General features: G+C 42.9%; 2 protein-coding genes and 1 long non-coding RNA gene across 5 annotated transcripts in view; 1 reads left to right on the top strand and 2 right to left on the bottom strand.

The window, feature by feature from the left end:
* The window catches only part of LOC124162271, a 31,066-nt gene extending 28,455 nt beyond the window's left edge, over positions 1-2,611 (bottom strand). For 2 of the 3 annotated variants that reach the window (XR_006865524.1, XM_046538744.1), the window contains exons 1-2: positions 2,545-2,607; positions 1,666-1,778 (exon numbers count right to left, since the gene is read on the bottom strand). The gene's annotated coding sequence lies outside the window, so the exon portion shown is untranslated. Of the gene's footprint in view, positions 1-1,665; positions 1,779-2,544 lie in introns of all 3 variants that reach the window. The other variant, XM_046538745.1, reaches the window with a different exon arrangement.
* Positions 2,612-5,428: 2,817 nt separating this feature from the next.
* Positions 5,429-8,190, top strand: LOC124162732. Its single transcript, XR_006865657.1, has 2 exons — positions 5,429-5,836; positions 7,968-8,190. It is a non-coding gene; the product is annotated as an uncharacterized LOC124162732 (long non-coding RNA).
* A 40,557-nt stretch (positions 8,191-48,747) lies between these two features.
* LOC124162982 lies at positions 48,748-49,359 on the bottom strand. Its single transcript, XM_046539763.1, has one exon. It carries the CDS (start codon positions 49,357-49,359, stop codon positions 48,748-48,750), a length of 612 nt encoding a protein of 203 aa, XP_046395719.1.
* Between the last annotated feature and the right edge of the window lie 22,730 nt (positions 49,360-72,089).

The raw sequence follows: 72,089 nt of genomic DNA, 5'->3' as shown, positions 1-72,089 counted from the left end.
GGGATAATTAAACGATAATTGGCATAAAAATACATTCCCTTGTAGTTTCAACGCTTTTCCTAATTAACTAGACCCTCTCTATGTTCACTCTTGACTAATCATATCCTTTGTTCCTTTCCCCGCCGTACTCATTTTCTCCATACGACATGCTCTAGCTTCTGCCCTTTTTATCTCATACATGCTACATCATAATTATATTTTTGGCCAATTTTCAACCATACATAGGCGGATTTTGGTGGGGGGGGGGTACGGGGATACGTGCCCCCCCCTCTCCAGACGCTTAAGATATATACAAGGTTCTTAATAGGATTATCATCACGTTCTTTTTGTTATGCGTATTACGTGTATCGTTTAATTTCATATTAATAACTTTCACACTAAAATAAAGAGAATATTTCGTACAGTAAATGTCGTGTGTTGCTTATAATGCCAAATATGAGAAGAACGTTTGCTTGTCAGACCCTTGTCCCCCCCAGAAAAAATTCTGGATCCGCCCTTGCAAGTTGCAACCATATCTCCAATTACTGAATGATAATCATTTCCCAGAAAACTGCTATGCGTAATAATAAACACGCTCTAACAAAAGAAACGCAGGCATAAAAAATAAAAACTATAAACATTTTACAGTGTGATATTGATTCCTTAGAGTTTGCGGACTGATTGCGTTTAGGATTTTTCCTGATTACACCACTACTTTGTGAAACGATTCGATAGATTTCGACGAAAAGATAGTGCAGCGTATTGAAAATTACTCGGAATTATCCCTGCTAGAAATCCGTTGTGCACAAAATTGGCATGTCTTAGACGTTACGTATAAATATTTCGAAATTTTCTACGGATTATCAAGGAATCCTAATCATCCTGATGCATTCATTTATTTTATTTTCACGCGAACAGGCGTGAAAGAGAATTATTTCTGTGAGGGTGCGTCACTGTGTCATTGCGATCCACCGACACTATTTAAATATTTCCCAGAATACGTTCGTCATGTTCGCAGTCGGGAATTCTAAAGTAATTTATCCTTATCGACGGAAGGAAATTATTTCTCAATCGTCGAAAGTAGCTCCTTTCAAAAACACTAATTTACTTGAAAAGTCAGAATAAAAACTACTCAAAAATAAAGGCTCACTGACCTTGTACAATTTAGTCTTAGCATACATCTTTGCAAAATATTCGAATTTTGAATTATATATGCTCTTTTGACGAAAGGCATGGAGTTATGCGTTCAATATGGAATTAACTGGGCTCGGAATGAGTAATTTTCATTGAATTATGGATTAATTGTACGATATACACATCCTCTGAACGGAATTCAAAAATTCTACCACGAAATGGAAACGAAAACAAAAGAAGCTGGCTGAAGCGCACCCTCTGGCGCAGTATTGATGTAAACACCCCAGTTGCTCGCTCACGAATGCACGGAACTATCGACCTCTTAATATCCACACCTGGATCACTGAATTATTTTGGCTGACGCGAAAGGACATGGTGTTATTTTTTCGCTTCGCATCAGACGAAAACACATCAGTGACAACGGAGATCCATATTAGATACATTTCTGCAATAATAAGCCTGGTACGAAAATCACTTGACAGCCTCAATCAGCACCTGAGCAAGGCTCAAAACAATTGGAGCACCACTCACCGATTGTATGTACGTACCTACCTTCCCTCACTAAATACGTTTCACTGGGATCCTTTTCCTTCTCCATCAATCTTTACAATCACTGCCGCACTTCCTGACCGCGGGTCACTGCTTATGATGTATTGTTGACACAGCTATAAACGCAAAAGAAGATAGGAATAAAGGGAGTTCACTGACTGCTACCACTTCTATCAGACTAGTTTATTTCGTTTTTTCTCCCCTCCCTTGCGACTCCGACGGTCATATCGCTTCAAGAATATTATCTATTCGAGAGGGGAACCTGGTGGCGATACATTCTTAACAGAACGCAGTTTGCAGTTTATTATCATTTACACGAAAGAAAAAAAAACGCGCAACGCAAAAATATATAATTCAGTCATTCGACTCCAGGGTGCAAACAAGAATATAAACTTTTCCTAATAGCAAAGAAGAAAGAAAGAACTATGGAATTAAAAGAAATTCAATATTTTAAAAATTAGTGCAATACTCTTCTGTGCATTATAAACGAACCTTTCATCCTCCTAGTGAATATGGGAAAGCCAAAAATTTTAAAAGCCTATAAAAAAATCCGGACGCATTATCGAGGCAAAAAGACAAAATACGACACATCTGTGGTATTTTGCCTTTTTCGCCACGAATCACTCGTTTAAGTATCGTTTTAAAATCTTCAGGGTGTACTGCCTAGAATATTGTCACCATTTTCCTTGACCTCACATATTAAAATAAACATTTTTAAATTTAAGAAATAGGAAAATGCTGGTCACAAAGTAAACCATGAAAATTTCAAGGTGATAGCGTTAAATCTCAAAAGAGTAATTCATCACGAAAATAGACTGATCTAATGGGAGTGTTGGGTTCCCTTAACTCAATGATCACTCCGTCGGAGTAAAGAGTTTTTACCTGGTGTCTCGCGGTGTAGGCAGGTTACCGGCCTTCGCACTTCTCTACTTGCGGCTGCTCTAGCGGGACTGCCGGAGGAGGGCTGGGCGCAGACGCGGCGAATCCTCCCCTTGACTCCCCTCTTCCACATTCTCCCCCCCCTCCATCGCGCGGACCCCCTTCCACCAGTCCAACTGTTTTCCTAGGGTTTCTGGCTCCATCGACAATAATTGAGATAGTATAGACCAGTGGCGTAGCCGCGAATTTTGTTCGGGTGTCCGAGGGAAAATTGTTGAAAAACAGGGTACTGTTTAGAGGGTTTTAAACTAATATTAGCACTTTTCATAAATGAAAAAAAAATTTTTTTTCAAAGAAATATTTTTTAGATTCATGATTTGACGATTTTTTAAAATTAGTTTTCCTTAAAGGCAGTGTACCGTCCGCAAGGCCAGCCGTACAAACTTCGCCGTTAAACTTAACGAGCGGCGGACCCAAACGTATCGTTTGATTATTTATTGTTTAAACAGAAGGAAAAACCTTTTTTAATGACGGTATGATAATTTATTTTTTCTATTAATTCGCGTGGCGGGCCCGTGTTCAAAACTCCATGAAGGCACATTTCTTCTCAGTTTTTTTTAGAAAACCTACATTGAACTCATAATAGGGTGGTTTCCTATTATTTTTTAATTGCCTAAATCGAAAGATTATTACTCCTGGAGTACGTATTTCACGCTTTTAGATTTTTACATGACGATATCTATTTTTCGCGATTAAATGAAAAGTGAAAATTTTCAAGCGCGCGAAAACGCGACGCGTAAGTATGAATGCTGGGAAATCTCTCCGTGTGGCGTATTTCTGGTTCCCGCTGCCGCCCTGTGAGGTGACCTTGAGGCGAGTTGAGCGCTGATACGACGAGGCTGCTAGCGGGTAGCTGAGTACCCTGCTGGCTGGTAGCGCTTGGCTTAAATAAGGATTATTAATACCTTATCAAATGAAGAAAACTTTCCGACCTTAGCCAGTTTTAATAAGTGATTATTAAGACATGTTTCCCTGAGCTCTGCGCCTCATGCATGCATTGGTAACCTCAGACGATGTATAACTCCTATCTACTCGTATAGAAACTAGGTCCCTGTGACGTCACGTGGAGTGGCATCGCATGGGCGCCAATCTGGCCCTTTTCAAATGAGGATAAAAATGGACCATTGCCATTCGTCTTAACCGGTATTTCTAAAACGAAATAATTTGTATATTATGAATACAGCAATGGTGGGTAACGAATCGCAATCAATGCCTTTCGTTTTCTTTGATGAAGGAAACTACCCTATTGTATGATTTTCTTGTCAAATGAATGCTTTTCCACAGAAAATATTTATTAGATCACTGCCATGGTATCGACGCCCTTTATCAGTCTCAGGCCCAGTTAGTTAGTGGGAGCTAAAATTATTGATAGAAAACGCACATATTTTGGAATACAGAAACTGTGAACCAAGCGCTCCGATTGGCGGCGAGTTTGCCCTGCTGCCGGCATATCGCAATCTCCAGCAGGCAAAGCATTCGAATTCATGAGTTGTTCAGGGCATCCGGTGGCAGGGAAAACTCGTGGCCAGTCTCTAAATATCTGTAATTTAGAAATGGTGAAAAAAATAGACGAATTTTTTCGACCTAAATATCATGAGTAATTTCAGTTCCTGCTGGTATCAGAAATGCAGGGTTAAAATTCCGCGAAACAATTTTTCTCCACTCTGTGTTTAATAATTTTAAAAAGATAGGCGCAGTCTATCGGCCTCGTTCACTCATCATTAATTTGAAGTTCCACGTTAAAAAGTTTTGCATCTGCTTTCCTTCCTCGATTTATTTACGAACTTCTATGTGATAGTTTTTTATGTAAGAAACCGTGGTAGCCTAGTAGGTGGAGCGCTTGGCTGGTGCACGCTGGGCCCGAGGTGCAAATTCTGGGTGATGCTTACGGACGCCATCAAATAAATTCCTCAATTTGAAAGTGAGAGGTGTCCCAGGGAAAGGAACTGGTCCTTCCCAGAATATTTGATATCCTGATTAAGTCTGAATGAGCGCTATCCTCACTTATCCAAATAAACGTTCGGGTTGAATCACTGAGTGCGTGAGGATAGCATCAATGCCGATAGCTAGAAGGGAGATAGAGGTGTGGATAGGGACAGTGGCGCAGCAAGCGGGGTTTTGGGGGTAAACCCCCCCCCAGAGCTCAGAGAAATTTTTAGTTTAAGCCATTTTACTTAATTGGATTGGTATTACTATTAGGATAGTGTAAGTGTTAATAAAATATCCCTCAGAAAGCCGTAAAATTCACCATTTTGAACCATTTATCTTAAAATTCCGCAAGTTATTAAATTCGTTTATCCTGGTGGGTATACATATCCCCACACACACCGATATTAGTTGAACCTAAACCCCCCCCCCCAGCCTTAATTCCTAGCTGCGACCCTGGATAGGGAAGTTGAGGATAATAATTCAGAAAGGAAGTAGACTTGGATAGATTGTGTATTCATAGAAAAGGCCGTAGCGAATAGTGAGGATTGGGAGGGGAGTAAAAACGGCTACATCACCTCAACGAATCTAATAGTAAGCCTTTATAGCAAGACCACGTGAGAAGGATGTTAGGTCGCGAGTTGTTGCAGAAAGAGCAAAGATGCCGTTCCATATCGTCCTGTCGAAACTTCCCGCTATTTATTACATCTAGTCAAAATATTATTGTCTTTAAACTTTATTTATTAAATAACGATTATTTTACTATTAAAAGGATAAAATAAATCATCAATTATTAATTTAATACATTTTGTTTGGCTAAAAATTGATTTATACCTTAATTTAGTAATTTAACAATGTAATAGTTTCTCAGTTGGCTCAGTTGGCCAGACCACGTGAGACCACGACCACGCACCATGAATCACCATGAATGGCAGTTGCTGATATGATGGCATTTGAGATCTTTTAAATTATTGTGTTTTATTCATCAGAATATCACAAAACTACGGTGTGGGAATTTCGCTCTGGACCTTCGATCTTAATTGTTTGGTGAAGACGTGTAAATTAATCTAGTTTCGTCGAAGCTTTGAGTTCAACGGACAGCTACAGCCTGCAATGGACTTCCGCCACAGATTCTTTGGAGGGGAATTTCAAGGTGGAAGAAATTATTCACGAGAGGAGCCATATAATGTTGGGTGCTCGTCATATTATTTAAAGCAAGTAGTGTCTACGACTAAATGGATTAGCTTCTGCGAATGAAAGTTTCTTCTTAGTTGCCAATGTATTCAGTACTACCCCGGATACCTGTGAGGTGAGTTAAGTTGAGACCAAGCCATTACTCTCAGTCATTAAATCAAGGATTTTTGTGGAATGATCTATTAAGAAGGTTACTTATTATTGTATTTTACTAAATATTTGTTTAAAAATTCAACCGGTTTCGACATTTTCAGGTAATTATCAATAGGTCGGAATCGGTGTTTTTTATTTTACAAATACGGCGTGGATTAGAACAAAGTTCACTTTTTAATCTACCTCATTCATAAACTTGAGAAGCTGCAACAAAAGTAAATAGCGATCGTACCGTATGGCATTCCTACTTGTGTGGTTTGCGTCATGTGGGTTCGGGAGGATTCAAGGAATGCCAATTTTCGAAATGTGTTCTCTTTGTGTGACTGTCAGGTTGACCGATTTTGGTTGCAACGATAATCGAGACTTATCGCCCATTATGTATAAGTCGTCGAAGCCAGTTCTCATGATTGATCTAAAGCTTTGAGTATAGTCTCGATGGACTCAAGAGAAATCATACTTAGTCGTCTTTATGATTTATTTTTGACGATGTAATTGTTTTATTCATTGATTCATATTTTTTCCTCTGCAATGTGGAGAAGTAAGTTTTAAATATGGATAATAATTCTAACGGGATTTATATCACATTACATCATTATCGACTGAATGTGAGAACCTTAGTTCAAGTTAATTTAGCGTCATTGCATGTCATTTCAACCACAACATGCGACCCTTCGACCTAGATGGGAATGAAAATTAGAAAGTCATGTTAGCTATTTTGAGAAACTATCATAATAATGATGCAAATATTTATAGAAATAACAAACAAAACTTATTTTTACATCGAAAGTTTATACCTTTTAGATATCGAAAGGATATACCTTATAGATAATTATGACCTAAAATTTATCAAAATTGATGGACACATTGTTGGTGATATTGGAATTCGTAATTTGTAAGGTATTTCTCTGAAATATGTTCCTATTACAAAGTTTTAGAATTTTATATAGAGCTATAAACATAATTAAAGGGATAATTTGTCTGTAATCCTCACAACCTTGCAGTAATATCCGAAAATTTCGAAAACAATCCACAAGCTTGTGGGTTAAATATTTTTAGTAAAATAGTGCACCTCGAGACACATGCATTAAAGATTTGGAGATTTAAGGTAGACTCCTCAATTTTGAGAGACTGAAACTGAAAAACAATGAAGCTAGTATAAAATATTTGGGCTTTTCACATCTTGGTGAAAGAATAAATGTATGTATTAATTTTTTTTTGGGAGCCTAAACCTCACTTTTAGGATTGAATAAATTCAGAGTTGCAAGTTTTTCTTGAAATAAAGAAATGTATTTGATATTATTTGTGTATTAATCCATAGTCCGCAAGGTAATTTATTGGTTTGGAAGAGTTTGTGAAGCTATTTTATTGTTTTTAATACATACTCTTTTGTGGGGATATGTTGGAGTGGACACAGGTGGGAGTGGAAGTTTTTCCATAATGTACAAATCCTTTTTTAATAAAATTTTTGTTGGACTTTTACTTTGTCCTATCATAATCTACCATGGAATATAAAATAATGAAAACAAATTTGCCATAAGCAACAGTCATAGGGTGATGATAATTTCTGTGTTTCTTACCGGGTGTATAACCAAAAGTTTTGCCTTTCCTACTGTGGAAAATTTTTGTAAAGTGAACTAAATATTTTACCATTTGACTGCCTGGCCATTTTGAATGGAATACACAGACTACTGAGGCTTAATCGGGTAGTTTTCAAGATTTCAGATTTTTATTTGGCTCTTCATTTTATTTACTGCATCCAGATTTTTCCCTGTTGTGTGGGTATTAAGAGCTTAAAAATGGAACAGTTATGGATATTGATTAGTTTTAAGTAAAAAAAGATAATGCTATTGTTGTATAAAAGATGGGCTGTTAAATTGGCTCCTGGCAGTTTATGCAAATCCAAGGAAGACCATTTTAGCTTGTTGGCAGTAAAGTATTTAGGAAGATAATAACTTAAATTGATCAGGAAATGAGTGTACACAATGATAATATGAGTGTATATCATTTTTATTTTCCTTTCACACATTTTAAGTGTTTTGAATTCCTTGTTTGGATTAATGCTTATATTTTATATTATTTTTTTCCTTTACCAGGTTCAACTCAATTTGGCTGATGCTGTGAAGGGTAGTATGTTGGAAAGGCTATAACAGGATTATTTTTGAGGTGCCAGAGGAATAGATTGAGCCTGAGTTGGTGAAAGGTATAATCTATGATGCTGATAGATGTTCTTATGTTTTCATGTTAAGATGGACCTTTCCTATTACTACAAGTCATGGACAAACTCATAAATAAGGTAGTTGGCTGGCTTAGCTGCAATTAACTTCTTATTATCACCTATGCAATTAAGATCTCTTTGATAATCACCACTGCACTTCAATGCATTCTAGGTAAAAAATAGGAATGGAAATCATTCTGGAAGCATTAAAAGCAAATAACTAGGTACCTGTCTTCATCAGTCACAAACCATATTATTATGACTCCTTGCTGATTGTGGACACATACTGGTAAAGCTAACCCTTCTTTTCTTACATTGACAAAACAGACTGCAAAAATATTGAAACACTGTATCACGTTAGTGTTATGTTTTCACCCGCGATAGGTATCATGTTTAAATTTTTCCCACTGAAAACATTTGGATATTTGCATGCATAACTGGATAGCAATTTGCTGTCATTCAACAGCGATTTATAACAATTTCCTTCCAACATTGTATTTGACTCAAACTTGAAAATATTGTTTTCATCCACATCAAAGTACCCCTCATTTGAAACACTACAAGAAAGTAGCCTCCTTCTCCATTCTGGAGACGAAGTATGAAGCCTGGGGCAACCCATGAGAGGTTTTACTTGCCCAGTGGAAGACACAACAACTATTCTAATGTGTGGCTCTTACTAGCATTTCCACTGGTCCAAGATACCCTAACTTCAATTTTTCCTTTGACATTAATTTGGATACCTGCGACTGATTTCAAGGATATGATACACTTTTGGAGTTTTGCACCGTTGAGATACCGGTGATGTCTCTTCAGATGCAAAAGACACACTAGCACCACTATCTACCTCAAAAGGTAATAATATTCCATTCACATACATGTTTACAAACTGTTGAAGTACCAGATACCGATTTAACAGCAGGCAAGTAAATGTAGTGCGACTCTGACCTTGGTTTGGCGGCATGGGTGTTTTTTGAGTGGGAAATGTCATCTGACAGATCGATCTCCCAATTGTTTGAGTACACCTCACGAACTTCCTTGCTTCGACCCATTCTGGAAGCGTGCCCCCTTCCATGGCACCTAAAGCACTCCCAATCCCAGGCGGGGCAGGAATCCTCTTTGTGGAATCTTCCGCACCGTTTACACACAGCATTCCTCTGATACCAATTTTTCCCTCGCCCGTTCTCTTGACGTGGTCCCGGTTGTGCTGGAATGTCCTGTGGCTTAAAACACCATCTGGTAGGCAGGGAAAGGTATGCTTAGTATTTGGGGCTCTCCTATAAACTGCCCCAACTTCCAGATTCAAGAACCGTCAAAAATTGAATTCCTCTGTGCTAGCTCCAAATTGGTGGCGATGATGCACACCTGCTGAAACGTTAAATTACTCTCCAGAAGTAATCTCTGTCTGATAACCGCTGATTCCACCCCACAAACAAGCCTATTCCTCAAGGCATCGTTCAAAAAATCTCCGAAATCACAAAACTCTGCAAGTTTCTTATGGGCAATGATGAACTCTTTTACGCTTTCACCAGTCTGTTGTGAACGGGTATGAAAATTGTACCGTTCCGCAATAGGCAATGGTTTAGTAGCACAATGAGTCGTAAGAACAGACATCAATTCTGCCAATGTCCGTTGGCTTTATTGGGAACAACATGTTTTTCAGCAGCGTATATGTTGATGCCCCACAAAATGTTATAAACATCAGAACCTTCACTTCCTCTTGTGTTATCTGGTTCAGTAGAAAATGCTGCTCAAATTTCAGCGTACGATGCAAAATCTTCCTCGTCCGGGCTAAAAGGGTCCATGCGCCTGATTAGGGCAGTTTTTACCAGAGGGTTTGCCATAATATATGATAAACAGTAATTACTCCGCAACACATGCACTGGATGTTTACTGACTCATCGCTCGTCGCCACTTGTTATGTTTTCACCTGCGGTAGGCACATTACAATAAACACGCAGATGTCTGGGGATTTAACTATATTTATTCTACCACTCATGCTCTCATACATCCGGCCCATGTGGCCACACATACGCTTCCCCATCACTCCCAGGAGGGGATGCCACATCACTTAATAGACAGAAGACTGTCGAAATACAAATTCTCCACAGTTAGAAAACTGTGATAATTCTTCGTGAGTCAGATAATTCTGGCCTTGTCTTACAGTGTTAGGTCCTGATTATCCCCATGTTAGTGCATCAGCAATATTTCAGTTGGTCGCGTGACTACGTGCTGACTTATTAGCATCATCACGTACTAGATTTTATCCCTGGATTTGCTCTTTTCAGAAGTGGTATTTTAGACCATTGTACTCTCTTCTCTCTGTAACCAGATCATCTTTTCTGTACCTGATTTCCCCATTATTATTCTCATGCTGCTGATATATCTATCCTTGTCTATTTCTTGAAGCATATACCTAACCATTTTACCTCCATGTGAGCTTCATACATTGATACATTTTGTGTCTGGATTGTTATTTATGAAAACTACTTTGCTTTCTGACTTGCCTCTTACAGTCTTATTAGATTTAAACGGGAAGTTTGCTACTGCACTCTTGTATATCCTGTCATTACTCATGTGATCCCTACCTCCTACCCCCTATTTCCCTAATGCTTACAACCTTGCATTCAGTGATGGCCTCATTAAAAAATTCCTTCATTGCCTTTTTAAATGTATGCAAAATGGTCATTTGCATGTTCATGAACAAAAAAACACATTACAGTTCCACAAGCTTAATGGTGCTGTGGACTAGTTTTGATGGAAATAGAATCATTCTCAAGACAAATAGAAAGGTCAAATACAATACAGAGGCTTATATATCCAGGAATGGGAGGAGGGGGATGACGGGATGTGGGAAGGAAGGATGGCGGAAGGTTCATAACATAAAAGTATAATAGCGAGGAGGGAAGAGCGGAAAGGTCAGGTGGTAGTGAGGTTAATGGGGGTAAGGGAGGATTGCAAGGAAGAAGTCAGATTTTAAAACAGTCTGCAAGAATTGGGAACACTTAAATTCAGCCATGTCATTTGGAATTGTGATATTCGGTGCGAGAGAGCATTTAGTGATTTCAAGAATTTCTTAAACATGCAGTTTAACACTTTTGTCAGCTAAGTGTAAAAATGTGACTTGAAGTCTTTCAATCTTGCACTCCTTTTGTGTTTGTCAAAATGAGTTTTAAATTTATAGCCTGTTTGATCAACGTACACTCCATCGCGATATCACATTTCAGAGCGTAGACACCGCTATTATCTTCAGGAAGCACTTTATCTTTTGACTTAAAAATTACTTTAACTAGGGAAGTTTGGGAATAAAAACACTCGGTATTTGTCGTTTGGAAGGAGATAATCAACATTGTAAGAAAGTTTCCAAGTAGGCTTCCGCGGAGGTTGTGATGAATTCTGCTGGTTTTTCCGGGTATTATTATTATTTTCCGCGTTTATCCATTTGTAGGACGATATTTCGCCAACGTTCCAGTTGGCTTCCTCAGGTCCACTGAAGTGTTGATGCAGAAATTTGTTCATCTTATATACACCCCGTTTGCCGCCTTTTTTCTCGAGGTGTGCCCTGATTGGTCAGGATCTTTGAAGACCCTTTTCCACGCGCTGGCGAGATTGTAGCCGACTTCACGGTTGAAGTTCTTAGTCGTTTTGGCGATTTCAATTGCCTCCCTGATTATTCTCGGGTAGTAGCGGCCTTCTTTGTTCAGAAGAGAGGCGTTGTCAAAATCAATATTGTGTGTCGGTCCACTCCATTGGTGTTCCGCCACCGCTGACTGGGTGAAATGTCTATTTTTTACTGCCCTTCTGTGCTCTTGGACTTGGCATTTCTGTGCTCGTGATGTTTGGCCGATGTAGGACTCACCGCAGCTGCATTTAATTTGATATACTCCTCCACAAATGTCATTAGGGTGATGGTCTTTCGTGTTGACGAGGATATTCGACATCTTGGTGACGCATTTGAAGCTGGTCATGATGTTGTGTTTCTGGAGAGCTCTCGCGATCTTTTCCGTGGTACCGGCGACGTAAGGTAGGATAGCGTGTGCCCTCGCCTTTTCTGTAGTAGGGCTCTCTTCATTGGTCCTTTTTGGGGCCATCCGCGACTGCTTACGTTCCATTTTGTGGAAAATCTTCAAGATGTTTTCTCGCCGGAAGCCGTTCATCTGGAAAGTTTACATTAAATGCAGTTTTTCTTTTTCGATGGAGGCAGCGTCTGAGATGGAGCATGCTCGGTGGAATAATGTTTTAATTACTCCGAATTTCTGTTGTGGGTGGTGATGGGAGTCTGCATGGAGATATCGGTCCGTGTGGGTATTTTTACGAAAAACGGAGTGTCCCAAAGTCCCATCTCCTTTCTTCTCGACCAGTACGTCTAGAAAAGGTAGGCGATTGTCCGTTTCCATCTCCATGGTAAATGTTATGGCAGCATTTTGTACGTTCAGGTGGTGCAAGAACTTCTTGAGTTCATCTTTTCCGTGGGGCCATATCACAAATGTGTCATCCACATACCTCACAAAGAGTTTTGGCTTTTTGTTGAAGGACTGCAGGGCTTTCCGTTCAAAATCTTCCATGAAAAGATTGGCGATTACCGGGGAGAGTGGGGACCCCATTGCAGCACCATTTGTTTGCCTGTAGAATTTTCCGTTCCACGTGAAGTGGGAGTTTCTCAGGCAAAATTCCACCATCTTTGGGATGTCTTCTGGGAGGCCGTCACTTGTGAATGTCTTGATAATCTCTAAGGCTTCACCTCGCATTGTAAGAAAATAAACCTAGGTAGGGTAATTTGCCCCAACCTTTGGGCTCTGCTTTGGGAACCTGTAGCAAACTGGTTGGGGCCGTGCTCTTTTGCGACTTTTTTGACTAATAGTGTTTGGACGAGGTGTTGAATACAGCTGTTGATTCAGTTACATTGAGTTCCTGGTTGAAAATTGTTTCAGTCAAAGGGATGGAAAATAGCCAGTTTAGCATAGGATTCATAGCAGCACTTGTGAGAGTAGGGCTGGTTTGACTGTGGGGATAAGTACGTCTGTAAGGATACTTTAATGGTAAATTGTAAAGTCATGTTTACCTTCTTTAAGGGAAATAGTTAGGTATAGGAAGTGGATTGATTTATCTCTGAGTTCCGAAGTAAAATTGATGGAAGAGTAGAGAGAATTGAGTAGCTCAAGAGAAGAGGTCAGTTGTCTCTTGCTATCTATCCGTGGCAAATAATATTGTTGACATATCTAAAGAAATATCAACCATTTTATAGAAGAGGGTGAAGGGAGTTGAATAGTTCACGTTTCCAATAATCCATGAAGATCTCAGCTAACATAGGTGAGAGAGGGGTGCACATGGAAAGGCCATTATTTTGTCTGTAGAACTGGTGATTAAATTGGAAGTAATTTTGATCCTTACACATGCATAACAGTTTACGTATGATTTTACAGTTCATGTGAAGAAGAGATACATAAGCAAAACCAAGGTATGTTGCATCATTAAGAGTCGCTACTAAGCCTGCTAAGCATTCTATTGGTAGTGATGAACATTCATTTAGCTGAAATTCATTGTTGCATTCATGCGTAGCCACAAGTTACAACTTGCATGCCGTTCACTGCCTCGTCATAGATGCTGCAGTCACCCATTCCTGCGGTTCAGTCCACCGTGTGGTCATCTGGTTTGCCAGAGCTGGTGATTTTCTCCTAGGTCCTCCAATAAAAACTACAGTAAAATCCCTCTTTTACACATTTAAGGGGGACAAGGAAAAAAAGTGTAAATAGTGGGAGAGTGTAAAATCGAGGTTAGGCACAATTTAATGAAAATAACCACTTTTAAATGTTCTATTATGCTTATGAATCTTGTTCTTAATGAATAGTTAGTATTAAACCTTTAAAATTAACAATCCTTTATTAGCACTGAACTCTCAGCAAGGTAGATCATACAAAATATCAGTCTTCTGAAAGAGATCCTTTAACACCGATAGTTCTGATAAGTAGGTAAAACGGAAGTACATATTCCATTAACTCCACAAAATTAAAAAAATCTTCTCAAAATAAAAATATTTTAATCTTTGGATAAACTAAACAAAAATATACGACTTACAAATCCATTTAACATTTAATTGAAGACGATATGTATCAACCTTAACTCTCAAAAAGTCTTCTCAAAATTTAAGGCAAGTAATTATATATCACTGAATATAAATTAAACATTCTGGGATGAATTCAGTGATAACAAATGAACCACCATTATAGTATGTTTATTCAACCAGCCTTCTTCTGGAAATATTCCATTTTCTTTGTTTGTGTGATCATTTTATTTGTGTAAATTATTTCTACTCTTTTTTTCTATCATGTTCAGCAGCTTTAATTCTTTCTCACTTTCTGCAACAGCTGATAAAAATAGCCTCAGTGCACTGACAGCAGACATAGCATTGATTGTGCTTTCTTATGTAATTTCTCTATCATCATCATCATCCTCCTCACTTGCTGTCTCATCACTGTCATGCAGGTCAATAGCGTCATCAATATTAAGTGACTTACATGTTGATAATAGCTCATCCACTCCCACAAAATCTGAAAAACTTATTTCAGCTCCAAATAATGGCAACTGATGGCAAATAATGGCAATTGGCTCCCAAAGCTATATTACCTCCTCTCCCTTCTTCCAGTCATTCTTCACCATCCTGTTCCAAGTTGCAGTCTTCAAAAAAACTAAATACTGCTTTTTAAAAACAATTTGTGATTTTTCCTGCATCAACTTCGTTCTGTGATCGTGCTATACTGTGAGTCCTCGTTTAACGTCGTTAATTCATCCCTGAAAAGCTCGACGTTAAGCTAAACAACGTTAAACAATGCAGTAGTTCCCATAAGAAACAATTTAAAAACTTAAATTGGTTCCTAACGATCCATTTCTTTGTAAAGAATCCATGATTTCCCGGGCGTGAATCCAAGGAGGCCAAAAATTGGAGCCGTTACCTTTAAAAACACTTCGTGACCAATTGGGAGACACCTGAATCCGGCCAAAGATCTAAATTAAAGGACCAAAATGATAAGAATCTGGCACTCTGAGGCAAGAGGATGAAGAGAGTCACTTTTTGCACTGATATGAATTCTTTAACCCGGTGGAGATTGTGAGAAACATTCATTACTGACTATTCACTTCAGCACGATTACGATTTCCACACAGCACAATGATAAAAGGTTGGGATTAAGGCATTATTGAAAGAAATGTAGAAACTAAATTTGGATAGTATTTTAATGGCGAAACATCACAAACTATCCCTTAGCAAAAGCAAAAAAACAACACAAATTTTAATTGTCTCGACCTGATGCTGAGGGTTTGGGGTTCCGGGAAATTCACTGCACTCCTGAAGTAGTAATCAGTAAAGGTTCTCTGGGTGGCGGCCTTCTTTTAATCTCGGTATAATTCTCTATAGTAAGCCATACCACTCTCAATCGCCAGACACACTTTTTCACTCCTTTCCAGGTCAGGATCGAAATCTCTGACTATATTCATAGCACACTCAATGTGTTTCATATCCTCACTAATGTCTTTCGCAGTGAGTTGTTTCACTACGGCGACTTCGCCAGCATCTTCACCGTCTAGACTCTTCTGATATTCCAGCTGGTGAAGGTCTTCTGTTGAGAGTTCCTCTTCATGGGATGCCAACAGCTCCTCCACATCATCCCCGGAAATTTCAAGCCCAAGGTCTCTCTCAATCTTGACAATTTCGTCATTGATGGCTTCCGTAGTATCCTCAAAACCCTCAAAACCAACAATTTGTTCTGGAAGAACCTTCCTCCAAGCTTTGTGCAAAGTTGATACTCTAACTTCAGTCCAGGCATGAGCAATATTTTCTATCGCACTTTTAATATTGTATGCCTTCCAAAACTCACGAAGAGTAATGCTCGACTCATCTTCAGTTGCAGTCATTGCCTGCGAAATGTTCGTGCATTGGTATTAACATTTAAATGTCTTTTTTACAGCCTGGTCCATGGGTTGTAGGAGTGATGTGGTGTTAGGCGGTAAATAGCCAACTTTTACATTTTCACTGTGTTCATTGAGATTGGGAGGATGATCATCCAAATGATGATTGTCCAGGGCAATTGTCCAAAAGGAGTAGTATTTTAAAAGCTAGATTCTTTTCTTTGCAGTACCGTTCTACCTCAGGACAAAAATGATCGGCTAACCATTCTGCGAAGATCTTCTGCGTAACCCAAGCTTTTTTGTTTGCTTTCCTTATGACAGGAAAACGATCTTTGGATAAACCTTTGAGTGCCATGGGGTTCTCAGAATGGTACATTAACATTGGTTTTAGTTTACAATCTCCCGATGAATTGCCTCCCAACAAGAGAGTCAAGGGATCCTCAGCCATCTTGAACCCAGACATGGCCTTCTCTTCCATAGAAATGTAGGTTCTTCTCGGCATGCGCTTCCAAAATAACCCCGTTTTGTCTGCATTAAATATTTGTTGAGGCAGGTAACCTCCCTCCTCGACAATTGCTCTAAAAGTTTCCATAAATGTATTGGCAGCCTCACTGTCAGCTCTGGCTGCTTCTCCACTCATTTTGATGGCACCCTGCAAATTGGCATGTTTCTTGTATCTATCAAACCACCCACGACTGGCAGTGAAAGGCTCAGGATTGCTCAAGTCTTTAGTGAGGTCGCTACAAATTGCCAATGATTTCCTTTGAAATCTTGATAGGTCTACATGCAGTTTTTTTTTAGCATTTAATTCTCATACCAATGAGTAAGTAACCGTTCCATTTCCACTAAAACTGTGCTTCTGCTGTGAAATGTGCGGCACTTCGAGGAGCAGCAACTCTCCTAAATTCTTTAATTTTCAATTTGTCCTTTAAAATTGTCCTAACTGTTGTCGCCTGAAAACCTAAAACTCGACGGATCTCTGCAGCAGTTGCATCTTCTTCACTTCTTTTAATAATGTCCAGTTTTTGTTTTAAGTTCACAGTTTTCCATTTTTCCTTCATGTCTGAAGAACCGCCGCTATCGCCACTCCTCTTCGTGGACATATTTTTCGGTTAAAAACAGAAAAATATATGGAAAATCGGTAAATGAGGTGATAATTATTCACTCAGATGAAGATTTAACATACGCTACCCATGCTAACCTTTTCTGTCGAACGGAAATCATCAATCAGATGCGCTAGCGGCCTATTCACCATTCATTTTTTTTGGTCGTGCATAATTTGAACAATGTTATCGCTAAGCATTGGCGACGTTGAGTGCTCAAGGGTTTCAATTTTTGGACAACGTTATTGTGAAACAACGTTGGACGGGGACACACGGTATAGTGTAGTGCATCTAAAACTGAGACTTTGATGCTCTTAGGATCCCTCCCACTGTCTATAAGATTCATCTTCTTTGAAGGGACTTTTTGCAGTGGTATACTGGACTCAAGGCACATACATTTTTATAAAGCATGCGATAAGGGTTACCAGAGTTAAAACTGACTACTGCTCTGTCATATCTTCCCTTATATGAATTGGAGAGGGCGTAATTGACTCTTTTTCCACCGATGAATTTTGCTATAATAGCATAGTAACGTTTCACTGGATTATTATCATGTCATAAATAAGGGTTTGACTGTGACGACTTGTGCTTTTTACAATATACATCAATTTTTCATATACCCCACATCTTTTCAATTCTGGAATGTAGTTTTTTCTTTCCTTTTGTCTTTACCATCACAATAATACCCAATTTCTTTGCATTGCTCATGCTCTCAAAAAGTGAGCAATGGTTGAGCTAGACAAAAGTTTTTTCAATGAAATTTATGACTGATTGCTTCCACTAAGAAATATATTAAATGACGAAGAATCAGAAATTGAGGGAAGGTCCATGCATTAATCATTTTAGTTTCAAAGTGTCTTAGGTTAACAGATATTTTATAGCTTCCAAAAATGAATACTCACCATGCCAGCTAATAACAAGCAGTTGCTGCAGTAAGACCTCTTACACCAGCATCTGTCAGCAATGACTGTAATGAGAGGTACACCTTCCGTGTTTATGTCCCCATTCATTATTGCATTTGATGCTTCAGTCTTTGCCGTCACCTCCATTTCTTTCGCAGTGGATGGTTCCCATCCTTCGCAAACCTTGTCGTGGTATTTTTTAAAGTTCTCTCTGTCTTTTCCTTTGTCATGACCATGGCAGAAAATATGTAGTCTAGTTGGGAACAACCACCACCTGAAGACATCAGACCCCAGACAAAGCCGCGAAGTTAACATCAATGTAATTGGGCTTACTGTCTCCTGTCCATATATTTTTGTTGGCTTTGCACACTCAGCAAACAAATTTCAGCGTTCTCAGCCCTAGATGACGCTCCCCAACAAGTAACAAATCCCTAAAAGACCACTTAAGAGGAGAATGATCTATTAATTGTATTTGACTATAAAAATAATGCAAACCCACGATCCTTCGGCCAGACATTGATCGGACTCGAATCTCTCAAAACCCTTGTTTTTCATTCCTTAACTATGCTCTTATCTGAAGAGCATTTGCCAAGGGAGTTGGTGTGATAACCATAAACACCTGACTATAGGTTGAGACATAAGCAGAAACGTCATTATTTGATTTAATATTCCATAAATATTTCTGAAAATACCCATTATTTCCAATAGAGCCTTGAATGGGATCTGCAATTTAGAAAAAAAAAATAAAAATTAGTTATCGACATAGCTACATACTTTTCCTTGAACATATCGAAAACCACATGCCTGTTCAAGCAAAATCAACTGGATATGAATGGAACTTTTAGAAGTATGCAAAATAGGGATGTACTGCATCTTCTTAATGTACTGTCTTACTCTTGGAAGTCACGCGTGGTATATGTCATATTGTGCCTGCAAAACTATTTCTTTGTTTATCTGACAAAAGAAAGGTCTGGTTGCTGCGGCTCTGACTCTAAGCCAGGAGGAGCAAGAATTAGGGGCACATCAGGGAAACTGCAGGATATGTTTACAATCGTAAAATTCAAATGCAGTCAATACATATTTTAAATAACAGAAATTACTAATCGTAATGCTGAAAAGTTTAGAATCTCAGATGATATGCTCTTGTCGTAGCTCATGGAGTGCTCCATTGTATCACAAGAGGGTCCTCTTCAGGCAGATTATCTGACTCAAAACAAATGGATCCCTCATCCTTGGTGTTAAATAAGTTGGTAATATTTGTAAATTATATTAATTTCCTTCATGGAACTCTTCATGAATACTTAAACAAATGAAAATGAGATGAACCATACACCAAAATCATTGACAGAACTTTGGATGGCTCTAAGAACTCCGGTGCCTTTCAGAAGACGAAGCAAACAGAACGATATCAGAACCCAGTAGTCGTTATAAAGTCACGCACTTGTCCCCCATAATGGTGTGCAGAAAACTGTAAGAAACTATCCTTTTTTTGTTATTCACCTGAGCTCAATAAATATTAGTTGCTTGTTTGATAGAAAAGTATGTAAACGGAATAACTTTGATCATCTAGAAGATGCACAAATTGAAATGGCCTTAGAAAAACCTTGCAAGTTCTCAATCGTTAGTATGGATCATAGAAATGGCCACTTTGCTCCAGTTGTCACAAAACAAAGTTTTAGTTATCTTTATTGCATTTTGATGGGTAATGATCTCAGATTTACTCATGTATGCAAAATGTGTTTAGTTATGTGAGCTTTTCCTTTATTAAAACATGTCCTGTTGAATTTTGTGCATCTAAGATACTGATATGATGATTGATAATAATCCATTGTAAAATGAGACTTCAATTAATATTTAATTAGTATTGAAACTGAGCTGATGTGAGAACAGCAAGTGGGCACTCTTACAGTGTTAAATTTTATTATTTCTGAATTTGTATCTTATTATTTCTATTGTATTACTAAAATGATTTTTAGTAATAATACTGGAGTTAACTTATGCAAATATAATTATTGCGATGCTTTATTAAAAAAAATCAGTTTAGGTCAATAAGTGAGATTTGTAATTTTCATATTAGCATTCTTCTGTAATGTGTGAGATTTTTGAGTTTTTACCATGCAGATTTTATCAAACTACTGTGTGGAATGGGATTATGCTGAGTTGATATATCAGGAAAATATGGAATTTGGTCCAAGCTCACAGTTTAAATGAAATATTGACCAGGATATACTTCTATTGAATATGTATAAAAATAAAATTTTGAGAAAACTTATTTCCAACTCATTATCATAATAAAAGTAGTTCCTTGTGAAGTGACAAAGGTGTCACTGCTTTAAATGAGATAGGTAGAGAATGCTAAGACCCTAGCAGCATTAATTAAATATATTGAGGCTCATGTGGTGGGTGTGCTACCATTTTCTTCCTGGAACGGCCTAATGATGAGTTTTTGAGTGATTAAGGTTAGTACCGCTAGAGAAATTTGTTGCGTCGTTTACTCTGTTTATCTCAGATGACATTTTAATTCTGGAAACCAAACTTCGTGTTGGTCTCTGTAACCAAAGCTCTCCATCCTTTGGTGAATTCATGGTGTTTTATGTGTTGTATGTCTATTTTAAATAAATGAAAAGAACTTATTTGGCATAAAATGTTTTCTAGTTTTACTGAAAAGGTTATCCTCTGACAAAAATGAAGATTGTATCTTAGTTTTCCAGTTGTGAAGAATCACGAATATATTGCCGCCCAAGTGTCATTTCCAGCAAGGCATTGACATTTCAGTACCCCTGTGGGATGGGGCATAGAGAATACTCCCACAGTATCCCTGCTTGTCGTAAGAGGCGACTAAAAGGGTGGGTTAGAGAATCCCCAACATAAATTGCATCATAAATTTGTATAACTTATGGATAACCTTTCTGTTTGAGAGCATGTGTATTCACTTCGGTGTTTGGCAAATTCTCTGGCCTGGCAAATTCTCCGGAGAATGTGATTGGTAAACTTTCATTTTTATGATGTGGGAAAAAATGACCATTCATAGCTGATTCAGCCACAAATGCACTTATGGTGGAAGGCACCACAGCTGCGGTACCTTAAGGGAATTACAGGCTATTCTCTGTGTAATCATGATGAAGCAGTGAATAGATCAGTGGGTGTATATGGTGACCTATAACTTGTGCTTTTTGGGCAGCGTGACTCATGTCCATGAGGGGCATCCAAAAAGAGAAAGCTGTCGTCATATGGCTGAAAATTGACCTGACTCTCACACATGGGTTTAGGGTCTGTGAGAGGTGTCGGGTGAAATAACTACGCCCTATTTATCATTGTAACTGTTTGTGGTATACAATGCAAAATTGTTGCACATGTAATAAATAGCGAAATAGCAGATGGCTGCGGATTCATGGAAACTTCAATCATCGTCAGTCAGGTCTGTCCTCTGTGGACTTAAAGATGCTACACCTAGGCCAAGGGTGCCAAATCCATGGTCCCGTTACCCTGCCGGCAGTAAGGGTCTTCCTCCTGTCTTCCTCCAGGCAGTGCTGCCTTTTGGTTCTACAATGCGTTATATGATAAGATGAAATATTTCTGCTCAGTTATGGCTGGTAGAATATCCAACAGAAACAGTTATGTTCCCATCAACTGTTATAATTGCAGATTTGTTAACCGGAAAACTCAGGTCTAAAAGTAAGTGATATAGACTTCATTCAAGGGAGACATTTTTTAATTTATCAGGCAGAATGTAATTTAGGTTCATACTCTTACCAAAAGGACTTTAAGTGCTCCTTTTGGAATTTTTAGGATGAGCATTCAAGTTATGCTTATTTCTTGTATGGTATGAGTGGCAATCAATTTTTTGGTAAATGACATTATATGCTGTTATGTAAACAGTATAAGGCTAAAATAAAATGGCATGGCTAAGATCTTTTGGTCTGTCTCGATGATACACACCATGGGCACCAGAGAAGGACAATTCACTGACACTCACGGAAGAATTTAGCCATGTCTTGGAGAGAGCAATGACATAAACGGATAATGACCAATGAACACGTGAATAACCCCATGTCAGCTCGTTCCTAAGGCTTCCAACATTTTCGTATTAAAAATTCACTGATGGTTCATTGGGACGGCCAGTGTTGATTTTTGTCTCCCCCGTAAGCAGAGATTACAGCGGGATGGAGAGTCCAGTCCAGGATTGCTAACAATTTGGATTCTACCGTGAGAACCCTACTATTTCAACGAAGCGGTCTGAATGGAATTGTTTTTTCACTAGACTACTAAATATCATGCTAAATTGTAACTACACTGACTAGGTAGCGATGAATATTCTGATATAATTATTGGATGCAGGCGTTTATTAATTCCATTAGCCCTGAAAGGGTAGATTAAAGAATTAAATTGTGAGAATTTATAAATTATATGGTGTGAATCACAAAGCTGACATTTAATCTTGCGGTCTCGATCCAGTGGAAACGTAGAAATTTGTTTTCTTTTGAGGTATCCCTTTTGTCGAAGTAGAAGTTGATGAATTTTTTTTGCTTGCAACCCGATGTCCACAGACTGTTGACATGTTCACATCCGAATACTGAAGGGTAGATACGCAAGTTCGGTGATTAACAATCGATTGGAAAAAATATCCCATTGACGTACATTAAAATGGTTATCACAGCAGCGGAAATGGGTTAATGCTCGTAAAGGCATCTTCTTTAAATCTCTTCGTGCTGCTAAGAGCAACTTCTTCTGCGAATCCGGTTTAACCGGTACGTTTATTAAAACTTAATTGGGCGTTGGTTTCATTGTGCTTGAGAAGAATGGCACGAAACAGTATTTCTTGGATCCCTTACAGCCAGTGTTCACTCCGAAACACACATTATACAGTGTGACCCAAAAAGAATGATCCGATTTAAAAGAAAATTCTTTTTAGGTTGAAGGGCTTAACATCAACAAATTGTATACTAAATTACCCACATAAGTTAATAAAAATCCATCATAAATGTTCGATATGTCCTCAATTGGCTGCGCGGAGGAAATCTAGCGGATAGCTGAATTCGTCCAAAACCGAGCGTAAATGTCTTGTCACTGAAGCTACAACAGCTGATATTTTTGTTTTTAGTTCATCAATGCCACGAGGTAAGGGATGAACGTAAACACTTTAAACATATCCCCAAAGGAAAGAATCGCATGGTTTTATTTGAAGGGATCTAGGAGGCCAATAGTGTTAAGCCTGATCTTGAGGTCCTGTGCGCCCTATCCAACGCTGAGGCAAGTTGTAGTTGAGGAAATTGCGTACGTTGTTCTGCCAGTGCGGTGGTACTCCGCCTTGCTGATAGATAAAATTGTCACAGTCAAGAAGTTGTGGGAAATACCAGTTCTGCAGCATTGCAAGGTATGACTGTCCTGTCACGGTTTGTTCCTCAAAAAAGTAGGGTTCCTCAAAGATAAAAAACCTTGCTTCGCGAAGCGGCGCAAAAAGTATTCACTTTAGGCAAATAACGTTCGTATTCAATTGTTTCAGGAGGATTTTCGTGCCCCCTTTTACGCACATCATGACGGTAATAAAAATAATAATAATATTTATTAGACTTATAAACAGAAATACATTGTAATGGTCATCGTCAGGAAGAATAAATAACATGTGAACAAGTAATTAAAATTTGATGACAGAGGTGTCACTAAGAACAAATTCCTCCAATGAGTAAAATGCTCTTTACAAAAGCCAGTGGTAAATAATCGTTTAAATCTTTGTAGGCTGACAAGCCTGGCCTCATTAGGTAACATATTTAAATACTTCAGCTTTAATACATTGAAAGATTTCATACTCTTTGACAGTCTACAGTGGGGGACTACTAAATAGTCCTTTCTCCGAGTGCAGTGATGGTGAACATTGACCCCTGTTACCAGAGAGCTCAGGTTTTCCTTGACCTCACATACACATAAATATATAGTGACCATAAAGAGTCATAATACCCAATTTAATAAAGTGGTTTACAATGCTCCAATGAGGTTGCACCAGAAATAATCCTAATAGCCCTTTTTTGCATAATGAAAACATCTTTTGATGTTGACGCATGACCCCATAATTCAATGCCATCGGTAAGATGACAATGGAAAAAAGCAAAATAACATTGGCGCTGGCGGTCAATGGGTAATAACAGCTTTAGTGTCCGTAGTGGGAATGTAACTTTGGAAAGCTTAACAATTGTGGAGGATAAATGAGAATCCCACTTCAGTTTGGGGTCAAGTTTGAAGCCAAGCAACATTAGATTTTCCTCAGAGTTCATTAGTGGGCTGAGGGAAAATAATGCCATTCGCGTTTTATCATTATGTCGCGACCCGGCCCCGGATAAGCCGGGACTCGAATACGAACTATTTTAACGTGGGCTCTTGCCCTTGGCGTCGGGTATCAATGATAGCACATGGATTGCATTTTAATAAAAGAAAAAGGAACTCTACCTTTTGTTTCGGCACGGCACGAACCACACTGGGAGGCTGGAGGCAGGAGAAGGCGGCAGCACGCTGTGGCGACGAGCGATGGACTGGCAAATACTGGCCTAGCGATGGATAGGGCGCGAGGAATTTCCCAAGTTCCCGGAGGGGGGAGGGATTATGAAGTCTAGGTTTCGCAAGTAACGGAAGTTGATGGCGAAAATGGCCCACAAGAGAGGGCCTAAAAGCAAGGTATGCAGAGAGTGAAAGCAAAAGCACAAGATCCCGGGAAGCGGGTACGGACGAGCCAAGTAAGCGCGAGACAAGAGTTTAAGGTAGTCACGACGTGCACAATCACGCCCTTCGCGATTAAAACTTCACCCCAGAGTAGTGGAAGACTCGAAGTAGAAGACAAGTATCTCCCGGTTTACCTTTATATAGTGTCTCTCGAATGACGTAGAGACGTTCAAAAAGCCCAGGTGGGGGGGTATTCCGCGAAAACATATCTTTTAAACTAACCCCCCCCTTCGGAAAGTTAGAACCCGTGAGCGTTCCATTAATGGTGTTTATTCTTATTTGCCAGTCTTTCGGTCATTGCCTTTCCTTCTCCTCCTCCCGGACCTCCCATTTTATGAAAAACAGGGCGATTTGTGCATCGTCCTCTGCCTCGCAAACAGCCCTGTCCTTCGCGAAATAATTTGCAAATGGCCCCCGAATTTCGGGCCATACACTATTAATGCAACTGAAGATTTACCTTCAAAAGCATCTAAAATAACATTACAAAAAGCCGGACTGTTGAAGTGGTAGAGAAACCCTTGCGAAAACCAAACTGTGATTGGGATAAAATATTGTTCCTATTGAAATACTCATTTAGTTGGGACTTCACATTTCCAGTATTTTCCCAAAATTTCCCTCGGAAGTGTCGGTTGACTATGGGGCTCAACACCACTATCAGCTGAAAATGATTAAGGGCAAAATTAGCAGCAATTCAACAACTGTATTTATTTACACGCATCATGTCACCAAAGTTTATTCAGAAATGGCATGTCCTCGATTCGAATTATTTCAAATTTCCGAATATCCGCTCGGAAAAAATTCTCCTGCCGGTGGATTCGATCCTGCGACCCTGGAAACGGTAGTTGATTCAAATAATTTTTTTATTGATTACTTTATCTAATACTAGGTATACATGATTTTACCATAAGTTTGGTTTTCTGTATAAAATTTAACATTTTTGTGGTACATTTCCGAGATTTTGAAATGTGAAATTTAACATTACAATATGCATGTGATTACATCATTGTTTTAAATTTAGAATTCAAAGTACATCTATTACTGAAAATACATCTAGTTCGTTAACCGGTGTGATAAAAATACCCTAAACAGGGACCGGACAGCCACATTCGCGAAACGCCTGCCAATTTCATTTCGTGGGCAATTCTTGCGGATGTGGCCCTCCTCGTGGCAGCGGGCACACGTCTTCTTTTGCCCCTCATACAATATCAGGGCCCAATGGCCCCTGAAGCTCAGGTATGAGGGGATATTCTCTTTCACAATGACTTTCACTAAGAAAGTCACTGTCTTCGTGCCCGCGAGGAGTTCCTTCCCTCTCCACACCCCCTCCCAGCACGACTTAACCTCGCCAAACCGCCTTTACACAACGATCGTAGCGACATTAAGGTGATTACGTGATTGAAGCACATGTTACATTCTATGAGTTAGTACTTACGATGATATTAGGGAGTCCATCCTTGCCTCAGGAGTCCCCGCCGTAGCAGTGGCATAAAGCTTATGGAGTGCATCCCATTGCACCCACTCCGGCGGAGAGTCCCCTGACCTCATCCCCCTCTTCAACCATAGGTACCTCCGCCTCAGGTTATTCACCTTATCTTTTATCTGGCTGGCAGACCTTGGGTATCCTAGGGTTGACAGCCGCTCCGCCCACACTCCCGCGTGGCTCCTCTGATTGCTCTGTAACCAACTCAAAGTAAAAGAAGTGATCAACTACTTTGCAATAACTGACTTAAAATAGGATTTCTTTGGAGAAGAGGGAAAATGTAGCATTATTATTGCCCACCCTCATCCACAAAGTTATGGAAATTCAGCATTACAAGAGATGAGCCATTAACATAAGCAAGGCAAAGGCCCCAGAACCTTTTGGTCTCAATAGGATATTCTGATTAGATAAATACATTGCTACGCTTTGCTATTCACCAAGACACTTTACGAAGGGTAGATCACACGGTAACCTTTTACGTATGAATCCCTACGTTATGAACACGTAATCAATTCAGAATATCAATGAGGCACTCAGCATTTTACGGTTTGATGACCTAAGGCGTTAACATGAATTGAGCAATTCTATCCACTTTGTACAAGTGGTGGATGATTTTCCAAACAACCATCACAGCATTCTACATGCAAGCACCATACTTCAAATTAGTATTTCAAAAATTGACACCATGTGCTCAACACAATTTGTCGTAAGTAGCGATCAAAATTACTTAATTTAGGAAAAATAAAATCACGAAATACCCACAAATATTGTACAATAAACTTACCTTCTTTGTGTATCATTATCCGAGAAGAGAGCGAGTAGCACCTCCACCTTCTCGTCAGAAAAAATTTTTCCTTTATCTCCCTCCATTTCTTTTTCCCCTATCTTCAAAAGGCGGGAAGGCTGGGAAAAAATTAAAAGACTATTAATCATTATTAGAGTTTTCTAGAGTTTTAAGGTGATAACGTGATTGAAGCACATGTTACATTCTATGAGTTAGTACTTACGATGATATTAGGGAGTCCATCCTTGCCTCAGGAGTCCCCGCCGTAGCAGTGGCATAAAGCTTATGGAGTGCATCCCATTGCTTCCACTCCGGCGGAGAGTCCCCTGACCTCATCCCCCTCTTCAACCATAGGTACCTCCGCCTCAGGTTATTTACCTTATCTTTTTATCTGGCTGGCAGACCTTGGGTATCCTAGGGTTGGCAGCCGCTCCGCCCACACTCCAAGATAACACGGTAGACACTTTATGATCGGTAGACACATCGATCTTCATTTCCTTACTCTTTTTTTCTTTGTGCATTAGTCATAACCATCATAAGTTCGGCAGTTTTAGGTACTAAGGCCTACGATGGTAACTCTGCGCGTTTATACGACGTTTTGAGGTTGCGCGCGTACGGACCAACGTCGCTACGATCGTTGTGTAAACGGGGCATTAGCTCTTCCACCACCGCTACCACCGGCATCTCGAGAGGTAGACACATAACTTTTACAATTGTCGGCGCGTCGTCAGTAGAGTCGATCGTTGCCGTCATGATTTTCCCCTCCTGTGTGGGAAGGGCAGGGTTTTCGTCTTGTTGTCCAAAATCATCTTCATTTTCGCTTCGGTTTTTAATTTCAGATAAATTTGTCGTCGGTTGTAACCAATCTGGATGCCCTCCACGTCTTCAGCCGTGAGGCCCAAAATTCTCCCGACGAAGAGATGGACCTCCAGCGGCGAGGCGAAGCGACAGCTTTCTTCCGTAGTGATTAAAATCGTATTTGTGCGAAGGACCTCCATAGCAATAGCTGGGGCCACAGACATACAAAAAGGGGGAAAAACCACAAAGGGGGAAACAAAAGCACTTTAAAACATAGCCTGCCTGGCACAGACTGTGCACAGGCAGGGGCGAGAACCCTCTGCTGCCCGCCAATCACAGGAAAAAAACTTAAAAAACACAACTTGTGAAAAAAACTGAAGAAATAATAAAGAACACTGCTTATATTTGCCTAAAGTCCGGCACTAGGCCCACAAAACACACACGAAACGTCACATTCCTCGATCTCTTGAAGTTCCGCGATCGTAGAAAAACAAGTGCCGATCGCCGAGACGGGCGATCGTCGCCGCGAGCGGGCGGGCCGAGGCAGGCTCCCCGGCCGGGAGGCTTAACGAAGGTCGGTGTTCAAGAGCGAGTCAGAAACACGACCACTCCGTGTGACATTGTTGAGTTTATGCTTGCTTACAGATGTTTCATGACCATTTTTAGGGTTATTGAATTTCCCCCGTGCTACACGCATTAAAACACGAAAACTTAAAACCCGCAAGCAAGAGTTGCTCACATATTGTTCACACTTTAAAAACAGAATCACTCATTCCAAAAAACAGTAAAGGTATTTCTCCCGGCATGAGTGAAACAAATGTTCAAGTCACACACAAAATGGCTTTAAAATGTTCCATCACACACTGCTCCGCCTCCTTGTTGGGAATCCCCGTACAACACTCCATTATAGACTGCATATAGCCACTCCTCCCTATCTTCCCCTCTAGACTTACTTTTATAAAAGTTGCAATCAGTCTCATTAAGATATCTCTTTTAGATGTCGGGGAAATGATGAAATTCAGTTCTGACAAATCTTTTTCAGTCGCAATTCCTCCACCAAATGTATCCCATTGTTTGTATAGGGTTTTGATCTTATACCAAAAGATGTTTTCCCTAGCACAGCCTAAAATTCTGTGTTCGATGTCGTCTGTAGTGTTACATAATTCACAATTTGGTGTAGTTTTCAGTCAACACTTGAACTTTATTTCGTCTGTGACTATTACTTTGCTCGTAATACAGAAAAGGTGGCTTTTTTGTTCTACTGTAAGTTTCGTTTTGCTGAAGTTTCCCCAGTCTCTGGCCCCAGGCGGCGGCATTCCCAGTGTCTTGTTTCTTTCGGTGAACTGTTTTTCGTATTCTTCTTTTACTTTGGTGTTCGATCAGTTCAGTTTTCCCACGGCATTGTTTAATTTGATCCTTCATGTTTTTCAATGGGATGTTTTTCTGCCGTGTTCTATTGCACTTTCAAGTAGGTTTATTCTTGCTCTGTCTCCCGATACATATATCTTGTTCATATTGTTCATGTGGATGATTTTCGCTTTTAGGCTGGCGTCTTCAAGTTATAGACCACCTTTTTCGTTGGACATATATAACCTCTGCCTAGCAGTTTTCATGATGAAGCCTCTCCATATGAAGTTGTTCGTAATCTTTATTATCATTGCATGGTACTTATTCGGGAGCGGCCAAGTGTTTGCGTAGAACCAAAGCATTGGGTATATGTGTTGGTTTATGATATTAATTCTTGCTTTAATTGGGAGTTGTTCCACCTGAAAACTGCTGCATTGCCACTTGATTATGTTTATTGCATTGTTCCAGTTTTGGTGGTAGTTTTATTTATATCCTTTTCCCATTGTAGTTGGACTCGATACCACTAGTCTACCGAGTCAGTTGCGGAAGATAGCGAACTTAGCGTGTATTAAATGTGCGTAGCTATATTCAGCATATCCTCCAAGAATGAACCCAGCGCTGGTGAACATTCGCTAGGTTTTTCGGTGAATATAATGGAATCTGTGTCCCAGTACTGAGCACATTGCCCCAACTTACCCAAATAGTGGAATAATACCAACCGTGCCTGCGCGTTGGTATAGCAGGCTATTGGTATATTTATATTGGGGTTAGGCTTGAGAGCATCCATAGCATTGATACTACACACACATGGTGTCGTCGTTTATTGGTAATAGACGTGTAACCTCAATATTCGGATCTGTGAGTTTGGCATAAAGATCTGCCTCACTAGACAAACATCCTGCCACCGGGAAAATATTCCTTTGTCCAAACTTTCCCCATAAGGAATTCCACATTAATTTTGAAATTGACCGCAGGCCTTCATTTTTCTCAATTTTCCCCGCGTCCAAATCAATCCCTTCATTTTCATGAACCATGTCCAACCATTTCTTTTTGTCATCGGGTATTTTACACTCAGCGGGCCAGCCACTGGGTTGTTGACTTTTTAAAAGTGTGTTAATATAATTGGAGAATATTCTCCCCTTCTTTTCCTTTCTATCGAAGCATGTTGTTTCGTATTGCCATAGCTCGTACGATTCAATAATGCGGTACCCCTTTCTTACTGCCATTTTTACTTCGTCCGTCACCCAAGTACCAACAATCCATCTCACTGCCTCTTTCTCATGGGTACAATCGTCCTGTACATTTTTTTGAACGCATGATCTACACACAGGAAACGTTAGCTTGTTTTCCCACCTATAAGGAAGTATCGGATGATACAAGATCTGCGGGGGTAGTACACAACATTTTATCAGACCCTCCCATTTATCAATCGGTGGTACTTAATTGCCAATAAATAATTTAGGATGGGGTATTTTTTCCATTTATTAATGAACGGGTAGAGGAAGCAGACATCTAAATAGCTTATTTTTTCATCCACTTCTCTGACATTATGGTACAATCTTGCTACGTTAGTACGACCCCCAAAGTCGCGAGGGTCTAATGGTTTTTTAGAAAAAGTACATTGTTTTCCACATATTTTACAAGCTGTTAAAAATTTCAATTTGATCGTGGTCTTCAACACCCATAGATTTTACATATTTTACAATGTCGTCAAAGACGTCCTCCATCCATGCAATGGGGAAGTGTCAGCAGGGTTCTCTTTTAACTTAAAACTTAAAGTTCTACCAGTAAGGTTAAATTTTATGTAAAATCTTTCGCCTTCCTGTATCAGGCAAAATTTACCTTTATTTCATGGGGTCTCGCTCGATGACAGGGTTTCTTCTCCTTCGGTCCCACAAGTCTGCCCTTTATCTTCCTCTCCATTCTACTCTTCGTTCTCCTCTCAGTTCTCCTCTCATTGCTCCTCTCATTGCTCCTCTTCTTCTCTGTTCCTTTCCATTTGTTGTGAATCCTTATGGGATTAATCCCCTTCCTCCTCTTCTGTCTTCCCTTCCTCTTCTACCTCTTCCGCCTCTCCTGCCCCATCCGTCTCCTGATTCCGACTGCCTTCTCCTACTTGCACCAAACAGCTATTCTGTTTGAAGTCCGGTACGGGACCAACAGCATCATCTCCTTCACCATCTTCGTCTGAGTCGTCGAGAACTGAAACAAATTATATTACGCATCAATCATTACTGATAACGTCTATTAATATTGCCGTTTCAAGCATAGTTCACATTTTATTCCTCAAGATTAACTACATTCAAATTAAAATGACTAATAATAATCGTACCAACGATTCGTCGCCTCTTCTTTGTCGTATCCTCCGCTTCCGGGTCGTTGAGGGGTCCTTGCTGGGAACGGGTCCTCATGAGTGGTCTGGGAGAAGACAAGCGTAAAGTAAACACAGAAACTCCAATTGCAGTTTAACCCCGATTAATTGGTCTATTTGTAACGCCTAGTGGCCTTACTCCATGTATGGAGTAGGTTAAAACAAACATGAAAATGCCTGAAGGGCGTCAGGCGGTGGTCTGCAGGGGCCTAGTTGGTCCTGGGTGCTTTTCGGGTTCAAGTTCAAAAATCGTTTATTCCACGAGTATAACAGATACATAAAATTTTAACAAAATAACAATAACAACATAACAACAGCTCGTGGAGCTGGTATAGGCTTGCGCCTCTTCAGCATTACTGGGGATTTTCACTGGTACGGGAGTGGTGTTGGCCCGGCATTTGCCCTAGGGAGGTGGGAAACCCGTAAAACCACCGTCAGACCACCACGGTTTGCAATAAAATATATGTAATAAACTCAACAAAATAGTCACCCACGTGCCAAAGTAGATTACGGTGGTAACTTAACAATAAATATACTCTGAATAATAAATAAATGGACAACACACAATAAATAAATAAATAAATAAATAAACATATATATCACTGGAGTGGGTCTGATACCCGTCACTGGAGTTCACTGTCATTTGAACTGGAGTTTGTAATGTCTTTTCTCTATCTGCCAATTGTAAGGGACGCACTTGGGGACACACTGGGGGGGTCACTTGTATTGTCGTTGATTGACGACGTCCTCTGCCTTTTTCTTGTCTTCTTCTTCCGTACGAGTGGGAATCCTGGGATGATGGTTAGTGTCTCTGGAGCTGGTATGGCTGGTCGATTCGTTGGGGTGTGCGGTATTACGACGTCCCGGTGGTAGAGGTGCATGTGGTCGTTGATGAAGCGGGGGGCAGAGTAGAGCTTCTTCGTCTTTCTTTTAATGATGACCCCCTTAGACGGAAGCATGATGTCCTCGAAGAGCCTGGGGTTGTGTACGGAGATCCGCTTGGCCGCGTTGGTCCTTAGTCTGCATAGTCTGTGGAGGAGAGGTTCAGTATTAGCGGTTTCGTATACTCTTCGAGCCTTCGTTCAAGGGTGCAACAGGAAAACATGACGTAAAACTCGTCTTTCAAGTTCGGCGTATTTTCTTAGGGCATTTCCAGTCGGGAGGACAGCCAGTGCGGCGTACTCCATGACAGGTCTAATGAAGGCCTTGTATAGTTGCAGGCCGCACTGTTCTGAGACCCCGCGCCCTCTAGCTCTTACTGCGCGGATTAAATTACTTCGTCTGTTGCACCTCGACCATATGATGTGGACATGCTTCCTGAAATTGAGATTGTGGTCAATTAGGGTCCCCAGATAAGTTGCGGTGTCGGCACGGTGAATTTCTTGGTCCCATCGGGTGACGCTGTGGTTGTCGAAGTGCTTCTTTGTCGCGGGTTTGATGATAATCAGCTGCGTCTTCTTTGGGTTGGGCCGGATTCTCCAGTCCTTGAACCACCTCTCTAGCCGGAAGAGCATGGTTTGGACTTTCTTCACTGCTGTGTCGGCCTGCGGGGATGTACTCCATAGGGCAGTGTCGTCAGCGTACTGTATTACTTCCACTTTTTGACTCCTGATTCGGCGGTTGTTAGTGGGGATGTCGTGGCAGTATAGCGAGAAGAGCAGGGGGGACAGCACAGTGCCCTGAGGGACACCTGCTCGTAGTGGGATTGCGGAAGAGAGCTGCGATGCGACTCTCACCTTCGCATTTCTGTTTCTCAGAAAACAGTTGATGAGTCTCAGGATGTCCGGTTCCATCCCGGGCAGCTTCTATAGCTTGTACATGAGGCCCTCGTGCCACACGCTGTCGAATGCCCTCTCTATGTCCAGGAACAGTGCTGCCGTGTATTGATTTCTGTTACTGGCTTATGCGGCGGTGCTGGTCAGGAGTGTCAGTGGGTCCGTGGTGCATCTGTGTGGGCGGAACCCATACTGGAGCTGTGGCAGTCCTCCGTTACTCACCAGGAGGTCCGTTAGTCTCCGGACGACGATCCTCTCGAACCATTTTCCCACGGTGCTGGTCAGACTGATGGGCCGGTAGTTTTCTGCCTTGGCTTTGTCCTTTCCCGGCTTGGGGATGATCACCATCGTCATTTTCTTCCAAGCCCGAGGGTAATATCCGAGCGCGAGGGAGGCGTTGAAGATTTTGTTCAGGAGTGGAAGGCACGCTGGGGCTTTCTGCAGGTGGAGGGTCCGGTCCCCGGCCGGTGCTTTGTTCTTCCTGGGCCTATTGTCTTCTATTTCCTCTTCTGATATGTGTTTGAGTAATCCCGTGTCTGGCTGGACTGCGTCCACTGTCTCTTTGGGCTGCAGGTAACCCCTTTTCCTTACTGCGTACCTGGTGCAAATCGCGAGCTTCTTTTCATTGAATAGGGGATCGTGCATCGGCGAGTATACATTCTCGAGCACTCGCCGGAATTCCTCTGCCTTTCCTGCCGCGTCTGCGATTGGTGTTTCATCGGGGCCTTTTAAGGAGGTGGGTGTGTTCGTCAGCTGGCCTGTGAGTATTTTAAATTTCCGCCAGAATGCTCCAGCGTCCCGGTAGTCCAATTTCTTGCAGGCGGCGGCCCATGCCTTCTCTTTCATCTGGATGACGTTCTGCCTGATGATCGCGTTTTGCCTATTCCACTCCTGTTTCATAGCTGGGTCTTTGGTTTTAATCTAGCCCCTGTAGAGCGATCATTTTTCCTTAATCCTACGGACGATGTGTGGAGCCAGAGGCGGGCATGCGGTGTCGATCTTCCTCATTGGTATGGCGGCGACTGCTTCGTTGAAGGCTGCTTCCATTGTAGTTATTGCCTTCTGCAACCGTGTGGATTTCTCCTGCGGGCGTAGTTTTCTCTCGCACCGTGCTGTTGAAGGCCTGCAAGTCCACTTTCTTCCAGTCCGGAGTTTCGAAGACGTAGTTCCCACGATGCTTGACCCACCTGAAAGGGAAAGAAAAAGGGAGGTGATCAGATGTCAAGCAGTCGTCGACGGTGACATTGCCCACGTAGGGCGAGAAGTCACTCGTTATGAGGGCGTGGTCCGGGTACGATGCCCCTCTCCCGATACAGGTTGGAGAGGGGATGTCCAACCTCACTACGGGGCAACGGAGGAGGAAGGATATAAGTCGTCGTCCTTTGGTGGTAGTCATATGGTCCCTGAAAGCGTGATGGCGGGCGTTGAAGTCTCCTAGGATGATGGTGGGCTTCTTGCTATCCACGATGAAGTCCAGGAGCTTCATCGGGAGCGGCGCTTTTGGTCTGCAGTAGAGGACGCAGATCCTACGTCCCAGTCGCACGCTGGCCATCACTGCGTCGTTCCCCCTTGGTAGACAATCCTCCGGGATGTTAGATGGTGTTGCCGCAAGGTCTGAATGGATCAGAAGGGCGATCCCGCCGGATCGTGGTTGAGCCCTCGGCACGGAGAATTCCTGGAAGCCAGAGATCTTTACTTTAGCGGAGGGTTTGAGGAAGGTTTCCACCAGCCCCATGATGGCAACCTTCCTGCTCCGTAGGTGTTCCCGGAGCAGTGCCCGTTTCTGGGTTACTGGGAAATCCATCTCCGTTGTCGTTATATGCACCACAACTGTGCCTCTGTCCGTATCTACAACTCCGGAGACTTGGCATAGTCCCGGGAAAACCGCGCGCCAGGCTTGAGAAAACCCGCGCTGACTGCAGTTCTTAGGGAGGCCCGAAATTTGGAGGGGAGAGGTCCTTCTTGGTTGCTGGGTAGGTTGAGGTCTCTCGGAGGGGCGGGTGGCAGTAGGTGGGGGGGCGTGATGGGTCCCCGGATGGAGGCCTTGTTGCATTAAGGCGAACGGTATTGCTCGGGTTCATGGAAGGGGGTCTGGTAGGAGTGGCGCGTACAATTGTAATCGCCGAGGATGGGGTTGAGGTAGCCGCGGGGTCGATGGGCACGAAGGCGGACTTAGGGGAGGCGAGCGACCTCATGGACGTGTCTTTAGATGAGGCGAGGGAGGACAGTGTTGCTTGTGGGGGAGTGTTGCTCTGCGCAGAGGGCGAGGCAGCATCATCTAGGTGGGCGCCCGGACTCACTCGCACTGACACGCACTCCCCGGGCACGCTTGAGCCCGGGGAGTCAGGAGAATCCTGCAGTTGCGAGGCAGACGGCTTCGCCACCTTGGAAGCACCTTTACCATCCGGGGGCACGCTGGGCGACTTCAAGGTCGATAAGAAGGGAGGTGGCCCTTGAGACCTCAGGGCATAACTGCGAAGGGAGCATAGGGAGCTTGGGCGCCGGATGCGGGGGTTTGGGCGCGGGAGACGGTCCATCCCTAGACTTGCCCAGGCACCGTTGTCGGTGCCTGGTCCCCGGGAGGCGGGGCAGTCCCAGGCAAGCGGCCGTTAGGCGGCTCTTTTGATAGCGGTTGCCGTGACGTGGCAGTAGATACAGTTGCTACTTTAGGGAGGTTACGTTATCAGCAAGTGAAGTCAAATGCTATTTGCTGTGGTACGGAAACAAGTGAGTGGGATTATTGGCAGAGTGAAGTTACTAAGGAATAAGTCGCACTGTGCGTTGCCAAATGAGAGTTAAGTAAGATCAAGGTAGAAACGGTGTGCTGTGGAGGCTGGGGATTGAAGTTAATGTACTAAGATTGAGTATACGTGTGGGATGAAGGGTGAAGTTAAATTGGAGTGAAACTGTATGAGCAATTGGCTGGTGTCTGTCGATTTGATGTTAGGAAAGGGGCTCTTATACCCCTTTCGCCCTAACCAGTTTGGGGTACGCTGTGGGCTCTTATGCCTGTTTTAATTTACCTTGAAAGGCTCTTATACCTTTCGAGTTAAACCTTGCGGTATACTTAATTCGCTAGTGAAGGCTAGATTGAATGAGGCTAACCGGAGGGAAGTGTAGGTTGACTAAGTTTTAGGTGAAGTTAAATGAAGCTAAGTGCAAGGAAAGTCCGAAAAGTGACTAAGTCCGGAGGTGAAGTAAGAGCAAACGATAAGGTAAAACTAGCGAACTATCCGCGGACTTACTTCCGGAGAGAGGCTCTTATGCCAACTCCCATACGATGATCCTCTTCTGAGAGCGCGCTTAGATCTTTCGGAGGCGTTAAATGTTAAGTACGAAAAAGGCCCTCTTTGGGTCCTTTTCGGCTTTGGGGGCTTAAGGCCCTGGTCCCAAGGCCCTGGTCCCCCTCAGGTCCCCCCCTGACGGGGGAGGGCCGCCTAGCGCTATGTTGTCCCCCCTACCCCAGTGTGCCTATTGGACTACTTGCCCGCAGACAAGCAGAAAAGCCACGACGGTGATCGCGTGCCCCACGGCTGGAGAACCCACTGCACGTTACGTGGGCGCCGTTAATGTTTGTGATGGGGAGTTTCCTTCGGCTGCTAACGAGTGCGTCAGCGTGCAATGCCTCGGGAGTCAGGGACTCCTACCCAGGCCAACGAGTGCGTCTGGGGCGGGTAGGAGGTTTTGCGTGTACCAGCCGACGAAGTGAGGACCGAACCCTCTCCACTTGCAGACTTCACTTGGGCAGTTACTAGTTCCCCCGGGCGGGGGAATGCCCCTACTGTCGCAAGGGTGTTAACTTTGGGTTACCCTTAGGGCCCGCAGAGAGTTCCTTACACAGGCCTAGAGGAGAAGGGAAAAGAAAAAATCTGCCGCGGGCCTAAAGAGGGCTACTCCCGCTGGACCCTCTTCTTCGGTCGTGGTCCCCTTGGCGTAGGTGGCGTCGGTGACTGCTCAGCAGCGCAGGCGCCGCCTGCGAATGTCCTCGCGGGGCTGTCCTCTCTCTCCCTGTTGGCGTCGACGGCTGCTACCCTGTTGTCCTCTCTTTCCCCGGTGACGGCGGCTGCAACTGCTCCTGTAGAGAGAAAGGCCCTTATAAGGGCTAAGACGCTAAGCAAAGGAGAGGCCTAGTCGTGAAAAGGACTAAGCAAAAGCTTGGAGATAACCGTAAAGGCAAGTCCTGGGAGGGACTATGCCTTTGCGGCTGCCTACAGCAGCGCAAGCGCTGCTCGCGGATGTCCTCGCGGCGCTGTCCTCTCTTTCAGGCGTCGACGGCTTCTACGTTGTCCCTGTGGGAAGAAGTAAGAGTCCTTAGAAGGACTCGTGCAAAGCCTGGAGAGATCCCAAGCGGTGCCTAGGCGGATGCCTCGGTCGCGCAAGTGCTTCCTTCGGTGTCCTTCTTGGCGCGTCGGTGTCTCTCGGCGTTAGCGGCGTCTGCTCCTCGTCGGCTGCTGCTCTTCGCTGATCCTCGAAGTCCCTCGATGAGTTCTCTCTCGGGTCTTTTCGGGTCCCGGGGCCCTCCTTATATTCGGTGCTGGGCCCTGACGCCAGCCAATGAGTGCTCGTCTTGGGGCCCGGGTAGGGGAAAAGAGGAAGTTGCTGCGGCGTCCGCGTGGGTGGAAAGGGAAAGCGAGGAGAAGTGAGGGGAGATTCGGGTTTTCCGTCCACGTTGCCCGATGGCGTCAATCCGTCCGTCCCTTCTCCTTGGCGTGGGGGGTGGACGGTGACGCGGGGGAGGTTAGGGGGAGGGTCCACGTGGTCTTCCCTCGTGCCGGGAGAATTGAATCGCTTGGCGCGGGCTTTGGCCATGTTGGTGGCGCACATCATCTTCATCAGCAATACATCTCCTTCATCATCGGTGTCGTTCCCAGTGTCTCTTTGTCGCGTGGAAACTGAAATGGATGAGAGGTAGCTGGTTAATTAATTGGCACATGAAAAGATTGAGTAATGTGAGATTATGAAACTTAATTAAATCTTATAAATCTCTGAGCATGTGGATACTTATCAGTTTTCCCATCGCTTTCTCCACAGCAAGGAGTGCCATTGCAAGGTGAGAGTCATCATCGCGATCATCTTCAAACTCTGTGGGAATGATTAAAGTATCGTTGGTGCAAAATACGATATATCTGAAAGATGCATTTTCATTTAATTTAAAGTTGATTTATCATGCGAGCATGAAAATCGTTTTTTGGAAACAGATAAAATTATTACCTTATAATAGACTAAGATCATCTGACATCTGCTTCTGCATCTTCTGGATCCCTTGCTGTCTATTAGTACACCTTCTCCTCTTCCTTGCAGCCTCCAATAATACAGTATATCTTTCCTCACACATAGCGAGGTATTGATGCATCGCATCACACAACTCCTCGTCGCACTGTTGTGCGTTCGTCAATCCCTCGATCATGGTAATACATTCAGAAATTTTATTACCCTGACTTTGGTTTATCCGAAGCCTCTTTTCTTCGGGCCAAACCATGGCGAGGTACGCATTCGCAGACTTTTTCACCTGATGAGACATTATCCGTTCCCGACACAAGTCCATCACCTCCTTCGAAATGAAATTTAGACGTCCGGCCATTTTCGCAAAGGAATCAAAGGTACCACCGACAGTCACTAAGAAAATAGTTTCATTGCCCGTTCTACAAATCTTCTTATATATAGCCGAAGTGGGAAAGCACAGTTTGTAGAAAGGGGATGGGGGTGTGTATCCCTCATCAATGTGATTAGGACACAAGTAGTATATGAGGACCTTGAGGACGGGTCCCCTCCGCTCCCTCCCTCCCCCCCTCCCTCCCCCCCTCCCTCCCCCCCTCCCTCCCCCCCTCCCTCCCCCTTCCCTCCCCCCCTCCCTCCCCCCTCCCTCCCCCCTCCCCCTCCAAGCCCCGATCGTGAGGGCATTTGAGGACGGGTCCCCCTCCCCCTTTCCTCCTTCCCTCCTTCCCTCCTTCCCTCACCCTCCAGACCTTGCTCGTAAAGGTGGTTTTGGACGGGTACCCCATCCCTTCTTCATCCCGCACCTAGCCGTGGACGTAAGGGCGTTTGGGGACTTTTCCCCCTCCCCTCAGTAGCGAGGGTGTATGAGACTAACCCAGCCCAGACCTTCGAGGACAATATTCTTCCCCCAGTGTTAATGACCTGGGTTTTTCGTGGGAGAAATTCTCCCCCGCCCCTTATCTAGATGGCCTCTGAGGCAGATTCCTTTTCTATGGCGTGGTGAGTGCCTACGCTTTCTTGTTGATGTTTGAATCATCCCTGAGCCTTGGGTAGTATTTCTACCTATGGATCTCAGGACGTGTTTCCCGCTCCTAGCATTGATCGTACGGGGATTTGAGGATTGATTTCCCCCAACCCAACCCATATCCGAGACAGTCGCGAAGCCAAGTCAACCCCATGTTGAATACGAGTCCCCCCCTTTTTTCTCCAATACCCAAGGCATGTGTCCGTCCTACCGCCCACGTGTTCAGAGGAAGGGATGGTAGTTGCATTTCAAAAGGAAAAAAATCATCAAGTAACAGCAATGCAATGAATATTTATTGAAGAAATATAATATTAAGGCGTAAGGAAATAAAAAAATATAAAATAAAGACATTCATTATACACGGTAAAATCAAAACAATATATCACAAAAAGTTTTCATATATTTAAATAATCAGGAACTTCTCCAACCATCGCACAATGCACTATATTTACACAATTATTGCAAGTACAAACAAAGTCCGTCATCACATCACCCCATACGCCCTCATACCACCACTCCTCAGGTAGACTTGGTATAGTCGTACATTCACTGATATCCGAGTACAAATTTGCTTCACTGACGCCCGAAACCACATGCTTATTTTGTTCTTTGTCATTACACACGGTTATTAAGTCACTTTTATTGTCAAGCATATCACCCTCCCAGTCAAGCACAACTGTAGATGCTTGCGAATCGGAAGTCTGTGGAGGGGAATAACTGGTGTCTCCATCAGAGTATTTACTCGATTCTTCTTCTATTATCCGCTTTGGGGACCAGAATGATGGCGGAAAAAATTTGTCACCTGGTGAAGATCCCCTTTTCTTGGGCGGGGTTGGTTCTTCGGAATCCGAATCATCGGTTTCTAGAGTAATAACTTCCACCTATAAAGATAAATAGCATTTACCACTTAGCACACAACCTAATAATAATGAACAGTAGTGCATGAGATGGAATAAATAAATAAATAGCTTGTTTGTTTACATTTTCGGTTGTGGGTTGGGGTGTTCTCACCCTTTTTCGCCTTAGGGATAGCGTTAACCTAGGTTTCTTTCCATGCACTGTTTTTTTCACTCCCGACACACGGTCGCAATATTGTGTTAAGACCTCTACCTGAAAAGGAAGAAAACAATATCTTAGAGCAAATAAAATATACACCAGCACTTTTAAATAAATGCCATGAATAAAATCATGAATTAATAATTATTTAAAATAAATACCATAAATAAAATCATGAATGAATGATTATGTAAAATTAATACCATACATAAAGTCATGAATGAATAATTATTTAAAATGAATACCCTAAATAAAACCATGAATTTTAAAGTTAACTCACCTCATTTGGCTCATCCAAAACGTCAGCAATTACTTTCCACTGTGCATCCTGCATTTCAAATGATGCCATTGGTTAACCTAAGTAGCGAGCTGATTGGCTTTTCCTTGGTGTCTTCGTAGGGTGACAGTGGAGAAATATATTGATGCCACTCCCCACCCCCTCACAGGGGTTAGGGCCAATAAGGCGCAAGGTAGGGGGAGATGAAAAGGAGTATTGGCTTGCATTCGTTGATTTTGGGGATTTTCCGTACTCTAGCAAAAGGATTGGTCGTGGGAGGGAGACGCCGGTTACGTCCGCGGGGGAGGAAGCGTTAGCTGAGTTTGAATGTGGGGGAGAGATAGGGGGGGTGGAAGTGGCTTCCTAGTGACGCTAAGATTTTCGTCATACCTTTGTGAACCATCGTGATGACCAGTGGAATTTTCCCCCGACCTGTGACAACTTGCTTGCTGTGTGGAGTGGTGAAGGTGCCCGTGGTTGTCTCGAGAGCATCTTTTCATCGTATCCTGATACCAAGTGTGTGCTAGGAACGGATAGTTTTGCAGATAATTTGTGGAATTTCACCAACTAATAATCGCAAAAGGAAAGTCTGGAATTCCGTTCTTTTTTATTCCGCTGGTGATCTTCCATTGATTACCTCGCGGTGTTAAGGAAAGTTTGTGATTTGTTTTACCAATACAGTGTTAATTAAAATCGTGAAACTGCGTCCATAAGGCAGCATAAATTACGATCAAAAGAAAAACTGCTCATATAATCAACCATTGATTGCTCTTTTAAAACCGGTATCAGTCACGTTAAAATACCATTCCTCCGGGACATTTCGTTTGTGACGGGTGACCTTTTCTCTTTTTTATATACGCTTTTGATTTCTTGGCAAATGTGGACGGTGTATTTATGTTTGTTCCTGCTAGCAAAATTCTTAATGGATTTCTGGCGGGGGCATACGGGACGGCCGAGTTATTGTTGAGTGCATATAAAGGTTGATACACCGTATGACTGCTCTCGGTGAGGTTGTTGATGACAATATTTTGTTATTATTTTTGAATGCTGTAAATAAAGTATCCAGGCAGCCGGGCGCTCGGCGGTGCGATGTGGCCGAATTTTTGACATTGGAAGCAGCGCATCGGTTGAGGAAAGAATGGTCGCACAGGTACCGATTCGTATCCTAAGAAGACTTTACCGGGCAGTTTGTCTAAAGCGAACGTGAGGATTACTGACGTGGTATTAGTTACTTCACCGTTTCGCTTCGTAGTCAGTCTGCGGCAGTCGATGACACCCTGGGAGGCCATCTCTCACTTGATCTCTTCTGGTTCCACGTAAAGTAGATCGTAGTGACTTATTACTCCCTTAGTGGTATTTAAAGTGCGGTGGATCTACACTTTAACTGGTATGTCGTGTAATTTTTCAATTTTAAGCAATTTTTCACCTTGGATGTTGTTCGCAGTCTCTATTAATAGGGTACCATCTCTTACTTTTTCACCGAATTTGGCTCTCCTGTAATTATCGTTTGCATAGCTTTTTTTTTATGAAAAAGGGAGACCTTTTTCAGAATGTCACCTTCTCTGGCGCATTTCATAGACAAAAACCGCTTGGAGCTTTCAAAACACATTTCTCCTCCGCCCGTGTCCGGGCGGGATCTTTTTGGTGGAGGAAAAGTAATCGTCTCCATGAAAGTAAAAACTTTTTTCATCCCCTGGGCTCCCCACCCACCACGGAGCCACACATTTGGGACGCCACCCGCAAGCCGGAATGGACGTCAGGGCTACCCAAGGGATATAGGAACCTTCGACAGGGGGTCTCTTTTGGGTTAGGCCCTCCAGCGCGGGGGCTCTCCGGACCCACACGCCTTCGGCCGCCCTACGGAGACCCCCATATCTCCAGCACTAACCCGTCCTGGCGTACGCTCGGAAGGAGCCGCCAAGCTCCCCAGCCGCCAGGAGCCGATCGACCGAGCTGGGCTCTTCTCGGCCGCCCGTTTTTCGGGGAATCCAGGGCCGAAGTGTGGTATTGAACTCCGGCCCATACCGGGTTTCCGACGCCCAGCTGGGTGCCGGAGAACTCACCCACCAGGATCCCTTTCTCCCCCATGTACGGGTCTCCACGCACGGCAAACACGTGGGTGATTCTGGACGCCAGATGTTACGGCTACTCAGAACAGCAGAGTCACATGCTGTCTGGACACTATCCGAGCTAGCGACGGGGATTTTTAACGAGCTTGTCTTCTCGGTGGGCTTGGGTCGGTGGGGGCGCGGCTCCCCAAAGGAAGAGATAACTCTCTTCCCCCCGTGCGGGGCTGCCTCCTGGAAATAACTCTCCACACCAACCCCGTTTTCCCTACCTAAACCAGGAAGATGAGGGTCCTGGAACACTTCTACCCTTCCCTCATGTGAGATATTAATGCCCGCCGGATTCAATACATCAGCACCAATAATTAGTGCATCATTCAATTGTAAGTGTTGTGCTGCCTCCTGGAAATTACTCTCCACACCAACCCCGTTTTCCCTACCTAAACCAGGAAGATGAGGGTCCTGGAACACTTCTACCCTTCCCTCATGTGAGATATTAATGCCCGCCGGATTCAATACATCAGCACCAATAATTAGTGCATCATTCAATTGTAAGTGTTGTGCTGCCTCCTGGAAATTACTCTCCACACCAACCCCGTTTTCCCTACCTAAACCAGGAAGATGAGGGTCCTGGAACACTTCTACCCTTCCCTCACGTGAGATATTAATGCCCGCCGGATTCAATACATCAGCACCAATAATTAGTGCATCATTCAATTGTAAGTGTTGTGCTGCCTCCTGGAAATTACTCTCCACACCAACCCCGTTTTCCCTACCTAAACCAGGAAGATGAGTGACCTGGAACACTTCTACCCTTCCCTCATGTGAGGCACTAGTACCCAGCGTGTGTAACACACCCGTACCATGATGTGATGGATTAATCAAGGGAAAGCCTGGTGGTGACCCCCGAAAATTACTTACCCTCTAAAACATGGATTGCGCGTTCGAAGGGGGGTAAGTAACAGCGCCCGACTGCCTGGATCCTCAGGTTGGTTGGATAGGTATGATATGGGTCGGGAATTCATACATGCCTCAATTAGTGCTAATAATGTTGCTAATTTCTCATATGTTACAATGTTTCCTCCTAACACTCTTCTTAAATGGTATTTCATTGATTTCACGGTAGCTTCCCATATCCCACCAAAGTGTGGTGCATAAGGAGGGATAAAACTCCATTCACAGCTGTTTCCAGCTAAAAATCCTTGTATCTTCTCAGAAAAATTATTTGATTGAAGTAACTGGTACAAGTCCTTAATATGTCGTGCAGCACCTCGAAAATTAGTTGCATTATCAGACATGATGTGAGAAGGTATGCCACGACGTCCAATGAATCTTCTTAAGGCTGCAAGGAAGGATTCCGTGGTTAAACTGGTGACGGCTTCTAAATGTACTGCCTTGGTTGCTAAACATACAAATATTGCGATATATCCCTTAACAATTGTCTTGCTTCGTGAATTACCAAGCCTTAAAAGGATTGGACCAGCATAATCGATACCTGTGCCCTTAAATGGTCTTCCAGGTTGCACTCTCAAAGAAGGTAACTCTCCCATTAATTGTTTTGATGCTTGGACCTTCAGTCGGTGGCAGCGAAGACATTCATGCACTACTTTCCGTGCTGGAATCCAAAATCTGTGACGGATGGAGGCTATTAATAGCTGTGGGCCAGCATGTAACAATCGTAAGTGCTCGGCCTTCAAGAGTAGTGTAGTAAAATGATATTCTACTGGTAATATGAATTGATGAGTTGCATCATAACATAAAAGAGACTGTTGCAATCTGCCACCCACTCGTAATAGTCCATCTTGATCAAAAAAGGGTACTAGACTCATTAATTTGCTCTTGGGAGATATTTCCCTTGTGTTCACTAAGTCATTGATTTCCTTATAGTAGTGAATGTGCTGGACCATTTTAACACATGACAGTTATGCAGCATCCAGTTCCCTTGCAGTAAGACATGATGTTTGACGACTTGACTTAGGCATCCTGGAATTATCAATAAATCTTCTGCAGTATGCGATAACTCGAACAAGTTTATGTAATTTGGAGAATCGTTGAATCCAGTCTTGAGGAGCAGGATCAGCAGAAGATAATGATTCCGCTAGATTAAGCCATTCTGGACCATTCTACCATAATCTAGAAATTGTAAGAGAATCAGCAGTTATTCCACGTGAAATAAGATCTGCTGGATTGCACACTGAGGGAACATGTCTCCAATGAGCGATAGATGTGATATCTTGAATAATTGATACTCGGTTGCCAACAAAGGTTTTCAATCTTGATGAGATTCCTGCCAACCATGTTAACACCAATGTGGAGTCACTCCACAAATAAAATTTATGTACACGTAGATTCAGAGCTACTCTAGCCTTATCATATAGCCTTCCTAGGAGTTCCACGTAATTCAAGACGAGGCAGTGATACTGTTTTAACAGGAGCAACCTTAGATTTAGAACACAAAAGCTTGGACACATAATTACCCTGACAATCAATTGACCGAAGATACAGACATGCACCATAAGGCCTTTGGCTACTATCACAAAATCCATGAATTTCCCGGTTGGGCTGAGCATCAAACTTAATTTTAGATGTGTCCTTGTGGTGTAAGGTTGTATCATGATCACATACAGCCTTACGATCAATTGTTATCTTAGTAAGTATTGGAATTTGTCCAAGTACTCGACCAAGAAGGTGTAAGTTCCTCATCCCAATCAATTCCTTCTTGCCACAATGTCTGCAGAAATATTTTGTGTTAAACAACTGTAAGACTGATCAATCCAAGTGGATAAAAAATGGTTGCTATGATAGACATCACTTTTCTTTTTGTTGCACTTGTTACAATAGGATTATGATTAGGTAAGGCTAAGTTACTTTTTATTTGAAACTGATCGCTGACTGGATCCCAGTGTAATCTTAATGCAGTAACTACTCCATGTCCAAGGGATGACTGAAGTTTTGTTTCTTGTAAATGCAAAGGGATGTTTGCCAACAATTCAGGGGAATTTGTAGACCATTTCCTTAATGAAAAACTAGCAGTCCTTAATACTGAGGTCAATTCCTTATAGAATTCCAGTGCTTCTTGAAGGGTAGATGCACCACTAGTCCAGTTGGAGGTCCAAAGGGGCTACAGTCACCTAGAGTTCCGGACTCTTTAAAGTGCGAGCAGTATCGGTTCATGGTAGGGAGGAGGTTTTCAAGCCAAGATGCACAAATTTTCTTCAATGCACATGAATTCGTCAATGTTATTAGTCAACGAGAAGCCATTGAGGATTAGCAAGTGGTAGTCTACTCCATAGTTGTTGAAGTTCTCTACAATGTCATCGGTGGTGTACGGGCGATGGATTACACCTGGTTGGTTCAAAAGTGTCCTGGTAGGCTGATCCCAAGGGTCGGGAAATCGTATGCCATTAATGTCAGGAGCATGGTCGGTGTCGAAGGTGTTCAGTAGGTCATAGTCCGGGATATCATTTTCATCAGCTAGAATGATGAATTACATAATCCAATTAAGAAGGGGATGTTTGGTAGGTAGAAGCTACTTGTTCCTAACATGTCAGGGTCGGTGGCGTCTATCCCTCCTATAGGGTTGGGCAACACAGGGCAGATGAGCCCAAATGGTTCATTAGAAGGTTGAGAGCATGTAATGCACTTCATGATTGGCAGTAGTTGTCCTGGAACTGGTAGCCTTTCAGGAGGTATGTCCTGAAAGAGCTGTTCTGATCAAGTTCTAAGGGATCTAGTTCCTTGTCGTGCATAGAACATACATTTGAGTGTCTGGTAAAAGCAGAGTTCGGCGAAATAGAGGTTAGAAATGAAAGGGTGCCAAGGGAAGCCTTCAGTTGCGAAGTTCTGGCTGTCAACGATGAGTCTGTCCATATAATTTACAACTTGGAATAAATTCTGCGTTGTAGGTACGAAGGTGGAGACCTGAGGGCGAGAGATTAGTTTCAGTGGAAATCTTAAGAGCGGTAAAGCTAATCAATCATTCACTGCGATAGATGGAGCGGGTTTAGGTACCGGTTTTATATCTATATCTCCAGCAGGCTTAATCGTCTCTTCTATCTTGATGGTAGGAGCGGTCGTTGGTGTGGCCTGAGTCAAAGGATCTGTGACGACTACGTCTAAAGCAGAGACTTTTAGTTGTTTCTCAACATCCTTCTCCAGTTCAGCGAGATCTGGGTCGGGTGCCATTGCTGAATAGAGGGTGAGCTCTGAGCGTAGTGAACTGACTATATAAATTAGTCTGATAATTGGTGCAAGTTTCTTAAGTTTAGAAAGCTGTCGCTTTATGAGGAACAGGGAAACTATTCCAATTTAAATGTCTTGGCGCCAACAGTGGGGAGAAAATACTCGTGCATGCAGTGGTACACCAAGAAATGGAAAATGAATCACTTCCGTTTTGCTCACAGGCTCTTTGTAATGCACCGCCTACTATGTTCCCTTCAGGATCGCAACCTTCCCCCCGTGATCTTGGAGATGAAATTGAAGTCTTTTTTAATGAGGGACGATCTCGGGGGTGTGGGACTCAAAAATTTTCCCAGATGACGAATGGGAATAATAGGGAAAATATATTGGTACAAGCAGTAGTACACCAAAGTATGGAAAATGAATCACTACCGTTTTGCTCTCAGGCTCTTGATAATGCTCCACCTACTATGTACCCTTAAGGTTCGCAACCTTTTCCCCATGATTTTGGAGATTAAATTGAGGCAATGTCAAAAGGGAATTTGTCGATATCAGTCATGTTTTTACAAGACCGTTTTACTTACCCGTTTTGAAAAGAGAATTTGAAACCGTAGAGATAGATTTAAGAACGCACACGGGTCTTCCGGCACCATTTCTCAACGGAACATCGGTTGCGGTACTACATTTTAGAAAACAGGTAAACAATGGTAAAGACAATTCACTATTCCGAGCCATACACGCGATACTACCTAAGCCAGGTAGGTAACGGGGTAGGAACGGTGTATCGTGGGGCTAGTTACCAGAAAGGTCACGGGATAGGCAGTTTTCTAGGTGGTCTATTCCGTACGGTACTGCCTTTTCTCAAGAGCGGTGCTCGTGCTATTGGCAAGGAAGCCATACGGACAGGTGTAAACGTATTAGGTGACATAACTTCCGACGGGCAACAGCCGGTAAAGAAGGTTATACGCAAACGCGTTTTGGAAGCGGGGGAGAATCTATTAAATAAAGCCTGCAACAAAATCCGAAAAATGACGGGGGCTGGATATTCATCAAAGACTCGAAAGGTAAAACGTCAGTTGCAGCCTGTCAGGCCTAGAAGAAAGATCGGCACTAGTAAGAAGACGCGTGTGGCATCGAAAAGTAAAAAGAAATATAGGCAAGGAACCGGTATTAAGGACATATTTTCTTTAAATGTCTTTCTTACATCATCAGTCGTGTGAATGTGCAAAGTCGGAGCTGGATCTTACCTCGCTCCCACCAACACAGACAGAGCATAGAAAGTGGGCAATGGATACATTATAAACCAATTTCCACTTGCTGACGAAGGTCCTCTGAAGTTTTGCGTTACGGGCAATGGGGAGAATGATATTGACCTTTCGCATACGCTAATTACATAACTGCGCGTATAGAACGCAGAGCACAAGCGAATGATGACAATTCACTCTTTATGGTTACATTCGTTATTTTCGTAAATTGACATTTTTCTTAACCAGAAGTTGGTCACTCCACCGAGTCATACATACCCTTACAGGGCTTACATACGATATGTTAAATTCAACAACATCTGAGACTATTAAGTTGTAATACAATCACAAAATTATTTATCAATGAAATGATGGGTGCACATTAAAAAATTAAAAAGTCACTCTGCCAAAGGATTAAAATAATTTCAAAATTCATTTCTAATATTATATGCCAAGTTCCCGGGCCTGTTTCCCTCTTGCTCAGGTAATCCAGGTAGGGCATTGAAGTCCTCCACATTTGGCGCAGGCATGTTAGTCCCTCTAAAGTTATGCAAACTCACAGCAGCCAGTGTCACCGCTTCCTCTTTCTCTGGAGCTAGGTTAATGGTGGTCAGAAATATACGGAACCTATTGCTTAGGATACCGAAGGCATTCTCCACCACCCGACGGGCCCTTGAAAGGTGGTAGTTGTACAACCTTTCTAGAGTTAGGTCCGCGAATGGGAAGGGCTTCATGATCCCATCCGTAAAGGGAAATGCATCGTCTGCCACAAACACAAAAGGGACGTGTATGTCCCTCCCAGGGAGTGACTTATCTGCAGGGAACTGCAGCAAGTTCCTCGCAATGGCTGCTGCGACAGAGGTCTCCCTAAAAACGCCACCATCGCTCACACGGCCATTAACGCCGACGTCCTCATAATTAAATCTATACTTGGCGTCGGCAACAACCAGAAGGACAATGGTGTGGCCGCCTTTATAATTGAAGTAACAGGAACCTGCTGAGGCAGGTGGTTGAAAAAGGATGTACGTACCATCCATTGCTCCTACGCACATAGGAAATCCCCACATAGACTCAAACTGTTGAGCGATTTCCAGCCATTCAACATCTGAAGAAAGCACTTGGAAGAACAATGTTTACCCTTTAAAAATTTGCATCACTTAATCAAAAAGAAACATTGACAACATTTTCATATATTTCTACACAGTATTTCCTGATCACATGTATGACACCATAGGATACAAAACTAAAGGTAACTAACCTTCAAATATTCTGCTTTCACATTCCGGTAAATGCTTACGTATACTTCCGTAATTATTTGCCCAATCGTGGTCTCGTGGATTCTCGTCGAATACATTAACGACCGGAACGACTCTCCAGTAGCTAGGAACCGTAGAGTTAACGCAAGCCTGAAATGAGTTAGTTATTAGTAGAGATGCATGAAAATCGCAAATGCAATATAGATGCGACGTGCGCAAATAAATGCGACATAGACGCGATGATTGGACTTTTATGATATTTTTACGAAAAATATCACCAGCAAGCACACAGACGTTGTGTAAGGCTGCGCAAGCAGCAATAACCTTTACAGCATTCTCTACTTTCAGCTCTATCACGTTCGTGAATATACTTCTCCAACTAATCTTCATCATCCCTATTGCTTGCTCCACCACAATCCTTGCCTTTGAAAGGTGGGTGTTGAGAAGTAGCTCTGAGGGGTTAGCAGGTGCTCTGAAAGGCGTCATCAAACATGTAGGAGTTACCCTACATGGATAACCTCCATCACCAATTACAAAGTACCCCTGAGGAGGGTGCATGGCATTAACATATAAGGAACTGTGCCGCAGCACTCTGGCGTCATGCACTGACCCTGGGAAATCAGTAAAAAATGTCTAAAATTTCGCCACTGCTATCAGCTAGCAACTGTCATTGTAACGAGTATATCAATTTTCTGTTTATAAATTGTTCATTTTGCTCACAAGGGCAAAACACTCGCACGTGCGACCCATCAATGGCACCGACACACTTTGAAAAAACCGGCTTCCACCTCTTGCTGCAATGCCTCTCCCAATTGCATCGAGTTCATCCTCATGGGGTAGCCGAATGAAATCTCCTAACATACCTACCATCACCTGTAGCATCTGCCTCACAGCATTATTGACAGATGTCAGCGGAATTCCGAATGTGGTCGAAATGACACGATATGATGTCCCACAAGCAAGCCAAAATAGGAACATAATAACTTGGAGTATGACCGTTCAACATTAAGTTCTGTAAATTTCCATGGTAATAGCACTTATATCCCAATGGGAAGAAGCTTTCAATGCGATAAAATGGAGTGAAGCAACAGAAATACTATACTAATGGAAGAAATTATCCAATTCAATGAGCAGTAAAAAAGCAACTGGTAGTAATTTCAGAAATGGTGGCTTTGAAATGAAGCCTCAAAGAATGCATATCATTAATAAGGCAGGTACTTTCTATTAACGAAGCAAAATCACTTCCAAGTCTCGGCTCCAACCATGACGCTTTCTCTCAATCCTCAGAACCAACAGTCTGAGGGCATGAGGCGTCACACGAAGATGTTGTCTAGTTTGAAATTCGTCGCCTCTCAAAATTTCCCATATCGGGCCTCGATCGATGACACCTCGTCCGCAGTAGGGAGCTCTCAGTCGCTGGAATTGTCCGGAATGGAAGACTTTTTGTTAAATCATTATTAAGTAAATGAAGCACTAAGCAGATTGGTTTTCATGAAACTCACCATTTGCCGACGTAGCAAGATAGCAATTACTTACATTCGCCGTCTCCTCCGCTCCTCAATTTCCATTATTGCGTCATCAATTAGCCCTATGTTTGCAACATGCTCCATGAACACCATAATGTCTATTCCATCCATCTCTCTTGATGTGCAAATTAACACCTCTATCTCACAATTTACGGGTAGTGTGGGAGGGAGTAGGACGTATTTACCCACTGCTGTTACCAAAAGCCTCGGCAAGTTTCACGTGCTGTGATTGAAGACGGAAGAAAGAGGACCAGTTAATTTATGGAGATCAATATTGAAGCCGCGAAGAGAGCGTCCAATCGGTGCCAGAAAAGTCAAAATACTAAGCAATCTAAATTACACACGTAAGCGAATCATCCTTCATCCATCCAACCATAACCGTTCCCATAGTGGGCTATGCAAATAAGTTCTTTAAATCCTTTTTTCCGCAGTGCCACCAGACTTTTCAGAAATTCCGCCACCGGATCAGTCACTAAATATCAGCTGGCGTTCTCCACAGCCTGAGCAATGCTCTAGAGATTCCACACCGATACAAGTATCACAGGATTTCTGTGCAACAAGGAAATTTGGATTATGGAGAAAATTTCCTGATTCTCCAGGCATTGGGGTGTCTTGCGTGCATTCGATACCGTAAAAAATATAAATAAATTTTACTTTCGAGGACGCGTTTGTTTTTGCCACCGGCGACATGAAGCAATTTTTACCGGATTCGTGTCTACTCTAGCAGGCGTGGCAGTATATTTCCCCGCATACATGCTTCCCCTTCACACTAGTCACATTGTTAACTTTTTCGCATAGCGTGCAATATTTACTTATATCACCAGTCGATCTTCCGCTCCTTCTCCTATCTAGGTGCTTCGCGAAGAAACCGACCCCGTTAAATTTCCTCTTACATGAATCACACGCTACACTCGCTATGCTAGCGTCGCACGGGGGAGATGTCAGGCATCTGGGACACTCGGACGTACATTTATGAGCGTATTAGTTGCTATAACCAACTCTGCAACTCCTACAGTAGTAGTCGTAGCTGAAGGCTCCCTGAAGAGAGGGTATGTAATCGAAATGCCTCTCCCCATAAATCAGATCGATGTACTTGAGAGCACTTCCATTCGAAGCGAGTGTAGAGGGGCCCTCATAGAGTACCTCTTTACCCTTGCGATCCCCGTAGACGGTTATTTTATAATCTTCTAAATGTTCCTGAAAAGCGTTTAGATCTTCTATCCCGCCACCATTCACAAGGCTGACCCCCGACCCCTTACACAGATCCTCGGCCCTCACAGTCTGTATACTCCCTCCCCTCTTCACTGCCTTAAAAATCATGGCAGTGTTTCCGTGACGCGAGATTCCAACGCATATTGCTCTAGCTAAGCAGAGGTTATCGTCGTGTGAAATGACCACGTTCGGTTTCTTTCCTCTGCAAAACTCACAACCGATTTTTATTTCGTCGACCGTCGTTCGGAAGCTCCACGTAAGTAAAAGTAACTCGCAATACCCCCCTCAATATGAAGTTATCGTTAGACTGAACCACCTTTTCAACACTCTTACATATCACTTCCGTGGAAAGCTGGTCCGCTCGTCGATAAGAGATGTAAATCGGGTTCCCAGGGCTTTCTGAATTGCTTATAGTTAGTCCAGCCTTACTGCTCGGAGGTATTCCACTCTTGAGTTCTTAAAGGAGAGCGCCAAAATACTCGTGGAGCCATTCAATGAGGTCTCCATTCTCGGGCACTGGTTTCAGCACACTCACTATTTCGCGTCCGTGGAGGCGAAAACTTCTGAGATTGCTGCGATTCTCAGAAATAATGGTGAAATATTTGTTTTCACCACTTCCGCCCCACTGGGCGTTGTCTCGGTGATCTTTCATCTGAAAGTATAGGCCTGGAAAAGTTTGTTAGCCCACTTAATATCTTAACAATTTCATCGCTATATTTCACCATTGACAGAGGAAAGCCATCACTCATTATTTTAAATTTTTAAGTCTTTCAATGACTCTCTCTACATGAACTCTAGCTTTCGCTATTTCAGCTGTTTGCACAGCTTCTGCCTTTGAGAAAACATCCTTTTTTCTCAAAAATGGAGGATTGATCACCCCTATTCCTTGTTCCTCACACAGTTATGTGATAAGGAACCCTTTATCCACCATTATCTCATCCACATAGGGCTGTAATAAGTTGAGAATGTAGCTCTCTTCAAATATTTATCTGTCGGAACTCTGCCTCCATATCCAGCACTCACAAAACCTATAATACCCCCAGGGGTGACACCTACCTGGTACTTATTTGTGTGCTGCCCTTTATACTGAGAGTATGACAGTATACGGCACTTCAAACACTTGAACTTAGCCAAGTACGCCTCTGTGCAATCAAGGATAACCCGAACCTTCCTGAATTTATCGAAACATTTGGGCATATTTAGTAGAATGTTATCCTTAGAGGGCCAAACAATCCCACACTGATGTATGCTGGCCAGAGGTGGGGGAGAGGAACAAATAATGTTCTTACAAGTCGTTGCTGTACAGCCAAAAAGCACCGAAAGGACTACGTAAGACCAGTTAAGTTTCAACTCCATCAATGTCATTATAGCCTTCTCCTGGTTGCTGAAACTTGAACGATTATTCTCTGGACATTGCAAGGAGAAAATATTAACAGTACAAAATCTTTGTATTTTATCAAGCAGTCTTATTACGAAGACTAGCGTGGCCGTGCACGACGACCTATGTGGTAGCGATCACTTCCCGCTTTTAATTACAAAAGACCACTGTGTAAATGACATTTTTAATCGACCGGTTACCTGGCTTCCCCGTAAAGCCGACTGTGACCATTTTAAAGGATGTTTAAAATACTTACACGATAATAATCGGGACGCTGTACAAAACATCGAGCTCTTAACTTCGGCCATCATAGAAGCTGCAAATGTTAGTGTACCGCGATCTCGAGGTAAGGCAAAACGACCACGGGTACCATGGTGGAACGATGAATGTGCCAGAGCTATTAGTATTCGTAAGAAGGCTCTTCGAATATTTAATAAATACCCCACAGCAACAAACTTGGCCTCTTTCCGCCGCCTGCGATCCAAAGCTCGTCGTGTGGTGAAAGAGGCTAAAAGGATCTCATGGATGGAATTTATTGCAAGTGTTAACTATAAAACGCCACTTGCGCAGGTATGGCGCAAGGTCAAATCCATTTTAGCTTCGGGACAGCCTAACAACGTGTCCTACTTGAAAATTGACGGCAATTTATTGACAACAGCACCCGCCATTTCGGAAGCTTTTGGGCAGGTCCTAGCCAACACAAACAGCGATGATAACTTTCACGGCTCCTTTCTCCACCGTAAACGTCAACACGAAACCTCTCGCCTTTCTTTCTTAGAAGGTGATACAGATGCTCCGTACAACGACCCGTTCACCCTGTGGGAACTCACCTCCGCCATCGAAGACACCAGGAACACCTCGTCAGGGTTGGACGTGGTACATAATGCATTCCTCCGTAATATTCCGGAAAAGGCATTGGACGAAGTTCTGCTCACCATTAACCAACTTTGGGTTGATAGGGATTTTCCATCGTCATGGCGGGAGTCAATAGTGGTAACTATCCCTAAACAAGGAAAAGAAAAAGCTGACCCGAATAATTACAGACCTATTTCCCTCACAAGCTGCCTATGTAAAGTCATGGAGAGAAAGATAAATCGGAGACTCATGTGGTGGCTGGAAAGGCAAAAGCTTCTCTCAAACATTCAATGTGGCTTCCGCCGAGGTGGATCCACATTAGATCACCTCGTCCGTGCAGAAAATTTTATTCAGGAAGCCTTCCTCCTTCGACAGCATGTCGTAGCAGTCTTTTTCGACCTAGAAAAGGCGTATGACAGAGTCTGGCGGAGGAGAATTTTAGACAGGTTTCATGCGTGGGTTTTTGGGGGAACTTGCCGATTTTTATTCAAAACTTTTTAACCGACCGAGTTTTTAAGGTACGAACAGGAAGGCATCTCTCACAATTTTATTCACTTGACAATGGCATACCCCAGGGCTTAGTTTTAAGCGTGACTCTCTTCGCCATTGCTATTGACGACGTAGTCGACTATATTCAGGAACCGTTGATGGGATCTCTATTTGTAGACGACTTGGCGATATTTTGCCGTTCGTCTAGAGTTGCAACAGCAGGACGGCACTTGAAAATTACTCTCAACAGGCTGAGCGTGTGGTCCAAGCGAAACGGATTTCGATTCTCTGCGGAGAAAACTAGGTGCCTGCATTTCCACCGTTTGCGTGGGATTCATTTCCCACCAAACCTTCGCCTGGGCAATGCTGTACTCCCTTTCGTTGAGTCATATCGCTTCTTGGGGATGATATTTGACCGACGGCTAAACTGGCGTGAACACACAAAAGACTTGCGGGAGAGATGTCTGAAGATTTTAAATATTTTACGGTTTTTAACTGGAACGACTTGGGGAGCGGATCGCTCCTCAATGATTTTACTGTACCGCGCACCAGTTCGCTCCAGATTAGATTACGGGTCCATAGTCTATTCGTCCGGACGTGACTCCTACCTGAAACCACTATCAACCGTACACCATGCTGGCCTGCGCTTGGCAACTGGGGCTTTCAGGACGTCACCCATCCTGAGTTTGTGTGCTGAAGCTGGAGAACCACCTCTCGAAACGCGACGGAAGTTTCTAATGTGCAACTACGCTGCAAAAATTTTAGCGACGAGAAATCACCCAGCGCATAATGTCATTTTCAAACCACGATTTTTAGAAATATTTAACCGACGACGGAAAGTCACCACACCAGTAAGCGTACGGCTAAGAAACTTTTTAGACGAATGCCCGTTCAACGTTCCCGTATTATTCCCCGCTACTACGTCTAGACTACCTCCATGGGAGAAGACGAGACCGTTATGCGATACGCAACTCCACAGACGTCTCAAGAGTTCCACCTCGGCCGCCGAGTTCAAGCAGCTCTTTAACGAATTCTTAGCCCTCAACCCAGAGTTAATTCCCGTGTACACGGACGGGTCGAAAACTGATTCGGCGTGTGCATGTGCCGTGGTCTCAAATCACCACGGTGTCATCAAGCGGAAGCTCAGCCCTCTGTGCGGTATTTTCACGGCTGAATTGATTGCTCTGTGGATCACCCTTCAGGGAATCCATCAAAATGACACACCTTATGTCATCTGCACTGATTCAATGAGCTCTCTGCAGACCATACTCCGTTTCTCTCCGTCGCATCCCATTGCAAACGAAATTCATGTTGCCCTCCACTCCCTCCAAATGAGGGGTGCGAAAATCAGTTTCATGTGGATACCAGGGCATATGGGAATACGCGTAAACGAAAAGGCAGACAGAGCTGCGAAAGAGGCTCTATCCGATATAGATCGGAATACACTGCCAGTACCTGCAGGTTATCTCCAGGTAGCGTGGAAGAGAATCGTTCTAAATCAGTGGAAAGAACGCTGGTGTTCCCAAACGGGGAACAAACTCCGTAGCGTGAAACCTGACGTGTCAGAGTGGGCCTCTTCGTTCAGGAATACTCGGAGAGAGGAGGTAGTCATCACACAACTGAGGATAGGGCACTGCGCCATGACTCACTCCAATCTATTCACAGAAGAGAAAATCCCGCCTCATTGTGAGGAATGTGACTCTATAATCAGTGTGAGACATATCCTGACGGAATGTGACCTATATCGGATATTGCGATATAGGATGAACCTTGTTGGAGGACTAAACGACAAATTTCATGACGACCCTGAACGTCTTAGTCGGGTAATAAAATTTCTGAAAACTATTGGTGTGCTGAATGAAATCTAACCTCGTTACACAATTTGTATTCACGCACACATCTTTCTCACCTATAATTTTATATTCCGAGGAAATAAATATCCAGATACCTTCAGGCTAAGGTTTATGACGGGATCCTCCCAAAATGAATCTTTACGAATGGAATGATGCGGTGCAAAATGACCTAAGATGTCGACGCACCCTAAAAAAAAAAATAACTAACTAACTACAGTGGAACTGTACTTGTCTTTTACCGACGTAGGGAAGAATTGACCAATTTTATCCGTGATTTTAATCCTTTGTGCATTTGCCTCCGAGAGACACATTTTAAAACTACGGACACAGTTATTTTAAGGAATTTTAATGTTTTTAGATTTGACGACACCAGCGGCCAATGAGCCCGAGGCGGAGTAGCGATTGCTATCCGAGAGGCACTTTACACTTCCCAATTGCAATTGATTACTCCATTTCAAGCAGTAGCAGTGACAATCCATATTTAGGAGGCTATAACGTTGTGTAACGTATATCTTCCGGAGGATGAGCCGGTCTCACGATACAACCTGGAGACACTAATCCGCCAACCATCCAGACCCTTCCTCTTGCTTGGAGATTTTAATGCGCATGACGCCCTTTGGGGTAGCGCAAGAGGCCAACGTAACAGACGAGGGATGGTATTATCTGATTTTATTTTAGATACTAATCATGTTTTATTAAATAACAGAGAGAATACACGTTTTAACAGTTTTAATGGCAAGTATTCCTCCATAGACCTTTGTATCTAATCAAGTAGTCTTATGACGAAAATGAGCATGTCCGTGCATAAAGACCTTTGTGGGAGCGATATTTTCCCATTTTTAATCGAAAAAGACCGATTTACTATTGATGATTTTAACCGACCGCAAGCCTGGCTCATTCACAAAGCCGACAGGAATATTATTGAGGAAAAATTCAATTACGTTCATGAGAATAATCTGAACGCATCTCAAAACGTGGAGAATTTAACCTCAGCCATCGTAGGAGCTGCAACTGCAAGCGTTCCGAGTAGCTTCTGGTAATGGCAATGAGGCAGGATTGCTGGATTTCGTTGAGCTTTCCATAATTTCTGGAGTGATCGGCCTGATGGCCCCAGATTTCTGAGGCGTAGGTTATTACAGGTAGGAAAACACCGTTGTAAATCGAAAGAAGGTTAGGGTGTCCATATATGCAGCGAAATGTTCTTTTATGGCTTAAAATACTGGTTTTACTTTTGTGCAAAGGTAGTTTACGTGGGGTATAAAATTAAGATTAGGGTCTTAATATACTCCTAAGTATTTAATCGCCCAGAAACGGCGGAGCTGTTCATTGTTTATTTTAATTCTCGGGTTACGTTTCATATCTCTGCCATATAACATGTACTCACTTTTCTCACTCGATAGTGTGAGTTTATTTAACTTTGCCCAGGAGGTTATGATTTCCAGGCAGAATTCCGCCTTTGCCTCTAGATCTTTCCTATTATTTGCAGATATGGATAGTGCCATATCATCGGCGTATGCGATAATTTGACTGCCAGTGGGAAATATGGAGTCTAAAAGAGGGTTCATAATAAGGTATCACATAAGTGGGCCCAACACGGACCCTCGTGGACAGCCGTTCGTGGGTGTTTTTGGATTGTCTCTGTTTGTGATTTATACTCAATTTTTCGATTGGAGAAGTAATCTCTTGTAAGGTTTATAATGTTCCCAGGTGCACCCTTCCTTCTCAGTTCTTCAATAACTGCCGGCCACCAGACGCTGTCAAAGGCGCCTTGAATGTCTAGAAAAATAACTAAGGTGTATTTACTTCTGTCTGTCCTTATTGTTTGAAGGAGGTGGCTAATTGCATCCGTAGTATGTTTCCCTTTCCTGAATCCAAATTGGTTATTACTGAATATTCTGTTATCTCCTAATGTGTCCAGGATTTTGTTCTTGATTGCACGTTCAAAGGTTTTCGCGAGTTCCGGGAGAAGTGTAATGGGGCGGAATGAATTTGGTACACTCGGGTCTTTATTCTTTGATTTCAGGATGGCATGGAGCAGTCCGTCTTTCCACTGGTTTGGAAAGTGCCCTAGGAGTAGACATTGATTAAAGATCTTGCATAAGTGCTGCTAATGTCACTTATTACAATTATTGCTTTCCCCGGTATGTTGTCATGTCCAGGAGCTTTTTTCGGACTAACTTCCCATAGTGCTCCTACTACTTCTTCTTCTGTGAACAATTCTGCGTTTACAACTTTTGTATTTAGGAAGTAATTTTCCCGCATATCGTTGTGTATATGGTCATCTCTAGTGTCGTCTGGGATGAGGCTGTTAAGGAGATGCTCCATTGATTGGGGCATGGTTGTGCCTTCGCCATTCGTCTTTTGTGATGAGGAGAGTATTGGGGGGAGTTTTAATTTTTCCATAGATAGCCGATAAACAAATCCCCAAGCATTGCTGCCGAAATTTTCGGAGGCAAAAGAATCCCACGATTTTTATTTCGATTGAGCAAGTTCCGTTTTATACTCCGTGGTTTCTGTTTTCAGTCTTCTTTTATATATTTCTCTGTCCTCTTGTATGGTCTTGCTGTGCCTCTTGCGGAGCATGTGTACCTCCTTTTTTAGTCTATCTAATTTTTTGTTCCACCAAGGATTCTTCGATGTTCGTTTTTTGCCGGCCGAAACGCACTCCTTCAGGCCGTCCTGAATGATTTCCGTAATCCCAGCAACTGTTTTTTCAATCGATGCTATGGTGGGTTCCCACACGATTTTCCGGTCCATCTCGGATAATTTTTTGATAATGGTTTGTTGAAATTTTTCCCAATTTGCCTGCTTTAAATTGTATCTTGGGGCTTGAAATATGTTCTGGATGCTTTGCATGTTAATATTGAAAGTAATCAGTCTATGGTCCCTCGTTATTTCATAAGGTCTAACCGTCCACTTATATGTTTTCGCAACTATTGAAGAGTTTGCTAGTGTAAGATCAATATTTGACTCGCCATTGACGCTGAAAAAGGTTTGGGGTTGCCCGATCTCATTAATGATGTACAAATCTTCTGAGTTAATTAGATCCTTCATCGATTTGCCTCTGTCATCCGTTATATGGTGGAACCAAATCTCATTTTTGGCGTTGGAGTCCATGCAAATAATTTATGGTCTTTGAAAGTTCGTATGATCTTACGCAGATGATGGATACTAGGGTGAATATCTTCGCTGGGTGGGAAATAGGCACTGATAAAGATGTATTTAGATTGGGATCTTGCATTTATTTCTGTAACTGTGTGGCGTTACGTTGCTAAATCTGGTTGATTGTTCACGTAAGCCCAGACAGAGAAAACTCCAACCGTCGGTCACAAGATGGATCAGGGAAAAGACTCCACAAACAAGAAATCAGCTCACAAGAAAAAAATTGCCAAAAATAATTTACGAGTATTTTCGTTCAATATCTATTCCAAGTAGAGAATTCAAAATCAGAAGTATTACAGAAAACAATGATGATAATTAATGATCCCATAGGAAACATTACCAACTAAATACCAGCAGTATAATTTTTCTAAATTGGCCATGTCCCACTAGCCATGCGTCCACGACCAGGGCCCGAGCAGAAGAGAAGCTTGGGTTTTGTACGACGAGACAGGATTGAGGGGAGGGGATTTTCCAAGGAGCGGAGGGGTAATCATGTTCATCCGCTGCGTCACTGCCCCTGTTGGCAGGCTGCTCCGCAAAAAATCATCCCTGGGTTGGAGTGAACAGCATACCAGCCAGAATTTTCCCCTCAAACTTCTGGGTTGGAGACATCAGTCGAATCAGAGGGATATTCATTGGAACACAAGGAGAGGAGAGACATAGTGGGGTGAGGTGTTGGAGGGAGAGAGAGTTGTGATAGGACTATGGTAATACTTCTCACTCCAAACTGCATACAGAGACTCATCACCCATTTCCCCTTGCTTGCCAATGGGTCAGTATTCCTCCGCAGTAGTCCTATATAAGTCTTGCATTGCAGGTAGGCTGGGTTCGGGGCTGGTTTTCTGGGTGCTGGGTTTTCTGTGTGCTGGGTTTTCTGGAGGCAGGATTTTCTGGAGACAGGGCCTTTGCGCGAAAAACCTTAGCGCAAAAAGTCCTTAGCGGGAGAAGTTCTGCGGATAAGTTCGGAGGAATTTCTGGTGGGGGTGTACCAGAAATTTTGGGGGGGGGGGGGGGGAACATTAAAAAATGCCACATCCTCTGTGGGAAAATGACCACAAAAATTGCTTGAACTTGTGGACAAAGACACATCCATCAAAAAATCATCAATGCCTAGAAAACTTAATCAAGGCATACAGGTCCACTGGTTTTCACTGGATGAACCCCCACTGTTTAACCCCCATAAATGTCACAAAAAACGTGATTAAGTGGTTAGAATTGAACTGAATGTAAAAATGTTTATTGATAGAGACAACAGTTTAGATGAAATATCACTCAAAAAATAGTTTTGAGAAGAATATACATTTTTATCACTCTGTAAACGATAACTTCAAGAGTGATATTTGGATTCAACAGAAATTCAACAGAATTCCAAAATGAATAACATGGCATAATTACAAAAGTGAGACAGGAAATATTGTTGATTGATATAGAGTAAATTATTTAGTTTTATATAGCAAGAAAATAAAATTAATAATCAATATCTCATAATGTGATTCTTGTTCGGTGTACCACTGATGATAATTACAAGTAATTACCAACAGTAATAGAAGGAATTGGGAAGATTTTATTGGTATAACACCAGGAAATCTTTACCAAACTCAAATTGTTCCTTCTCTTATCTGATATATTTTCTGATTTTTTTAAAACCAAGTAAAAGCATGAAAATACAAAAACCAACCACTTAAAAAATGGGCAAAATTGGGTTGGCAAAACGCATGGGTTCGTGAGAACCCTGAGTTGACCATCGAGTTGGGTTCAATCACCTAATCAAAAAACAAACGATTGACAAGAATGGGTTTTAACTTCTACCCATATGCATATAGCAACCCAAGAGAAAGTTAGGGTCGACCAACAAAATATATACACAATTTTATATAATCAATAATTACAAGTTTATTCAAATATATGGTTATTCACTAAATAATTATTGGTTTTCAGAATAGCAGCATTAAATATTCAGCATAAGCTATGTCTCACTCAATTGATATACATTGGCATTATTAATTCTCCCTTTAAACCCTCCATGTTTGTGAATATTATCAATCCATAACTAATAATCAATAAAGAATCCTCCAAAATTCAACAAGCTTACATATATAACTATAGATTGCACTAATTTCCTCGATTTTTCAATAATTATTAGCAATTTACAAGCATGTGGTAATCATGTCAGATATTGATCAAATACTGACTAAATGTAATCAAGATGTGTGTATGTATATATATATATATATATATATACAATGTTTTGTAGAAATGGGATGCAACGTAGCACATAATATGAAGGTTCAAATCACAGTCACTAAACATAGACACAAAAAAAGGAAACACTCACACGAAAAATATAACTGGAAGACTTTCGTAGTTGTAACTACTTCATCAGCCAAGGAGAGAATGAGTGGGGAAGGAGTGTGTTGGAAGAAGGGAAAAGGTGGGGGAAGAGGAGAGGGGTGTATTGGGGCGGGGCTAACTCAACAAGATACATTCAAATCCGGGTGCTTATTGGCTTGCAAATGCCAGATGCACGCCAATTCGAGGGTGTGGAGATTGAGGGGCGAGTCAGTGGGTAACAGGGAGGCAATGATTGAAACTTTGAAACATTGATTAAAGATGGAGTCATGCGATAAACAATGTGTGGGGACCGGGAGAGATGCGTGTGGGGATGACGGACAACAGGATGCGCGGTGATTATTTATTCTAAGGTTGAGGGGGGTGGTGCATTGGCCTATATAAAAAGCGGGGCAGAAGTTGCAGTTGCCGGGCGATGAAGGTCGCAACTCAACGCCAAAACCATACTAAACACAGTAGGCAGTCTTAAGATCAGCTGATCAATTCAATCAGTCAGGCATTGATAGAATATTGAACTCACTGCAGAATCACGACACGATCACTGTCAAGAATCACTAAATGTGAGAATGTCCAAATGTCTTGGTCGCCCCCTTTACAACTTATCTGGAAACGAGTCATCTCGGGGTATGTTCCCCAGTCATTCTCCCTTCCACTCCCTCCAATCACCCATAAATCCTCCACCTTACCCCCATCTCACAACAACACAGTACAACAACACTAATAACATGAGTGATCTAGGCAATGAGAATAAGCATGTACGATAAAAAATTTCAGGATAGATTTAAAATTTACAAGCATAGAAATAGCCTTATTCATTATTAACCATTCGAAGCAATATTATTAGGAATCAATATATACATAACACCGAATCAAGCATCAAGAAGTATTTGAGAAAGCAAACATTAGCATTCATTGAGAAAAAAATAATAAAAAAATCAATGATATTTCCCTCCTTTTAATTACTGGAATTAACATTGTCACCATGATATGCCTTTGAATGAGAAACATGGCAAATTTTCTCTTTCCCGGGAGAAATTTCCAGAATAACAGTCACAGGAGAGACATACTTTTTAAGGTCAAAAGGTCCATGCCAAAGAGGTTCGAGTTTTGCCAATCTGGGAGCCTTTCTGCGTCAATTGCGAGGGCACGCATCCAGCGTACTCCCGAGATTGCCCCGTCATGAAAGATGAAAGGAAGATAATGGAAATCAAGACCTTGGAAAGAATTCCCTAATCCGAGGCACGAATGAAATACCGATCACAGATGGCCCCAACATTCTCAAAATCATTTTCGAAAATAGTCGCAACCACTTAAAAAACCACATGTACCATCTCTACGCAGACTGATACTAATTTTCATATTGAGAGCACGAAGATGCCAACAAGAGAACAAAAAAAAAACGGAAAAGCAAATTAATAAAGTCACTGACAAGAAAAGTCATTCTAAGGCGGTTCTAAGAAAACCCCAAAATCTACTTCTGAGGATGTTGGGAAAAGGTCCAGGCCAGAATCAAGCAAAGGAAACAGCGGTTAAAACGTTATCCTCCATACACTGTGTACATACGTACATTTCCAGATTTTAACCTATTTATTTATTTTAACTATTTAAACCATGTATTTTATACTACAATGGAATATGAATGGTTTTTATAGGCACAAGGAGGAGCTGATTGTTTTAATTAGAGACTATAATCCCGTCTGCATCTGCCTGCAAGAGACGCATTTTAAGCTGACAGACAAGACCGTTTTAAAAGGTTTTAAATTTTTTAGACTTGACGACACTAGTGGTCAGCGTGCCCAGGGTGGAGTGGCAATTGCTTTTCGGGAGGCCCTATACACCTCACGAGTGCAATTGAACACTCCGCTACAAGCAATTGCAGTGACAGTACACGCACCCGAGGCAATTACTCTCTGCAACGTATATCTGCCGGAAGGTGCACCTGTGAGTCGAGTTAATTTAGAATCCCTCGTTCGCCAGCTACCTCGGCCCTATATTTTAATGGGTGACTTCAACGCACACGACAACCTATGGGGTAGCACAAGAACTCAGTGCAATCAAAGGGGACACATAGTTACAAATTTTATCAATGACCTTAACTTGTTTTTACTAAACACCGGTGAAAACACTCGATTCAACAGCTTTAACGGTACCTTCTCGTGTATTGACTTAAGTATTTCGACGGGTGGCCTAATGCATAGGCTTGAGTGGTCCGTACATAAAGATTTATGCGACCACTACCCTATTTTAATTACTAAAGGTGGAGGTTTTATCCACCGTCCAACTCAACCAAGCAATTAGGTTGTCCGCAAGGCCAATTGATCTCTTTTTAAAAGAAAATTTTATTTTAACCACGACGCCAATGTGAATGGTGTGGGGGAACATAAAAGTACTCACAGATAACATTCTAGAAGCCGCAAATTCCACCGTACCCTGTTCAAAATGCAAATTTCACAGGCCCACAGTTCCTTGGTGGAACGAGGAGTGCGCAAAAACTATACAGGTGCGAAAGAGGGCACTCCGAATTTTTATCAAATATCCTACGGCGACAATTCACCGCCTTCCAGCGCCTCAGAGCGAAAGCTCGGAAAGTAGTTGAGGAGGCCAAGAAAGCTTCATGGGAGGAGTTTGTGTGTTCTGTAAACCACAGGACTCTCATATCCGACATCTGGAGGAAGATTAAAAGCATCTCTGGCTCTAACCACAACCTTGCAATTTCATCCCTTAGGAGACTGACCGAGTCCTGACGACACCTCCCGAAATAAGCGAGTGCTTCGGACGTCGACTTGCGGAGACGAGTTGTAACGGCAGCTACGACGAACCATTTAGAACACTGAAAGAGCAGAATGAGACGGTACCTCTTACCTTTAACCCGAGAGACTCTGGCGAGGTTTACAACGACCCCTTTTCTCTGTGGGAGTTGACCTCCGCCATCCTCGAATCCCGTGACGGCTCACCAGGAATAGATACGGTGCATAACGCTTTTCTAAGAAATCTTCCCAAAGAAGCACTCCCCCATATGCTGCGTTCACTTAATCAAATTTGGTCAGAGGGTAGTTTTCCAGACCCTTGGAGGGAGTACATAGTCGCACCCATCCTTAAACAAGGAAATGATGGATCGGACCCAAACAACTATAGACCGATATCTCTCACCAGCTGCGTATGCAAGGTGATGGAGAGAATGGTAAACCGTCGTCTCCTTTGGTGGTTGGAGCGGCGGAACCTACTTTCGGATGTCCAGTGCGGCTTTCGACGGGGTAGGTCAACCTCCGACCATCTCGTCAGGACTGACAATTTCATTCAGGAAGCATTTCTCTTGCGGCAAAACGTAATTGGCGTGTTCTTCGACTTAGAGAAAGCGTATGACCGTGTTTGGCGGTACAAAATTCTGAAGACACTTGATAAATGGGGGTTTATAGGAAATCTACCTATTTTCATTAAAAATTTTCTGTATGCCCGAGTTTCTAAAGTTAGAATAGGTGAATATCTATCTACCTTATATCCACAAGAAAATGGAGTACCCCAGGGGTCCGTACTGAGCGTGACCCTATTTGCCATTGCGATAAACGACGTGGCCGAGTGTATCCGCTCCCCAGTTATGGGCTCCTTGTTTGTTGATGACCTCGCTATTTTCTGCAGGTCATCAAAATTAACTAATGCCTCTAGGCTGATCCAGCTGACTCTGAATAAGCTCTCCGTTTGGTCTCAGAGGAATGGATTCCGTTTCTCTACTGAGAAAACGACATGCGTTCACTTTTACCTAATTCCTACACTCAACTCGACTTTTCAATGAAATATAAATGATACCTCTTGTAAATTATTGACACGTTAATTTCAGAACCGGCCTAATCCCCTTTATCAATACCAGTCAGTGAGTGGTGCAAAATGGCCTTAGCCGCCGACGCACCCTATAAAAGAAACACTACTACTACCACATAGCCCATTTATTACACCCCGCACGGGGGGAAGAGAGTAATCTCTTCCTTTGGGGAGTCGCGCCCCCACGGACCCGAGCCCACCGGGGAGACAACCTCGTCAAAAAACCCTTCGTACGCTAGGATAGCGTCCAGACAGCATGTGACTCTGCTGTGCTGAGTAGCCGAAACATCTGGTGTCCAGATTCACCCACGTGTTTGCCGTGCGTGGAGACCCGTACAAGGGGGAGAAGGGGATCCTGGTGGGTGAGTTCTCCGGCTCCCAGCTGGGCGTCGGAAACCCGGTATGGGCCGGAGTTCAATACCTCACTTCGGCCCTGGATTCCCCGAAAAACGGGCGGCCGAGAAAAGCCCAGCTCGGTCAATCGGCTCCTGGCGGCTGGGGAGCTTGGCGGCTCCTTCCGAGCGTACGCCAGGACGGGTTAGTGCTGGAGATATGGGGGTCTCCGTAGGGCGGCCGAAGGTGCGTGGGTTCGGAGGGCCCCCGCGCTGGAGGTTCTAACCCAAAAGAGATCCCCTATCAAAGGTTCCTATATCCCTCGGGTAGCCGTGGCGACCACACCGGATCTTGGTGTGGCGTCCCGAATGTGTGGCTCCGTGGTGGGTGGGGAGCCCAGGGGATGAATTTCTGTTTTGAGTCCATGGATAACAACTTTCTTCCTCCAACGAAAAGATCCCGTCCGGAAGTGGGCGGGGGAGAAAGTAAGTCTACCGCATGTCGGAAATTTCTTGTTATGAGATGTGCTAATGGTGAGACCCTGACAAAGGTATCTCCCTTTCTAATAAGACGAGTTCTGTCGGCAGCGATACCCGGTGACTTAGAATCGGCAAAAAAATTAAGGGATGGATCTCTGTTAATTAAAACCAGCAACGAAACACAAAGCGAAAAGTTATTGAAAATGACAAAATTTTACGAAATACCCGTTAAGGTCCAGGTGCACCAAACACTCAATACATGTCGGGGAGTCATTTCGCATTACGACCTGCTCTACGTCTCTGAAGATGAGATAAAGAGTGAGATGGCGTCTCAGGGTGTAATAGACTGCCGCCGTATTAAGACAAAGAGGAACTGAGAGCTGATCAACAGCACGTCCGTCATCCTCACTTTCAGTCGTGTCAAACTTCCTGACAAGGTCTATGTGGGATACGAATCTGTTTCCGTAAGGCCATTCATTCCTAGCCCCATGCGGTGTTTTCAATGCCAATGTTTCGGCCACATCGCTACCAGATGTGAGGGCAAGGCCACCTGCCCGTGCTGTGGCAAAGATAAACACGAAGGTGACGCGTGCACCTCTGCACCAACCTGTGTGAATTGCGAGGGATCACATCTGGTTTACTCTCGAGATTGCCCCAAGATGAGAGAAGAGAAAAAATAATGGAGATAAAAACCGTGGAAAAGGTGCCATATCGAGAAGCACGAAAGAAATACAGAACACTCATCGCGCCTACGTTCTCCCGTTCATATGCTGTCGTAGTAGATAGTGAGAAAAATAACAATACAGACACGCAAGAGAAAAATAAGGAAGAACATACTATTAAGAATGCAAAGCAAGCCAAGCCGGCAACGAAGAAGGGCACACCGCCGGAAAAAAACGATGCTAGTCAGGGCTCTTCAAAGAAGAACCCAACCACAACACCCACCGTGGCCACGCAAAGCAGGCGTGGAAAATCTCAGTCCCCGGGTCCATCTGGTTCGCCTACGCGTAGCCAACCAGAGTCTATGGAAGAAGACGAATATATTTCCGAGTCAGAAATCATCCGGGCGAAGGCTAAGGAGAGAAGACGCATTAAGCGTTGACTCTCCCTCTGGCAGTTTTAAATTAATTTATCTATTTATTTATTTATTTAATTTTTATCAATTTTTAATGGCTTTTATCTTACAGTGGAACTGTAACGGTTTTTATCGGCATAAGGAGGAGCTAGACATTTTAATCAGAGATTTTAACCCGTCCTGTATATGTTTGCAGGAAACACATTTTAAGGACACGGACAAGGGATATTTAAAACATTTTAACGCTTTTAGATTGGACGATACCAGCGGCCAACGAGCCCATGGTGGAGTGGCGGTTTTTGTTCGGGAGGCACTTTACACCTCCAGAATAAATCTTAACACACTGTTCCAAGCGGTAGCGGTGACGGTGCACGCTCCCGAGGCGATAACGGTGTGCAACGTTTACCTGCCGGAGGGTGCACCCGTCACACGTTTTAAGCTAGAATCCCTTGTTCACCAGCTACCTCAGCCTTTTATTTTACTCGGAGATTTTAATGCTCACGATCGGCTATGGGGAAGCACCCCGGGACAGTGCAACCGCAGGGGACGTATTTTATCAAGTTTTATTAGTGATTTTAACCTATTTTTACTCAATAACGGCGAGAAAACCCGTTTTAACTCTTTTAGCGGCGATTTCTCCTCCATTGACTTGTGTATTTTATCGACTAGTTTGGTCAACAAAATTTCATTTCGCGTTCACTACGACCTTAGTGGAAGCGACCATTTCCCCATTTTACTCTCCAAGGACCGAAATTTTAACCCTGATTTTATCAGACCGGGCAGCTGGGTTATCCAGAAAGCCGACTGGTATAGTTTTAAAGAAAATTTTAAGTATATATGTGATGAAAACCGCGATAGCGTCTCCAATGTCAAATGTTTAGCGGCAGCCATCATCTACGCGGCGGACATAAGTGTACCACGGTCTCGGGGCATTACGTCGAGGCCTGCCGTTCCATGGTGGAACGATGAATGCGCCAAGGCTATCCGTCTACGTAAGAAAGCATTGAGAATTTTTAACAAGTATCCCACGCCCAATAACCTGTTCGCTTTCCGACGCCTGAGAGCGAAAGCCCGCCAAGTTGTGAAAGAGGCAAAGAAGAACTCTTGGATGAAATACGTCTCTAGTATTAATATTAGGACACCACTAGATCAGGTGTGGCGTAAAGTGAAGCAAATTTCGGGTAGCCGTCAGCAATGTGGGGTCTCCTACTTGAAAGTCAACGGAACCACCATAACTTCACTCCCTGTCATCGGCGACATCTTCGGCCAGCTACTCACCAAAACAAGCAGCGACGAAAGCTACGACCCATCTTTTCGCTCTTTCAAGCGGCGCCTAGAAGCCATCCCTATTTGTTTTAAGGAGACGTGCATGACGGCAGATTACAACGTTCCGTTTTCTATGTGGGAGTTGCGTTCTGCCATCCACGAATCACATGATACCTCTCCAGGACCAGACGAAATCCACAATGGCTTTCTTCGTAACCTCCCGGAATCCGCGTTGCTGGAAGTCCTGCGAACCTATAATCAACTTTGGGTAGCAGGCACTTTTCCTTCATCCTGGCGGGAGAGTGTCATCATCCCCATACCCAAGCATGGGAAAGATAGGACTGACCCAAATTCTTACCGTCCGATCTCACTCACCATCTGCTTATGCAAGCTCATGGAGAGAATGGTTAATCGGAGGCTCATTTGGTGGTTGGAACGCCGAAACCTTCTCTGCAATATTCAAAGTGGATTTAGAAGGGGCCGCTCCACCTTGGACCACTTGGTGAGGATCGAGAATTATATCCAAGAAGTCTTCATCCTCCGCCAACACGTGGCTGGGGTATTCTTCGACATAGAGAAGGCCTACGATCGGGTTTGGCGCCGAAAAATCTTACGCACTCTGCATGATTGGGGTTTTAGGGGTAACTTACCAACTTTTATTCAAAAGTTTTTAACAAACCGTATTTTTAAAGTAAGGACGGGGCAGTTCCTAACGCGTCCCTACCCTCTCGACAACGGAGTCTCCCAGGGGTCCGTCTTGAGTGTGACGCTTTTCGCTATTGCGATCAACGACGTAGCTAAATACATCCAGACGCCGATAATGGCCACTCTATTCGTTGATGACCTGGCGATATTCTGCAGGTCATCTAGAGTGGCCATCATATCGAGATTGATCCAACTCACGTTGAACAAATTAGACCAATGGACCCATAGTAGCGGTTTTAGATTTTCAACTGAGAAAACCAAATGCGTTCACTTCCACCGTGTCAGAGGCGTCCACCTTCCTCCTACACTTCGTCTTAGCGGAAGAAATCTCCCATTTGTGGAGTCAATCCGTTTTCTGGGGCTTACATTGGATCAAAGACTCAACTGGCGAGATCACATCAATAATCTGAAGGCAAGTTGTTCTAAGTCTATAAATATTTTAAAGTTTTTGAGTCACATATCGTGGGGAGCAGACCGTGCCACCCTACTCCTACTATATCGCACATTGGTGCGGTCTAGAATAGACTACGGCTCCTTTGTTTATGCGTCTGCCCGCCCATCGTATCTACGAGCGTTAAATTCTTTGCACAACGCCGCGCTACGACTCTGCACTGGGGCCTTTCGAACCAGCCTAGTTCCAAGCATCCACTCTGACGCAGGAGAACCTCCCTTGTACTACCGTAGGACTTGGCTGCTTTGCAGTTACGTATCCAAAATTTTATCTATGAGTCTACGACATACTTTTTAAACCTCGGCTTTTAAATGTTTTTAATCGAAGGTCTAGGGCAACGAGACCTGTAAGTATTCGTTTTAACGATTTTATTCTCGGATGTGATTTTAAACTACCAGACGTATACCCTGTTGCGTACTCAACTTACGCACCTTGGTTGACTCCCACTCCTACGGTTAATACGTTTTTACTATCTCGGCCAAAATCCTCCACTACTCCCTTGGAATACCAACGTGAGTATTTTAAGTTTCGGTGGAACCACCCCAATTTAATCCCCATTTACACGGACGGATCTAAATGTAACTCTGCCTGTGCATGTGCAGCGTTCTCTCCTCTACATGGAGCCATTAAGGCGAAGCTGCATCCGCTGTGCAGCATTTATACGGCGGAACTCTTCGCAATTAAAATGGCTATGGAAGCCTTGAGTGACGAAAATGGCTCGTTTGTCAAATGCACCGACTCCCGTAGCTCCTTGCAATCCATTTCTGGCCTCTTACCCTTGTATCCAGTTGTTCAACACATTCTTGCCACGCTGCGGACTCTCATGAACAAGGGAATAAGTGTTTGCTTTCTTTGGGTTCCGGGACATGCGTGGAAACGAAAAAGCAGATTTGTTGGCCAAGGAAGCTCTTACTAACGAAGAGATTAAATCAACGCTAGTTCCGTACGAAGACCTAAGAGGGTCACTAAAAAATGTTGTACTTGAACAGTGGAGGGAGTCGTGGAGGACTTTGAATAACAAACTGCGAAGCATCGAACATACAACGTCAGCTTGGCCTTCTTCTACCAGGATCAATCGAAGGGAGGAAGTAGTTATCACTCGTTTGAGGATAGGGCACTGCCCTCTGACTCATGCCTTTCTTTTTACCGAAGAGAAGCAAGCTCCTCAATGTGACGAGTGTAGGTGCCCTTTAAGCATCCGACATATCTTGACAGAGTGCGACAAATACCGTGATGCGCGGACACGGTTCAATCTGGATGGGGACCTAGAATCTATTCTAGGAGACCACCCCACCAATCTAAGTAGTACAATTTTGTTTCTCAAGGAAATAGGTCTTTTCAACAAAATTTAAAAGCTTCCCTCTATTTTATGTTAAAAATTGCGTAGTAAATATCCATTTATAATGAGTCTTGAATCAAACGATTGAGTAGTGGTGCAAAATGACCTTGCCGTCGACGCACCCTTTATCTCAAATCTACTACCCATTTATTACACTTATTGTAATAATGAACTCCAAAATATTCTATAAATTATGATGCCGAATCTGCATATTTTTTCATTC

This window comes from Ischnura elegans, chromosome 7 (assembly GCF_921293095.1).
Source record: "Ischnura elegans chromosome 7, ioIscEleg1.1, whole genome shotgun sequence".
Lineage (NCBI taxonomy): Eukaryota > Metazoa > Arthropoda > Insecta > Odonata > Coenagrionidae > Ischnura > Ischnura elegans.
This window is presented reverse-complemented; position numbering and strand designations above follow the sequence as displayed.

Excerpts from the sequence above, each read along its gene's own strand:
- LOC124162982 (XM_046539763.1), bottom strand. The coding sequence starts at position 49,359 with ATGGATGGTACGTACATCCTTTTTCAACCACCTGCCTCAGCAGGTTCC.